Source organism: Pinus tabuliformis, chromosome 3_2 (assembly GCF_031772625.1).
Source record: "Pinus tabuliformis cultivar Carrire ecotype Pingquan chromosome 3_2, CPIR1, whole genome shotgun sequence".
Classification (NCBI taxonomy): domain Eukaryota; kingdom Viridiplantae; phylum Streptophyta; class Pinopsida; order Pinales; family Pinaceae; genus Pinus; species Pinus tabuliformis.
In genome coordinates this window covers 787,048,387-787,120,475 of record NC_142302.1, presented here as the reverse complement: position 1 = coordinate 787,120,475, position 72,089 = coordinate 787,048,387, and positions in this window count along the sequence as shown.

The following is a 72,089-nucleotide window of genomic DNA, read 5'->3' as shown; positions in this document are numbered from 1 at the left end:
TGAATTATGTTGTTGCACTTTTATACTTTGTTGTGTTCTTGATCTCTTGTGTAGGTATTCAAAATCCATGAGCAATGAGGATCGAGCCTGAGGGAGCAAGCAATTAACATCTTTAATAAAGAAATACATCATAGCATCAGAACAAGGTAGGTCTCCTTCCTCTTCTTTAATTTCAATTGTAGTCTAGGGAAGTGTCTTGTAGATTGTCTTGTTTGTTGCTAGACCCACTCATTGGGCTAGAGGGATCGTCTCTCTCATTGGGCTAGACTAGATTTCTTGTGATCTGCATCAAATATTCTCAATATCCTACACAATAAATGAATTAGGTACACAATATATGACCATCATGTCTAGCCTTCCTAAGAACATATTAAAGTTGAAAAATACATTATTAAGTGTAGAAGGAAAGGCTAAATATGCCTAGGAGAGGTTAGATGGGACTTAATTTGTATCTAATTTGAAATACCATTATACCCCCTAGTGAAATTGTTTCTCATCCTCTAAAAAACCTAATCATCTTATTTTCCCTATTGTTCTTCATGTATGTGTCTGATGACTTTTCTAAAATCCCATGTTGATGTGGATATAGCTTCCCTTGCTAGATGGAAGCCTACATGTTCTATAATTTATTTCTATTCCTTTTCTTCCTCTTCCTAATGTTTAGGTTATTTTAGGCCTAACAGTAGTGGAGGAATGAATCTAAGCCCAATCCAGTGGGCCCCAAGTCACTGGATAATTTTCTTGTAGAATGAGGTTTCGGTTAATGCAACTACTTCTTCCTCCAGAGAGTTCCCTTCTTCCTTATAGATCATGGGATCTATTGTCTCATTTTTCTTCCTTTTCTCTGTTATTTATCTTGGTGTTTCAATGACCTCCCAAGATTCTACCTGAGGTGCTATAACATCTTGAGCCTCTAATCCTATCTTTGTTAACTCTACATCTATCTTTGGCTTAGCTTGTATTTTTTATTTTTCTCCTTCCTTTTCCTCCGTCCATTCTTCCATGGAATCCTTTGTCTCTACTTTATTTTTCTTTTGTTTCTACCTCTTCTAACTTTGTTTGGTTCTCTATTGCTAAAGAAGCTAGGGTTTCCTATGGTAGCAGGGAAACCTATAGTAGAAGGAAAATGTACAATATTGGTTCTTAAGGACATGAGAGTATGTTTAGCCATCTATATTATATACTTATTCACCATCAGTCAAACTATAGCTATTCTAAAAAAAGGAAAACAACCATACCACTCACTGCAACACTATGTAAATTCAAATAGTAAAATGTTGGGAATTTCCTTTGAGACAATTGTCAAATGTAGATGGAAAAAAAACCTATGAATTACATTTATTTTGAAGATCCCCTTGCCTTTTAAGTCATTTGAGGATTTTGTGGTTGTTTTGGGTAAAAATTAAACTTCTTGTAGCAATCTGTCTATTTCCTGTAGAAACATATGTAGGTTCATATAGTTTTTTGTTTGTCTCTTGTAGCAACATATGTAGGTTTCTGTAGTTTTATGTTTGTCTCCTGTAGAAATGCATGTAGGTTCCTGTAGCAGCCAGTTTGCATGTCGAGAGATGGTGGATCCACCATTTATTTTTTATTTTTTTTAAGTAAACAATATTACAGGTAAAATAACCATGGATTTCTTTGAGTTAAGTGAGTTGGCCCCCACCTACACCCTCATACTCATTGTTCTTTATCATGCATAGAAGATGACAACCCACTTTCTTGAGCCTTTTCCACTTTTGTCTTGTTCCTCTCCCACACGTGTGGGTGTTCTTTGGAGAAAACTTGAGTTTAGTGCTAGATATGGCCAAGGCTTCTCTAACTAAATTTGGCTATAAACCATTTTCCTTTTAACACTTTCAATGTTTCTTCAAGCTAGAATAGGTTTTAAGGGGAGGTTTTGAGAGATGCATACTTAGGCCTTACCTTTGGTGTTTCTTGCAAATGTTATGGATGCTACTAGTGTAATTATTGAGTTTTCGTTTGAAGATCTTTAATACTTAAATGATGTTTTTGCCTTTGATAATCTCTAATGGAGCCTTTGATGTTATTACCACTGCTCTTGGAAACCTTTTGGAATATTTTCATTGTTGCTACTATTGTTCGAAATGACTCTAGTTCAAGTGTCTGAAATATTGTTGTTGTAGGTGGATGAAGTGTTGTTGTTGTATGTGGATAGAAGATCCTACAACAACCTACAAGAGGTCCTATAGCTACTCATCGTTGACTTTCTTGTCATCTAGATATGGTGGAGTTTGTGGTTTTTTTTACACATGGTGGAGACTTAGGCTAGTAGGGCTTATGAAATTTGTTATAGGATTGTGTGTTTCCTATAGCAGTCATAGAATCTCCTCATACTCATGATTGTTTTCTTGAAGGAGCCTTCACAAAGTTTTGATAAATGAGAGGGAAGTTGTTGGTGGTGATGGGGAGTTTTTCACTTGTGACTAATAGGGAAAAATGGAAATGTCTAGCTACTATGAAGGAAAAGTGATGGATAGTAAGGGGGAAAATGAGGGGTGACAAGCACTGATGGGGTGTATAAATGTTAGGAAGCCTTAGGTTCCTTCTTGTTTGTTGCAGGTGAAGAAAATCTTCGATCTGTGTATCTTTTCCAAATATGGGCTATAGAATGTGTCCACTTCTTGTAGCATAATTATTTAGCTAATATCTCTCAAAAAATAGATTGTATTCTCCAAAAAAAAATTGAGCATGTTACCATCACCCTTATGCATCTCCCCATAAAAATCTCATCCAATGGATGCATGATTCTCGAGACAAACGAAAAATGGTTGTAGGTGAAAATGGCTAATTTATTGAAACATATACGCTGGAATTTCTTGAATTTTTTTTATCATGTTACTATCACCTTTATGCATCTCCCCAAAAAATATCAACTAATGGATGCACAAATCTCAAGAAAAATGAGAAATGATTGTGGGTGACAATGACTAATTTATTGAAAAATATACACTATAATTTCCTAAAAAAAATGAACATGTTACCATCACCCTTATATATCTCCCCATAAACAATCTTAGAAAATGGATGCACAATTTGCAAGATATGGTCAAAACGATTTTATGCCATTTTTTAATTAATTATGGTACTTTCTTGTATCATTATAGAGCCTTCCTATAGAAACTCATAACAACAAGGAAAATGAATGGAAAGGTCATGGGAAAGATGGGTGAGTGTTTTGGATGGTTAGGAAATGGATGAGATTGATATGGGGAAGCTTCCTTATTCCTCTGGAGATGAATGCATTGGGCTTGGAGCACGATGTGTAGGTTGGAATGCCTATTATGTTTTGCTTATTTGTAATATCTGCACATTTATCAGAGTAAGAAGAACACTTTTTTTAATCATTTTTTCTTTCTTTCTTCGTTTTCTCTCTTTTATTTTTCTTTTCTTTCCTTTGAGGCCCACTAACTACCTTATGGAGGTTTTCAACTAGTAAGTCTACCTTAGGTGCTTCAAAGGAGGTTTTCACCTAGGGATCTTTATTAGTCTATTTTTTCTTTTTTCTCAGGCTCACAAGTTGCCTTAAAGAGGTTTTCAATGAATGGGTCTACCTCAAGTGCCTCAAAAGAGTTTTTCACCTTTTTTATATCATTTTCTCCTTTTTTTATTTTTCGTTTTTCTATCTTACTTTACTTGAAAAATAAAATATATTTCAAATATAAGAATACATCCAATGCAACCATCTGCACAACAGGATAACAGATAAACTCTTATGCAAGTTTGAAAGATATGATTTAATATATACTAGAATAACAATGTAAACTTTGAAACAGGAACTATAAACTCAAAACGGGAACTCTAGCCAAAAAACTCCTTAAAAACGTCAAAAACAGTGCTAAAAACAAAAAGTGTTTATGCTGGAATAACACTTTTTTTTTCTAGGGTAAATTTTGAATATGTTTAAAAATGGCAGTGAAAACCAATTTTTTGTGCAAAAATTGACCAAAAAACACCCTCAAAACGAAAAGTGTTGATGTTTGAATAACACTTTTTTTTCAAGGGTAATATTTCAACATTTCGAAATAATGGTGTAAAATATTTTATCATGACCTTGAAAAACATTAAAATTTCAAACAAATAAAGAAAACATAAAATAAAATAAAAAATAAAAAAATTAACACAATGAAAAAACACAAAATAAAAAAAAATAAAAATTAAAAAAATAACAAAACATAAATTAAAGTATGTACTAAAAACAAAACATAAAAAAAAAAAAACAAAAAACAAAAAACACAAAAAAAAAAAGTTAAAATTATAAACAAATAAATAGTAAAAAAAACATATTTAAAAAAAATGGAAAAAGATAAAATAAAAATAAAAATATCTTTTAAACCATAAAAAAAATTGGCAAAAGAAAAGAAAAAACAAAAACAAAAATATGGAAAAGAAAAAAAAATAATAAACTATAAAATTAAGTAGGTAAAAATAGATAAAAAAAAATAAATAAATAACAAAAAACTAAAAGAAAAAAAAAAATTAAAAGCAAACTAGATTTAAAAAAAAAAAAAAAAATTACCAAAATAGAAAAATTGAAAACTACTAAAATTAAGATTAAAGTTGATTACTTAAAAAACATATATAAAAAGACAAATAAAATAAAATAAAAAAATGTTAAAAAAAATTATCTCATAAACCATAAAAGAATTTGGAAAAAAAAAAAAAAAAAAAAACAAAATTACAAAAATATAAATATAAAATTAAGTTAAAAGCAAAAAAAAAAAAAAACATTAACAAAAACTAAAAAAAAAACAAAAAGGAAAATTAAAAACAAACTAGATTAAAAAAAAAAAAAAAAAATAGTAAAATTAATATTAAAAACATTTAAAAAAAGCTTAAAAAACAAAAATAAACTCAAATTAAAAATAATAATAATAATAATATTATGAAAATTTTAAAAATATATATGTGAAATATGTATTTTGATTAAAAAAAAAAAATCAAATTGTTTTTCTTAAACTTACATTTTTTATTTAAAAAAAAAAAAAAAAAAAAAAAAAAATTAAAGAAATTTTTTTGTTTTTTGTTTTTATTTATAAAATAAAAAAATAAAAATAAAAATAAAAAATATTTTTTTTTAAACCATTTTTTTTAATTAAAAAAAAATTATTAAAAAAATTTAATAAAAAATTTTAATCAAGTTTGTTTGTTTTTTTTCTTTATATATATATTAAAAAAAATTACAGATGGTTGGGGGGTGGGGAGGCCTGCCCCCTGGCTACCTGTAGTGGTGTGGCCGTGGGCGGAGGGGCCTGCACGTAGGCCCTCCGCCCACGGTTGTGCCACCATGGGCGGCCGAGCGGGTGGAGGGGTGATTCCAAGAACCACGTTCCTGCTCCCCGGTCACCCGTGGTGGCACGACCGTGGGCGGAGGAATCGCCCCTCTGCCCGCCCATAATTTTGTTTTTTTAATAATATATTTTTTTTTAAATAAAAAAAAAAAGTTTGTTTAATTTTTTTAATAATATTTTTGTTAAAACAAGCAAACAAACAAACTTGTTTTAAAAAAATTAAAATTTTTTAATAATTTGTTTTTTTGAAAAAAAAAAAAAAACGAAATGGTTTAATTTTTTTTTTTTAATTTGTTAATATTTAAAAAAAACAAACAAAAAAACAAAAAACAACAACAACAACAATCTGTCTTAAAAAAAATTAAAAATTAAAAATTAAATATTTTTTTTTTTTTTTTTTTTAGGATAAAAAATGTAAGTTTAATATTTTTTTAAAATAAAAAAATACATGTTTATTTATAAATTTTAAATGTTTTTTTTTATTTTTTTGTTTTTTGTTTTTAACTTGAAAACACATATATATTTTAAATTTTTTTTTTTTTTGGTTTTTTTTTGTTTGTTAATTTTCTATTTTTTTTTAATCTAGTTTGTTTTTATTTTTTATTTTCTTGTTTTTTTATTAATGTTTTTTTTTTTTTTTTTTTCTATTTTGACTTACTTATTTATATATATATATATATATATATATATATATATATAGAGAGAGAGAGAGAGAGAGAGAGAGATTATGTTTTTTTTTTTCCCAAATTCTTTTATGGTTTATGAGATAATTTTTTTTTACATTTTATTTATTTATTTATTCTCTCTCTCTCTCTATATATATATATATATATTTGTTTTTTTTAGTAATCAATATTTAAAAAAAGAAAAATAAAACAACTTGAAAATTCATTAAGTAATCATAATTTAAAAAAAATGGACATAATAAATTTTAAAGTGTGAAAAATAAGTCTTCTAAAAAAAATGTATGTTGTATCAACAAGTTTCAAAATCAGCATGAAAATCACTAACATTTAAAAACAAATATTTATATTTGATACATAAGAAAATTTAAATTGTCAAAAATATGCTCCAAAAAAAAAGAATTGTATTCTGTGTCACCACTTTTCAAAATCGGGTCACGTTTTTACTACCCCTACGAAACGGGTAATCGAAGTGCCAAAAACTATGTTCTAAAAAAATATGTGTGTTCTACATTGCCCCTTTTCAAAATCGGGTCAATTTTTTGCTATCTCTATCTAACGGGTAACAGTATTAGTTCCTGTTTCAAAGTTTACATTGTTGAATATGAAGGACCTGCTACTTTAATTTCGAGGATGTCAAGAACTGTTGAGGAAGAGAGTGGCATTCCAGCTTAATGATTGTTTGGAACCAAATTTAAATATAAATTTGATGCCCTTGGTCCACTTGCTCATCTATATCATTATGTATGTCTTCTTTTCCATGTCATTTAGATCTTCTATTATTTGTTGATTAGCCTCTTGAACTTATAAAGGATATAATGATATGCATAGTATAAATTCCTCAATCTCAGGTTCTAATGGTTTCTCTCCATCAAGTGTGGTCCATGGTTCTCTAGCCTCCTCTGGATCTTGTTCCTATGGATGTTGTTATTCAATGATGGTAAGAGAATTTTTTTTTGCAATAATATTCCTGATCTAAGATGAATATCATTTATATCAAAAGGATTTGTTTTGATCCAGGTGTATTGATGAGCTCGAGTATCGTGGCAAGAATAGTGCAACTCCTAGGGCTACAAACTTTACTTCATCAACCTAGGGTTCGTAATAACTTGGAGGTGGCAGTGTTGTATACCAGGAGATGCAATGGTCTACTCTTGCCACTTTTCAACTAGGGCGATAGACCACTAGGGTTTTTCAAAACAATCTTCTATTGACTAGAGACTCTTACTACCAAATAGAAAAGGGAAAATTATTCTTAGTGCAGAAAGGAAATGCTACCTACTCTAGGAAATGAAAGTGCTGAATTGGAAGGTGCTATAATGTGACATGAAATCATCTAGTTAAGAATATACACATATTGATTGCACAAGAGACCTAACTTAACCTTGCATATAACATCTAGTTATCTGGACTAAATAAGCATGGAAATTTATCTAAAAACTATTGTGACTGTTGCATGGATGTGCTAACGAGAAATTGCAGAAAAAGCCTTTTTTATTTTTAGTTTTATTAATGTAAATGCTAATTTAATCAATTTGTTCTTTGGCAGGGGAGACAGGTATGGGGAAACAAGGGTATGGAATGGTGTCAAGGGTATGGAAGCCAAGTGGAGGCCTAACCTAAGCTTAGATGACCATTTCTTCTCAATGCAGGCTTAAAACAAGCTGCTACAAGGTTTCCTGTAGTAATAAAGGATGTCTAGTTCTACTATAGGATGCCTTGTTTTACTACAGAAAACAGTCTAAAAGCTTATAGGGAGGTAGGAAAGGTAGGATGAATTGTGGGAAAGGTGTCTCATGGGGAACCAAGGCATAGAGGAGGTGCACACTACCCAAGGCTTAGTCCATGGCTTCAAGATGGTTAGACTTATTCAAGGAAAATTTCCACTTTACTACAAAATAGAAATTCAAATTAGGGTTTGGTGGGATTTGGCAGCGTAGGTGGAGAAGACTTGGATGAGGTTGGCGAGATGAGGTCTCCCCATAGATCAAAAACTCCTACAACAACATACATTCTTTTCTTCATTTATGCACAACTTCATTTATATATGGAAAAGATGAGTTGAATTTAGGGAAAACATAATTGTTACTAGCTAACGGCTAAGTTTATGAATGAAAGTGCTTCTAAACCATAGCAAACTCAAGAGACCAAAATGAAAATTGCAGGTACTTCTAAGAAATTTAGAAACAATGATCTATGTAACGAGAAACCCTAGGTTATGCAGTGATCAAACAATAAATCTATTTTTGGGTCATGTAAATGGAACCCTCAAACCATGATACCATTAGGGAGATGAGGCAAAGGCCACTACCACAATATTTTGTGAAGTTTTTACTGTCACTATTGTACCACTGATCTATTTATCCACAAATGTAAGAAAACTAAGTAATCATCCAAATACTTGCAAATTAAACAAAACCAAAATCACTTCATCAACTAACTATGAATGTAATCTAAGAATAAATGTACAAAAAGAGGAACCTCTACTACTAGGGTTGGGCCCTAACCCAAGAGCTTCAGCCCTATGAGTCAACTCAGTACTGGATCAAGGGAATGAACTTCATTTTTATCAAAATATTAAAAATACATAAGGCTTATAACAAAAAAAGGTGAATCCTAATGAGGCCTTAGGCCTTCTTATTTATACAACTGAAGCTACCAACAACTTCCTTAAAATTAGGGAGGCTTGGCTCCCAACTCAAGATTAACTTGTCTTCAAATATCACTTGCTTGCCTGCCAATGACCTCGATGAAATTGACTGCTTGTAACTCCAAGCTAATGAGATATGGTGGAGGAATATTTGAGTGATTGAGGATTTAAGGAGGGAGATCCAATCTCCTAAGATCCCTCTTTCTTTTCTAGTTTGATTTCCTGCACTTAAATTAGCCAAAATTTCTCCAAATCCTACAATTAATGCACATTAGGCCACTTGACATAAGATCTCATCTTTACCCTTCTCACTAAGAAAAATATAATAAAATATGTAAAGAAATGTGAGAAAAGTTGATGTTAATAAGCTGGAGAGTGGCATTAAGGTCCATATAATTTACCTATTGATTAGCCTCATCATCACCCCCTGCTGAAAGTGTTTCTCGTCCTATGAGAAACTTAATCTATGTCTGTGTCTTTCATTGCGCTTGTGTCCTCTCTGATGTATTATTCTCTTGTGGATAAAACCTTGCATGCTTCTCTATTTCCTCCCACTTATTTCTTTCCTCTCCCTCACTTCTTCCTTCTAACATACCCAATAGAAATGGTGGACTTAGTTTCAAGCCAATCCAGTTGATTTTGAGTCTCGGCATTTCCTTCTTATATAGTGGGGTCCTTTCTAATGCATCCCTCATTCTTTCAGGGGAATGATACTCCATGATCCTTAGGTTGTATGATAGGGTTCCCCATCTCCTTTGGCATGCTTGCTAACTTTCATCCCCTAGAAATCTCAAAGTGTCCTCCAAATGAGTAACTGATTTGTCTTATGTAGCTAGGTATTTTAGTGCAAGCTAGGGATAATTGACGATGATGTTGTGGGTGCTAATGACAATCATGGAATTGATATGTTCTTTTCTGATGTAAAGGTGCTCTTTTTCTTCTCTTTCCAACACCCTCTTTACTTCCTTAACCTTGGCTTCCTCATGACTCATCCATGATGCCAACACCATTAGTTGTAAGTCCCCCAGCTTTGGATTGGGGTTCCATACATTCAAGTCTCTTAAGGCAAAGTTGTGTAAGTAGAATTCATATATCTTGGCCCTCTCCTCTAGGATGCTTTGGTCACAGAGCTCAATGAACTGCCTATAGTCTTGGAAAGGCATAGTCCCTCGTTGTGCTAGGGTTTTTATATGAAATTGTAGCCATTGATATTTTAGGTACAAGGCATATGATTTTGATGGCATCCTGCACTGGAGTGCCTCCATAGAGAGGCTTTCCATAGTGGCAAATTGGCTCTCTTTTTCCTATACTTGCCTCCTCAGCCATGTGCTTTCAGCCTCTGGTTGAGATTTCATAACTCTTTCCCTATATCTTATCTCACTCAACTCTCTACCTATCCCTATTAGTTTCTCTTCCATATGGTCCACATCCTTTACATTATTTGATTTAGCAATTTGCGTCGAGCGATGTGTCCTTGCTCTCTCCTTCTAAAACTCAAAGAAGAGAGGGATGGAAATTTTTGTGGTATTACTCTATCTCCCTCAATGAATCTGTAATAGGAGCTGAGATTGTGCTGTGGGCTAGGTTCTTGTAGCTCTTGGGAGTCTCCCTTTAATGTATTTTGAGCATTTGTCTTCCCCTATACTTGTGTTGTTTCTTCCTTTCCTTTCCTTTGTACTTGCTTTCCTTCCTACTACTTTTTTTTGTGTTTCCTGTAATGCTAACAGAGTTTCCTGTAGGATTGTTTGTGTTTCCTATAGGAGGATTTTCCTTTTCTGAAATGGGTTCAAAGGTTCTTAGATTTTCTTTCCTGAGGTTGACCTGATGATAGACCTCCTAACATAGGTGATTGGCGAATTTGGGGAAGCCTGTTTTGATGTGCCCTCTTCACCTTTCATTTCTGGGGACACTAGTTTTTCTTGTCCTTTTGAAGAGTATTCAATGATGATATGAGCCTTGGTAGGTGTTTGTGGTCTCTCCTATTTTATCCTATTGTTCCTCCTTGTTTTGAAATATAGGTGAGTGTGCCCCCACCTTTGACTTTATGGGTGTGCTTAGGGCAGTTAAGGCAGCAATTGCCTCCTTCTTTGTGAGTTCAGGAGACACTCTTGGAGATTCCTCCCCTTCCTCAGTATGCTTTTCAGGGCTTGCCTCATCCTTCTATGCTTCTTCCCCACTATTATTTCTCCCTCTGTTTTATTGGTCTATTCCTCCTCTTCAGTTCTTCCTCTTCTTCTTCAGGTTCCTCCTCTTCTTTTTTCAGGTTCCTCCTCTTCTTCTTCAGGTTTTTCTTCTTCCTCCTCACCACTAGAGGTTGGGTCTTTTTCATACTCAATTGCTTCAATTACAACCTCCCTGTCCATGTCCCTAAATGTGGACCAAAGAATAGGGACTCTTAATTAGCTTAGGGAATCTTCTAGTATGAGCTTGATTAGTCCATGATGTGTCAGGTTCTTTTGTTTTCCTCCTTGTACCTTTATTCTTGTGTCTATTATTGATTGCAACAAGAAGTAGGGCACACTAAGTCTTCTACTAAGGGGTAATTCTTCTCCAAATCTCAGCTCATGGAGGTGTCTAAATTGGTAACCATAGACTATATTGAGCCTTCACTCACAAGAAATATACCTGAGAATGTGATAGCTTACTTCATCCCAAGGATAGGGAAGGATTTCCCATCTAATCCCATTTTTGTCCTCAATTGGCTCCTCATCTATCAAGAAAAAGTTCTTCTTGGCATAAGTGTTGCTAGATTTATCCTCCTTTCTCCATTGTAAGCATAGAGGGGGTGTAGTGATTCTGATAATGCTTTTAGGGGTAATTCTTACTAACAATTCTCTCACCACAGAAGTGGAACTGACTCTAGCCTGTGGTGTGAGTGACATGGAAAATTTCCACACTACATCATCATCGTAACCTCTAAGGATCTCTAATAATTCCAAACATTAACGCCTTCTAAATATCTCTACCACAGGGGGATGGAGGTGTATTCTAGATGTCCCTGTGGGATCTCTTCTGTTGAAACCTCCTGTCATTTTCTCTTGCCTTTCAATATGACTATAGGTATTTTGGTGGCATGTATTTAGAGCTTTCCAAGGTGACTGACAGTTTAGAATTTAGGAGGGTGATGACTATAATTCTTCCTTTATCCCCACACAATTTTTCCACATTATTTTGTCTATCCCTATGCACACTGTAATTACTATAAAAAAATTAAGATTTCTTTTCCTTTTCTATTTTCTAGCTATTAAATAAAAAAACAGAGGATATGGGCCACCTAAATTTCACCGTAATGCCATGGTTGCAGAGAATTCCTGAATAGCTAGGCCCTAGGCACCACCTTGCAAATTTTTTGGACAATTCCCATTATTTCCTATAGTTTTTCTGCGTTTCCTGTTGGTGTTTACTATAGGACGACCAAGACTAGATTTATTCTTCGATGGATCCTCCAGGTGGTCCTAGTTCTCTAAATCTAGTTATCATGCAACCCTTTCTCTAGTCTTGGTCGTCCTATAGTAAACACCAACAGGAAACGCAGAAAAACTATAGGAAATAATGGGAATTGTCCAAAAAATTTGCAAGGTGGTGCCTAGGGCCTAGCTATTTAGGAATTCTCTCCTGTTGGTGTTTACTATAGGACGACCAAGACTAGATTTAGAGAACTAGAGAACTAGGACCACCTGGAGGATCCATCGAAGAATAAATCTAGTCTTGGTCGTCCTATAGTAAACACCAACAGGAAACGCAGAGAACTAGAGAACTAGAGAACTAGGACCACTTGTGTCCTAGTTCTATTTATGGTTGATTCCTTGGAGCGGTGTGATGGTTGGCAGTGTATGTTATTTCTCCTTTTCGACCGTTGGCCCATCATTAGTTATCATGCAACCCTTTCTCGTAATAATCACCCACTCTTGTACAACTTAGCTCGACCACATTTCCTACTTATTTGATTTGATGTGATCTTGCTACATGGCCTGCTGACTAGAACTTCATTTTTTGTTTTCGAGTTGAGGGTGGCCAAGTTAGCTAGCCACCTTCAGCTTATAAAACCAACTTTTTCATATTCTTACACTTTTATAATATTCGTACTTAGGAAAGAGTGTGGATGAGGTTCCAAACCTGTGGCTTCCTTTGCTTGGTTGATGCATGCTAAAGGGTGTCTTTGTTGCGCTTCTTCTTGTTTAGGTACAAGTTCTATTTTGCTATTGTTCTATTGATTTCACCCAACTGATATGTTTGTATTCTTTGTTGTGATGTGCAAGTGTTGGCCTCTTCTGCTGTTGTTGAGCTCTGGATAGGTGCTATAGTGCTTGCAGGGGTGTTGATACTCTTTCTCTACATGGATGTTGAAGGAGGAGCATGGAGACTATTGTTGTCATAATACAGCTTGCTACAGGGTTTCATGTAGTACTACAAGAAATCTTGTAGCCGCCTCTTTCTTATTTTTTTTGGTTTTTTTTGGTTTTTTCTCTCCGAGGAGGAATATGTGTTGATGTATGAGTGGAAGGGGTGGAAATGGGGAAGATGGAATGGTAGTTGAGGTAGGTCACTGATGGTATGGTCCTTGGAATTTTCTTTGTTTTTTTTTTTTGTTTTTTGTTTTTGTTTTGTTTTTGTTTTGTTTTTGAGTTGTTTCTTTGATGGACACAAAGGGTGTCATAGTCATGAATTGGTGGTGCATGAGATGTGGTGAGGTCAATGGACTCCTCTTTCAACCTAGAATAGGCTTGCATCATTATTCCTCAACTCAGATTCCATTCCTGTAGAGTTTTAGGTTATCTTGTAGTACTACAGGAAACTCCTATAATAATTACAAGAAATCCTGTAGAAGTTAGAAAATTGCCTGCAAATTGTTTTTTGATGTTTGGAGATGATAATGGATGTTGGAGACATGGTGGGCATGGAAGGTATGAAATGAATGAAGGAGGAATGGGGTGTTGCTTAGCTTGTTTCCCTCTAAACTTGGTTTCCTTTGGTTCCTTGAAAACCTGCAAAAGTCATAGACTTTTATTAGTGTGTAGGTTTGAGGTCCTTCCATTGCATATTTTTGTTTTCTATTTCTTTCATTTTTTTTTTTTGAGAGAGAGACACACACAGGTCACCTCAAAGGGAGTTTTCAACCAGTTTTCCTGCCCTAGGCACCTCAAGGGAGTTTTTCACCTAGGGATATTTTATTTTTCTTTTTCTCACTCTTAGGCTACCTCAAGGAGGTTTTCAACCCAAAAGTTGGCCTTAGTGCCTCATTGATGTTTTCACCTACATCCTTCTTTTTTTCTCTTTTTTCATTTTTTTCAAAAATAAAACAATCTTCAAGAATTCGGTGAGGTGGAAGCCAACACACCTCCAATCACTATCACTGCCTTACTGATACTACTAACAAACTCTTCCTTTGACAGAGGTATTTTGTAGGCTTTTAATCTGTACCCATTGACAAGAAAGGGGATACGTTCTTGATCAATGGTTCTTATATGAATAGCCCCATTTTCATGGCACCTTTCTATCACATATGGGCCCAACCATCTAGTCATCATTTTTCCTTTGAAATCCTTGAACCTTGAGTCATATAGCAGAGCCCAATCACCCTCTTGAAAAACCTTGTCTTTGATATTTTTGTCATGCCAAATCTTTCTTTGTACTTGAGTCATCTCTGTGTGTAGCAGGGTCTGCATCTTGAATTCATCTAAGCAATTGAGTTGGAGAAGCCTCTCTTGTTGTGCCCTTGTAACGTCCAAATTCAACTGTGCTGCCATTCTCAAAGTGTTGTACTCAAACTCAATGGAGAGCAGAGCCTTATTCCTATAGACCAACTAATAAGGGGTGAAATGAGTGGTTGTCTTCCAAGTTGTATTATAAGGCCAAGTGGCCTCCACTAGTCTGTCAGCCCAATATTTCCTATTGTTGTTCACCACCTTTATGAGAATGCTTTCCAATGCTCTATTGGTAACCTCTACTTGTCCATTGGCCTGAGGGTGGTAAGGAGTTGATTTCCTGTGCTTGATCTTATGCTGGCTCAACACATTCTCAATCCGGTGTGAGGTCAATTGAGTGCCTTGATCAGTGACTAGCTCTCTAGGGTACCCAAACTTTTAAAACAATTTCTCCCTCAGAAATCAGCCACTTTCTCTTCGGTGTCTACCTTGACAACCTTGGTTTCAACCAACTTTGTCAAGTTATAAGTGCATGAAAATATGTACTTTTTCTATCCTGATGGTGGATCAATGGAACCAATGAAATCCATGCCTTACTTGTCAAATGGCTCAAAAGTCAATTGAGGTTGCAAAGGCATTTCACCCATGGGAGTAGTTTTCCCCATTCTTTAGCACTAGTCACATTGGCTAGTATATCTTCTTACATCTTGGTGGAGAGTGGGCTAATAGTAGCCATCTTGTAGTACCTTGAAGGTTGTCCTCTTGGCTGCAAAGTGACCTTCACAAGGCCCATCATGAAAGACCAAAAGGATGTCAAAAAATTCATCCTCCCTAACACATCTTCTCATAATTTGATTTGGGCCTAGCTTAAAGAGATTGCCCCCAATCCAAGTGAATGGTGCACTTTTCCTTATAATTCTTCTCTTTTCCTTGGAGGGAAAATTTGGAGGGAACTGTGTAGCCACTAAGTAATTGCCTATGCCAAAAAACCATAGAGAGAGAACTGAAATAGCAAATAAATGCTCAGCTGGAAGTTGATCATCAACCATTCCTTTCTCATCTACAGGTAAAGCCAGTTTGGACAAAAAATATGCAGCTACATTTTCACTACCATGCTTATCAATGATAGTTAGATCAAAATGTTCCAACAAAAGCAACCATCTAATAATTTCGTGTTAAAAAGCTATATATTATGGAGCAATGGAACACATAAAATATTGCAGAGATATAAACACAGAAAACGCATAAAACAAGAGAGACACAGATATACGTGGTTCACCCAGTTTGGGCTACGTCCACCTCGAACAACCAGTGCTTCCTTTCTATTATCTAGAAAAATGAAGAGACACAACCTACAGCAGATCCGTTGTAATATCCTCTGTTTTCTCTCACAGTCTCACATCATTGCTTCTCGCTCGGAGAATACACATATATTACACAGACTCAATACAATGCCCTCATACAAAGAGAGGGGTTGCCTTCTAGGGCAAAAAACCCTAAACTAAACATAAGTTCTACCGTCAGATCATCTGCCTAATGAACGGCCCAGATTGACTAGAAATTACTATACTTTTACAAGGCAATTTTACATCTATTTTTAGCTTTGGGGGTGCTGCCCCCGAAACCCCCCGCCAGGGGGGGGCTCCCCAAAGGTCGCAGCTGCCCCCCCTAGACCCCCCCTGCAGCAAATATTTTACGGGTGGCATTGCTGCCCCATTTTGAACTGGGGTCCAATGTGGCGATACCTTTGAATACAGAAGATAATCAAGCTCCACACCCAACAATCTCCCACTTGGATACTGATTATAGCAACTCCACCGCTGCTTCATTTGTTGGACAATGACTCCTCTTTGGACCTGGTTGTTTCTCATCTTCATTGTCATCCTTGAAGACCAATTGAAACTGAGCATATTCTCAGTTTCTCCCTGGTTACAACTTTTGTTAGCATATCTACAGGATTCTGGTTAGTGTGTATCTTTTCCAGCTTCAACTCTCTATCTTCCAACACTGATCGAATGAAATGGTACTTGAGCTGTATGTGTTTAGTCTTGGAATGAAAAGCTGAGTTCTTTGCAAAATGAATGGCACTTTGGCTATCACTGTATAATGTGCCCATATCATGCTTCTTACCCGATTCACCCATAAACCTTTGTAACCAAATCATTTCTTTACTAGCCTCTATAGCAGCAACATACTCTGCTTCTGTTGTTGAAAGTGCAACAACACTTTGGATTTTTGAAACCCAACTGACAGCTGTTCCACCAACAGTAAATACATATCATGTAGTGCTCCTACTGTTATCTCTTTCACCTACCATATATGCATCAACATATCCCTGTAGAGAAATTTTTGAACCACCAAAGCATAATGCTTGATTTGTGGTACCTTTCAAATATCTGAGAATCCATTTCACTGCCATCCAATGTTCCTTTCCTAGATTGTTCATGTACCTGCTTACAACTCCCATTGCATGTGCAATATCAGGCCTTGTGTAGACCATTGCATACATTAAGCTTCCAACTACTGATGCATATGGAACTTTAGACATATAATCCATGTCTTCTTGGGTCTTTGGGCACATTTCCTTACTAAGTTTGAAACGGCTAGCAAAAGGTGTACTAACTGGTTTTGCATTGTGCATATAAATCTTTTCAACGCCTTTTATATGTACTCATTCTGAGACAATGTTAATTTACGATTTTTCTTGTCTCTAGTTATTCTCATACCAAGGATTTGTTTTGCAGCTCCCAAATCCTTCATTGCAAATGAATTTACCAATTTTCTTTTGAACACATTTATTTCCTGCATGTTAGACCCTGCAATAAGCATGTCATCTACATACAATAAAAATATAATATAGCTGCCATCATTTTTATTTTTCAGATAAACACAATTATCAAAGTGAAATCTAGTATAACCTTGTTCAGACATAAACTTGTCAAATTTTAGATACCACTACCTTGGAGCCTGTTTTAAGCCATACAAGCTCTTCTTCAACCTGCACACTAGTTTCTCCTTCCCTTTCACTTCATATCCTTGTGGCTGCTGCATATATATCTCTTCCTCCAAATCCCCATGGAGAAAGGCTGTCTTTACATCTAACTGCTCAAGATGCAAATCTTCAACTGCTACTAGACTTAAAATAGTTCTGATTGAAGTCATTTTAACAACAGGAGAAAATATTTCATCAAAATCAATACCTTTCTTCTGTGCAAACCCCTTCACCACAAGTCTAGCTTTGTACCTCTGTTTTCCTCCATCTTCTTCCTTCAACCTGTAAACCCATTTATTCTTCAATGTAGTCTTTCCTATAGGCAACCTGACTAAGTCCCAAGTCTGGTTATGCATTGAGTCCATCTCTTCTTCCATGGCTAACTCCCACTTCTTCCTGCTTTCAACCTGCATTGTTTCTTCATAACATTCGGGTTCACCAGAATCAGTAACCAATAAATAACATAATGAAGGAGAGTATCGTTCAGGGGGTCTACTTATCCTGGTATATCTTCTAACACCACTTTCAAGTGTTTGGGGTGCCTGTTGCTGTTGTGGTGGTTGTTGTTGTTGTGGTTGTTAATTATTATTATTTTCAGGCACCTTTACTTTTTCAGTGATTTCATCAAGAACTGCGTATTCCTTGTTTTCTTTTTCCTGTTTCTTTTCCTGCAACTAATTCTTATACAAGACATTTTCATTGAATATTACATCTCTGCTCCTAATGATTTTGTGATTTTTGTAATCATATAAGCGATAACCAAAATCATTAACACCATATCCAATAAAGATACATTTCTTTGACTTTGCCTCAAGCTTTGTTCTATTTTCTTTATCAATATGGACAAAGGCCTCACAACCAAAAGGCTTTAAAAAAGAGTAGTTTACCTTTTTACCTGTCCATGCTTCCTCTGGAACACCACCATCCAAGGAACTTGAAGGCCCTCTATTTATTAGATAAACAACAGTATCTATAGCATCTGCCCAAAATTGTAAAGGCAATCCTGCATGCAATCTCATGCACCTTGCACGCTCCATGATTGTTCTGTTCATCCTTTATGACACACCATTTTCTTGTGGTGTTCTTGAAACTATATTCTCTCTACGAATTCCATGCTCTGAACAATACCTATCAAACTCGTTGCTACAATATTCACCTCCATTTTCTGATCTGAGACACTTTAATTTCTTTCTTGTCTCAATCTCAACCAAAGCTTTCCATTTATTGAAAGTATCAAATACATCAAATTTATTCTTAATACAATAAATCCAAGTTTTTCTAGTTGCATCATTAATAAAAGTGACATAATAATTAGAGCCACCGAGAGATGATACCTGAGTAGGTCCCCATACATCTGTATGCACAAGCTCTAATTTTTCGCTCTTCTTTTCTTTCCCAACTCTAAGAAATCTGACTTTCTTCTGTTTTCCATAAATACAATTCTCACATAAGTCCAAATCAACATTCTTCAAACCCAGCAACAAATTCCTTGAGTGAAGAATCTTCATCCCCTTTTCACTCATGTGTCGAAGCCTATGATGCCATAATGCTGCATCTGCTCCTTTGGAAGTTAAAGCATTAACAGAGTTAGAAATACCATTGCGTAAATACAATGTACCAACCTTTTCGCCTTTTGCTATTACCAGGGCTCCTTTGGTAACCTTCCAACCTTTATCTGTGAAAGTTGTCACACAACATTCACTGCCTAACTGACCTATTGAAATCAAATTTTTCTTTAGATCTGGAGCATGCCTTACCTCCTTTAGTAGCCATTGGTTTCCATTCTGTTGTTTTACAAGAACATTACCCATTCCAACAATTTTATAGGGTTTATCATCACCCAAACGAGCTTGTCCAAAATCTCCTTGAACATAGTCATGAAAGTATTTCTTGTCAGGTGTGGCATGGAATGGGGCCCCTGAATCTACCACCCAGGAATCAATAATATTTTCGAAAGAAAGAATCAAAGAATCTTGTAACACCTAACCTATCACATTTGCTTCATGATTGTTTTCTTATTGTACATATCCTTCTTTTCCCTCCAAGATCTACAGTCTTTCTTTAAGTGTCCTTTATTTCTGCATTTCTAGCACACTATCCCCGATCTAGACTTGGATTTGCCTTTCCTTGATTTACTGCGATATCCTGAGCTCTTTCCTCTTTCCATTTTTCTTCCCCTAGACTCTGCACTCAAAGCATTACCTGGTATCTCACCAGAGCTTTTCCGTCGCATTTCCTCGCTAAGGATAGCACCAACAACATCATCAAACTTTAAAGTACTAGATCCAGAAACAGAGTTACTAATGGCCATTATGTTATCAGGAAATCTAGTGTCCACTCGAAGCTGCTAGTCCCACTAATACTGGTAGCTATATTAGAAACAAACAAACTAAAACTACTTTCGCTTTCCTTTATGAGAAGTAGATAAGAGGGGAAAAAAGGACACCAACCCCAATCTTGCACTTAGTTCCTTGTTTGGTTCCTCTCCCTTCTGATAGATCCTTACCACTTTTCCTTCGTCTACCCAGCTTCAAAGAGCACCTGTGGAATCAAAGCAGCATAATACTATTGAAGAACAGAGATCTATAATCATAAACAATATAGGACCAGATATATATTGACCACACAAATGCATATATCATCAAACATACAAGAATGTGGAGGAAAACTTGAATAGCTTTATTAATATCAAGAATAGCAAAGAGGATTACAACCAATTGTTCTGACCCAACGTCATCCTCTCAACATGAAAGCCCTTCTTCACCTCATGAAAAGCTTAGATCACCCAACACTATGATATTCCACCAAGAAACCAACAACACTTCCTTACAAGATACAAAATTCTAGCGTCTGGATCTCTGGGATGAGGGATCCATATATAGATAATTGCAGGGGGTGAGTCAGCTTCTGGGATTTTGGTTAGTGTCCTCTCTCTGATAGTTCTTGATTCCACTTGGAGATTGATGATCTCTTTCTCATCCCTGGAAGAATTTAGAGAGGCAAGTGTCACAGGAGAAGTTTCTGGAAGATTCCATGACGATCCACCTTGCAAACTGCCTCTGCCATTTGTCTACTCTTGCTCATCGCACCCTACAGAAGGGCTTTCTAGTATGCATCGTACCCTTTAAACTAAGAAGATGAGATGCATCGCACCGTCTGCACTGGGCAGTCTGTATGGTCCTGCTTTGACCAGTTTTGAGTAGTTTTCTGTGGAGAACTTCTGGGAGATGATGTAATCAGCTGACCTTGTTCCTTTAGGGTGTGAAGCAAAACTTTTAGGGACTTAGGAGCCCTTGGTTTATGGACATGTATTATTGGGGTTTTAGTGCCCAAAAATGTCTATAACAGTTTCCCCCTAAAGCATGAGGTCGTTAATCTTTTGATGTCAGCTGAAATGCTTTATCATGAGGATTCAAAGTTTTTTCGAGCTGGAAGGTGACCTGTAATAAGATACAATACAATACATTATCTTCATAATATTTTTCATGATCTAGCTGAGGCAGGCATTCCCATGCTCAGCTTTATAAATTCATTTTCATGTACATAAGACAGACAACCGTCTATGTGGCAGACTGATGATTCTGATAGAGTCATCATCCTTTGATTCAGATGATCATCTATGCAGCAACAATGTACATTTGATGTCTTTATTTTCTTGAATATATCGCAGCCCGGATGGATGAAACTAGATCCAGGGTCTTCAAACTTGTCCAATCTTCACTCGGAGTACAAGTCAATCCATGTGAAAGATGTTCTGGAGTCGAACATGGAAATACATTGCCTGATTACCAGCCAATGATGTAAGTTGTTAACAGGCGCGAGAGGAATCACCGATAATGATGATGACCCTCAAGGTACTACAGTACAATTCGCGTGGTGTGAAAAAGGGACTTGGCATCAAACACCACGCAAAATCTTTCGGTCGAAGGCCATTGATGTAAACCTGTCACCGGAAGTGAGAAACTTGCCATTGAGGCATGCAAGCTTCAAAGTAATGAAAGGGTTGTTCCTAAGTCGAATTCTTGGATAATGAGCCGATGTCGACAAGAAGCGACCCATCGTAGGAAGGCCTTAATGAATCCCGCATCTACGATATGGAACGGAGTAAATGATTTTGGAGGTGAAAACGATCTAATCATACAGGGTTCAAGGTGGCGGTCATGAAAGAATGGAGCATGAATGTATTGCAGTGGATGAGACACAAGTGAATTCTCTGAGCGACTTCTCTTGAACACAGGTGACACTGACATGGATTGGTAGCGTTAACCCCAAATATGGAGGGTGCGATGGAACAATGGTGATATGACTGGTGAACGGAATAACCCAACCCGACTCGGACGTGGAGTGAAAGTGTCATGTTCAAGAGCGACTTGCTACCAATAAAGTTTCTTCAATTTTTCCTCCCAATTTTTCCCCAATCATTACTGACAAGTACCTATTTATTTTTATCAAGCTTGAGGAGGATAACATATGCTTGTTCTATAATTTTCCTTCCGGGCAAACCCGTCGCTATGTTTTAACGAGCCTAGCGACAGTGAAACTCGTTCTTGTCTGTATGGACAAGTTTGTCTCTATTGGTTTTAAAGAGTTTAACGACAAAGATAACTCGGTCCTTTCCAATTTTAGAGAGTCTGAAAGGGACGTAAAGGAAACTCCAATAATCCTTTTTCTTCATATAATCCCTTAAGTCCAAAAAAGTATAAAATAATATGAAAGGGATGAAATTTCGATAGTTTTAACGAGCCGAATAGGACAAGCACTCGATCTTTTGTGTAATAATCTCTCAGGTCCAAAAATATTAAAATCTAGAGGAAGGATAGCACTTCTAGTAGCTTTAACAAGCTAGAGAGGCCAATTGCTCGGCAATCTTTTCATATTTTACGAGTCAAATGAAAAGAGATTAAAGGAGACTCGTCTTTTGAGGAATTAGTGATAATTTCAGGTAGCAGCTGATTCCAGGTAAGGTTTGGAATTTTCCAATCACGGCAGTGTCACAAGGATGGCTAACAGGATCACTCTTTGCGGCTGTTCCTCAAAAGGGGTAAACAATCCAATGGAGTTGAATGATCAGCTAAAACAGAGTGGAGGTGATGATGAGAACACGACCAAGGCTCAAAAGCTGATGATAATGCATTCACAATGGTTATTTACCGGGGATTGGTTCATTTTTTAATGAGCTTAAACTCTGGGGGAACTTTTGCTCATTGCTAAGGTTTAATTTTTAACGAGCTTGAACTTCACATAAAAATTGCTCGTGCCAATCGTATAATAAGGATGTCTCATCGATAGGTTCAATTTTTAGGGAGCTTGCACCATTCAAAACTTTGCTCTAGATCATTTCATTATGCAAGCTAGGAACAACCAATCCTACGAGTTTAAAGGGTTGAGAAACTACAAACTAAGAAAATAAATGGTCGCTCTTTAATTTCAAGCAAAAAGGTTTGCATGCCCCCAGGTATAGCGAAGTAGAGTTTCCAGGTTACCATATGAAAGTTCTCGCATTTGCAAGATTGTTCCATCCGCGTTGCAGACAAAACACTTCCTTGGCGATGTCTACCGAAATAGACAAAGGTGAGTGGCGCGGTCGCCTCCACTCACATAACTTTGACGAGGGAATCTTATTCCAGTCTAATTCCATTTTCCTAAACAGACGGGTGTGTCAAACTAGTCATATATCCTCCGCGGAAACCTACCTTATACCCAAGGTTTTCCTGCCGAAATAGACCAGGGTACATGCCCCCTGGGTTTCAGTCATGTCCTCCTGAATTACTCGCGCTCTTCAGGTGGACGGACTGGAGATTGATGGGACATTCCTTGCGTGAAAATACCATTTAGGGATGGCATTTGACTATTATCTATGTGTGAGCCGGGAACGAAAGCTGGTCTACGAGCTGGACCACTCGGCCTTCATGCAGAAAACACATTACTCTAAAGAGTGAGGAGACAATGGCCCCTATGCTATAAATATAGTCGCGCCCAAGGAGTAGATTATAATCTAGAGGTCCTTGTACTACCATTATGTTCATATAAATGGTTTTCCTTCTCAACATTATGGGTACATTAGGAGGGATCCCTAACGGTCGACTGGTTCCTTTGTCGAAGCCTGTTAAATTTCTCATCTCAGGCAGAAGCGATGGCGAACCAAGCGCTTTCCAAGCAGTTGAGGAAAGGATACTCACTGAAGTCCCTTCATCTATGATGGTACCGACCATGACCATTTTGTAAGCTATACAATGATTCAGAATGGTACACTAGCCGATAAATGGGGTCTGCCTAGTAGATTCCAATTGAAGGAAATGACTAGGTTGCTTGGAGGTTGGACTGAATAGATGGCCATATATGACTCTGATGAACTTCCTTCCTGTAGTAAAGGGATGGGTAGATTGCCCCCATGTTCATCGGAGTCTATGTTTACGAAAATAATTTGAACGATGTCGTTCTCATTCTCTTCGGTGATTGTATCATCTGAAGATGGACCTTCCAAAGACAAGACCGGGTCGACTACCGCCTCAACCTTTTGACTTTCATCTGGAATGGATTCAGCGGGTTTATCTTCAATGACAGATGCTTCGACCGACCACAATGGCGTGTCGGTCAGATTTTCAACCAGTGATGGACTCGGCAAGAGTTTCTTGGATCCAGGAGGAAGCCGTAGCGGTGAAGCAGGACGGTCATCCAAGACTCTTTTAGCCTCATCTAGGAAAGGAAAACGGTGGATGACGTGATCGCCTTCACACAGTTTACAAGGAAATTTACATTTCCTTTTCTTTCCAAATGCTTTGCTTTCACTAGTTGATGGTGTACTTTCAACATGATCTTCAGAGGTTGATGACACCAGATTGTGCAAATGAGGAGACCAGTCCCTTAAGATCCAAGGGATGCAAGGAAAATCTCGATGATAGTGGTCTCCTTTGCAAATGACACATGGAGATTTAGGCTTGGACAGTGCAGTGTGTGGATTTTCACTAGACGGTGCCCGGTTACCCCTTTTCGCCTTTGGCTTCTTCTTCTTCTTCTCTTTCTTCTCCTTCCCCTTCTTCTCCTTCTTAGTTACTTGATTTTTGGCTTTACCAGCTTCATCAAGCGAAGAGGAAGAAGGAGAGGGAGAATTGGATGAAGTGGAAGGTTGGGGGTAACTTTGGTATCATCTAGTTGCTGACTCGATTGCTCAGGAATCACGGTGTTCTGAACGATGGAGGTCGAGAAGAGCCATATTGGCAAGCCAATCGTCAATCCTGGAAGCGACAATGTGGCCATATGAGGTGCACCGACATCTCCCCAAAAGGAGAAAGGACTAGGATTTCCTCTAAGGGGAAATCCTTGGTTGGTAGACTCCATTTTCCTCAACCTAAGACCAACGTGGGAATGGTGATATTATTTCGATTAAAATAAATTTTAGAAACTTTGACACAACTTGTTTTTTTTAATTTTAAGAGTCGAGAAAAAACAAAAGATGAATCTAGACGCCTTCGATTTTTAATGAGCCTGAAGTGACAAGTGCTTAGATGGACCTTTTCCTTTAAGGAGTCTAAAAAGGAACGAAAGAGACTACTCTGGAAATCTAGACAGAGGGATTACCAAACCAATAGCAAAACTGCAGAATACTTTTTATGGTACGACAGTCAATCTTCCCGAATGCTGTGTTCAGTGCATTGCGATCGATAGGGCGACAGACACGACTTCCTATGGATAAAGGATATAGACTATTGTGGTCTTCCAATATATACTCGACGGTACGTGGGAGCACAAGTCCATACTGGCACTTGTCCTCTCAAAGAGGAGGAATCATCCAACCAACAATGAAAGCGACAGTTACCAGGCTTTACGACGTCGGAATACGTCTCTAGCCTAGACTTCTAGATGTTATGCGTTAGCTTCCAAAGCGTTTTTATGTTCATTGAATTTATTTTACAGTTGATCTTTCTTAAGAAATTTTCCTTTCAGGTTCACCGCGTGATGTAGATATAAAATTCCTAAAATGCAATCTAAGATGGTAAACAATCGTTTAATCTTCCTTTTGCAATGAAAATCCTAGCTACTAAAGAAAGAGAGATGATATTCTTTCAACATAGAGCAGAGAGCACACACTAGATGCACTGTCCTAAATCAAACCAACAAGCAGTCTAAATGCAAATGCACATGCATGTATTTGTTTTCATCTTTCTTAATGTGTGAATGACAAGAAGAATGCTAAGTACAAATCTGAATTATCTTTTCAAAGCGACAGCACTAACAAATTTCTCTTCAAAAACGAAAGGAAGATAACGACGACACTTTGCGATTTTGAATTGAAAACTACTTTCGACACTTGAAAAATCACTAATTCAAATCAAATACAATAGTAACAGTATAATCGAATATCAAGAACAATAGAATTACTTTCTTTGACTGAAAACGACACTTGCGATACTTCCAAATCAAAAGACGACAGTTCAATTACGCTACTTCTTTGTAAAAGAGAACTAAAAATGGCGCACAATACATAAAAACATTCACAATTCTTTGTACTATGGAGGTGGAATCATGCAAAGGTAGGGAGTTTCCACAGTGGTATACTGATCACAGACAACAAAACTCCTGAATAAAGCTAAAAAGAGTGAAGAAAAACCAAAACCTGGAGGCAAAATTAGCCTTTTCTGATCATCGCACCTGTGACACAGGGAAACAGGGATGCATCCCACCTACTGCGGACGGGAGGTGCAATGCATACTGGTTTCCTTGAAGAGAGGGTGCGATGGTACCAGGATGAGACTTTACTTGGCTCTTGGTCACCGTTTGCAGCTTAGTTCAGGGATTTAGGCCGAGCAAGTGATGTTCAATAAATATAAATCACAGGGGTTGATCTAATGAGGTTACTAGAGCCACCACTAAGGCAATTAGAAGGTTTGCAAATCGATTGTTTAGTTTATAAACAAAACCCGGAGATAGACTGAAGCAACATTGATCTACTTTGCACTTGCATAGCAAATGCAGTTCGAAGGCTAGCTAGATTAACTTCAGGCTCCGTCTGTAAGTTTATAAAACAAACAAATATAGACAAGCAAACAATCTATTCGCTCCCTAGTGGAGTCGCCATTTTGTTATTAGGAAATCTAGTGTCCACTCGGAGCTGCTAGTCCCACTAAGACTGGTAGCTATCTTAGAAACAAACAAACTAAAACTACTTTCTCTTTCCTTTATGAGAAGTAGATAAGAGGAGAACAAAGGACACCAACCTTAGTCTTGCGCTTAGTTCCTTGTTTGGTCCCTCTCCCTTCTGATAGATTCTTGCTGCTTTTCGTTCGTCTACCCAGCTTCAAAGAGCACCTGTGGAACCAAAGTAGCATAATACTATCGAAGAACAGAGATCTACAATCATAAAAAATATAGGACCAGATATATATTGACCACACAAATGCATATATCATCAAACATACAAGAATGTGGAGGAAAACTTGAATAGCTTTATTAATATCAAGAATAACAAAGAGGATTACAACCAATTGTTCTGACCCAGCGTCATCCTCTCAGCATGAAAGCCCTTCTTCACCTCATGAAAAGCTTAGATCACCCAACACTATGATATTCCACTAAGAAACCAATAGCACTTCCTTACAAGATACAAAATTCCAGCCTCTGGATCTCTGGGATGAGGGATCCATATATAGATAATTGCAGGGGGGTGAGTCAGCTTCTGGGATTTTGGTTAGTGTCCTCTCTCTGATAGTTCTTAATTCCACTTGGAGATTGATGATCTCTTACTCATCCCTGGGCGAATTCAGAGAGGCAAGTGTCACAGGAGAAGTCTCTGGAAGATTCCATGACGATCCACCTTGCAAACTATCTCTGCCATTTTTCTACTCTCGCTCATCACACCCTACAGAAGGGCTTTCCACTATGCATCGCACCCTTTACACTAGGTAGTCTGTATGGTCCTGCTTTGACCAGTTCTGAGCAGTTTTCTGTGGAGAAATTCTGGGAGATGATGTAATCAGCTGACCTTATTCCTTTAGGGTGTGAAGCAACACTTTTAAGGACTTAGGAGCCCTTGGCTTATGGACATGTATAATTGGGGTTGCAGTGCCCAAAAATGTCTATAACACGTTACTAAACCATTCCAACTTTCTTGTAACGAGCATAAGAATAACAGAGCTCTAACTTCATCATCAAAGTTTACCCCTACAGAACATAACTGACTTGTAATAGTATTAAAATCATTTAAATGGTCTGCAACAGATCCACCTTCTGACATCTTCATATTAAATAACCATTTCATAAGAAATACCTTGTTTGAGGCCGAGGGTTTTTCATATAGTTTCTCCAACACCTTAATCAAACCCTCTGTCGTTGTTCCTTTGAAATGTTGAAGGAGACCGATGCTACGAGGCACAATCGTGTTGTTTTGAGTGCCTTTCTATCGAGAAGGTTCCATTCTTCATCTGTCATTCTTGTCGACATCTTTGTTTTTCTGCCCAATGGTAGGTACAGATCTTTCTAATACAGATAATCTTCCATCTGCATCTTCCACAGCGAGAAGTTTTGGCTGTTAAATTTCTTGACCCTAAACTTACCATCTTCTGCCATTGCTCCCACTCGAACGAGGAACCCTTCTTTCCTGCGAGTTTATCAGCCAAATAGACCTTCGGGTTCGATACCAGTTGTTAGAAAATTATATATCACAGAGCAATGGAACACATAAAATATTCCAGAGATATAAACACAAAAAACACATAAAACAAGAGAGACACAGATATATGTGGTTCACCATGTTTGGCCTACGTCCACCTCAAAAAGCCAGTCCTTCCTTTCTATTATCCAGCAAAATGAAGAGACACAACCTACAACAAATCCATTGTAATATCCTCTATTTTCTCTCACAGTCTCACATCACTGCTTCTCGCTCGAAGAATACACATATATTACACAGACTCAATACAATGCCCTCATACAAAGAGAGGGGTTGCCTTCTAGGGGAAAAAACCCTAAACTAAACATAAGTTCTACCATTAGATCATCTGCCTAATGAATGGCCCAGATTGACTAGAAATTAATATACTTTTACAAGGCAATTTTACATCTGTTTTTAGCTTCGAGGGTGCTGCACCCGAAACCCCCTGCCAGGGGAGGGCTCCCCAAAGGTCACAGCCGCCCCCCCTAGACCCCCCCTGCAGCGAATATTTTACAGGCGCCATTGCCACCCCATTTCGAACTGGGGTCTAATGTGGCAATACCTTTGAATACAGAAGATAATCAGGCTCCACACCCAACATTTCAGCATTGACATAAGGCTTGTTCATAAAATATTTAATAGAAGCATGGTCAATATGTACAAAGGTCTAGTAACCAGTGATGTAATTTCTAAATTTATTCAAGGAATCGAGAATAGCTAGGAGCTATTTTTCAGTCACAGTATAGTTCAATTTAGCCTTAGACAAATTTTTGCTGATAAAGTAAATGGCATAAGGTAAATTTTCATCTATTTGGCCTAGAGCTACTCCTATAGATTTGTCAGAGGCATCAACATGGATGTGGAAAGGAATAGATCAAATTGGGCCTCAAAGTATAGGTGCAGTAGTCAACTTTTCCTTTAGGGTTTCTAGGGCCCCTTGGAAGCTTTCTGACCATAAAAAATCGGGGTCCTTGGCCAATAATCCAAACAAAGGCGAGGCTACTTTACTAAAGTATTTTATGAATCTCCTATAGTATATAGCTAAACCCTGGAAACTTCTAACATCCCTTTGATTCTGAGGAGTAGGGACCCTCTTTATGATAGCAATTTTTTTTGAGTCCACTTGTAGTCCTTCTTGGGATATTGAGTGACCTAGAATAGCCCCTATAGTTATCAAGAACTCACACTTCTCAGGACTAAGGGAATAGTTCATTTTAATTCATTTTTTAAATAATTTTCTCAACTTAGAGAAAACCTCTAGGAAATCACACCCATAGGGGGTGAAATCATCCATATAAATTTCCATAGAGTCATGGACTAGCTTTGCAAAGATGCTCACGACTGCCTTCTAAAAAGTGGCAGGGGCATTGAATAATCCAAAAGGAAGGACCTTGTGGGTAAATGTACCCCAAGGTTAGGTAAAGGTGGTTTTATGTTGGTCCTCTATGCTGATATGGATCTGATTGTAACCACTAAATCCATCTAGGAAAGAGAAGAGCTTCTTTCCTGCCAGACCATATAATTCTTGATCAATGAAAGATAGAGGGAAATGGCCATTTTTTGTGGCCTTTTTTAGCTCTCTATAGTCCACACATATCCTCCACTTCCCATTTTTCTTTGGAACCAAAACCAAAGGAGACACCCACTCACTATCTGAGATAGGGTAAATGAACCCTGCATCCAACAACTTCTGCAGTTCTTCTTTGATTATATCCTTGAGGGCTGGGTTCATTCTCCTCTAAGGTTGGAACATTGGCTTGCAGCCTTCCTTGATGTAAATGTGGTGAGTACACACCAAAGGATGCACTCCCTTCATTTCCTTATAACTCCAGGCAAAGGCATCCACATTCTTTCTTAACAGGTCACATAACTCCGCTTCCTGATGTGTAGAGAGAGAGGGGTTGATTTTCAGTGTTCTTTCTAGACCAAATTCTATCACCTTGACATGAGTATGACTTGAGTCATCTAGGAACAAATAATTCCAAGGGTTATATTCAGCTTTCTTCACTAACTCCTCAAGATACATGGTATTGGGGGGCTGATGCTATAGGATTTTCTCAATCAAGTCACCTTCATCAAGTTTCCCCCCTCCTATAGTAGCATCTAGAGTAGAGGTTGGGGAAGAGTATAATTCATCTTCCTCCTCCCCTTCTAACCATAAAGGTAGGTCATGCTCTAGGGATGGTTGAGTAGGAGGGTACAAGACCAATTGTGTGGAAAAATGCTCATTTTTAACGGTCATATTTCCAGCCCTACAACTTATGTAAGCATCAACAGTGGCTAACCATGTACTTCCAAGGATGAGAGGATAACCATTGAACTTGGTCTTAGGTTGGAGAACTAAGAAGTCTGCAAGGTATTCCCAAGAATCAATACATACCATCACATCCTCAACAACTCCCTCAAGAGCTACTGTGGACCTGTCCATAAGCTGCAAGACTGTTGTGGTATTATTAATGATCCTTGGAGATTTAGTTTAAGCATAGTCTTCTTAGTCATCACATTGATGTCAACCCCAAGATCAATCAAGCTATGGGGGACAATGATACCATCGATGTGCACATATACCACAGGACTTCTAGGATCTAGATACTTCGGGAAAATCATCCACCCCAACATTAAGTTAGACAATTGCCCAATGAAATTAATGGTAGGGGTGTCTTTCTTTCGCCTCCTTGGATGTTTGAAGCATTTCTCCTTGATTAGATTGTTGTAGATGGGGAAATCCTTGATTTCTTGGAGGAGCGGGATTTTAACACATTAGTTTTTCAATTCACACATAAGTTTAGTCTCTTCTGGGGTGTGCTGGATAGGATGGATTAATATCTCAAGAAAAGGAGGTGGATTGGCTTGAGGAAAACTCTCCTCCTTTTCCTCTTCAAGCTCCTCAGGTGGAGATGGAGGTTGATTATCTAGAAGCACTCTTCCAAACCTAAGGTTGATTTCTTGAATTTCCACAGCATATGCAAGGTAATATGTTTCCCCACTATAGACCTATTGTGCTTCTCTTTTTCGGGTTTGGATTTGGTTGAGCAGGCATCCAAGGTTTCTTAGGTTGAGCAGGGTGAAGGAGATGTGGTTGAGATGGAGGTGGAGGTAGTAAGGCTAGAGATTGGTTTTATGGGGGCCTCCACCCCTTGGAGGGTGCATTCCACTGAGGTTGTGATGGAGTATATGGATGAAATGATTGATTGGTAGGTTCGGATTGGTATTGAGGTGCAAAACACCATGGAGAAGCTGTGGACCATGAAGGATGAACAAGACGGCACCAAGGGGGAGTGGATGCATTCTAGTTATGGTTGTAATATGAATAGGATGCCCCTTGCATGCCCTTCTGGTATGGTTGAGGTCCTTAAGGCCTGCTTTAATTGATATAGGAGAGTTGTTCAGTCACCCCTTCAGTTCCTTGATACACAACTTTCAATCCAAGAAGAGAAGGGAACTTATCTATGGAGTGGCTCTCCTCACAGACTGAGCAGATCTCTATAAGATTCAACGAACATTCATTTCTAGGGTGCCTTTGAGTGCATCTAGGGAAGAAGACAACTAAGGATCTTTCTGCTTCCTCCAGCTTCCTCTTGATATGCATGGTGTCCATTTACAAAGCAAGGGTATGTAGCATTTCACTCTTGAAGTCTTCCATCATGTTCCTTATTTCACCTTTTATGGATGTGTTGGAGGAGGATGAATTGGACAAAGCTTGACTAGCCCTACCCTTATTTCTGGCTACCCTATAATGATTTCTTTTAACTGTATTGATATCATCATAGGGTAACTGATATATGTCCACTCCTGACAGCATGTTTAGGGTTTCCAGGAGATCTTCCTTGATCCCTCTAAGAAGGACTAGCTTAAGTGATTCTAGATTGAGGGTGTATTTGGCCCTTTTCTAGCTGAGTTGGTACCTTTGGTCATAATCTTCCAAAGACTCATCATGTCCCAAGGTCATTGTAAAAATTTCCTCTTTGGTATCTTTGGACCTACAATAATCCTTGTACTTATTGTTGAGGCTTGTTGCATTTGAGCCCAGGCAGTGACATTGTCCCCATGTAAACTCATGAACCAGCGCAAGGCTACATATTTGAGGGTGGATGGAAACAATTTCAAATTCTGGTCATCAGAGGTATAATCATAAGTTCTGCATATGACAACAAACTCAAACAAAAAGGTATATGGGTCCTCTAAGGTCAAGTCATGGAAGCGAGGAAGGGAAAAGGAGCTTATCTTTTTTTATCATAGAATATCCATTAGTTTCTCTGATGGGAAAAGCACCCATAGGCTCTTCAAAGATCTTTGGTGGTTCACCTAATGGTTCCTCTAGCTCAAAACTACCAAAGAAGTGGGAAGGTTGGTTTTTAGATGTGGTGGATGTATTTTGCAAAAATTTTCCTAAGTTGTATCTACTCCTACGAGCCATGAAAGAAAAAAAAAAATTAGGGTTTTTTTCATAATTACTTGCAAAATGGAAAGAAAGCAAATATTTGCAACTATTTATTGAATGGAACTACTTGAAAAATTGGAAAGAAAGCAAAGATTGCAACTATTTGTTGAATGGAACTAAGAAGGAAAGCAAAAATCACATCTACTTAGACACCTCCCTGACAATGATGCCAAAAAGTGATGAGCTCTAGTATTGCAGTAAGAATGTTGCAACTCCTAGGGCTACCAACTTTACTTCATCAACCAGGGGTTCATAAAAACATGGAGGTGATAGTGTTGTATACACAATAGATGCAATGGTCTACTCTTGTCACTTTCAACTGGGGTGATAGACCACTAGGGTTTTTCAAACCAATCTTCTATTGGCTAGAAGGAATCTGACTACCAAATAGCAAAGGGAAAATTATTCTTAATGCATAAAGGAAATGTTGCCTACTCTAGGAAATGAAAGTGTTGAATTGGAAGGTGCTATGAAGTGACATGAAATCATCTAGCTAAGCATATACACATATTTCTTGCACAAAAGACCTAAATTAACCTTGCATATAACATCTAGTTATATGGACTAAATAAGCATGGAAATTTATCTAAAAACTACTATGATTGCTATAGGCATGTGCTAACGAGAAATTACAGAAAAGGCCTTTTCTATTTTCAGTTTTATGAATGCAAATTCTAATCTAACCAATTTTTTCTTTGGAAGGGGAGACAGGTATGGAGAAACAAGTTTGGAATGATGTCGAGGGTATGGAAGCCAATTGGAGGCCTAACCTAATCTCAGATGACCATTTCTGCTCAATTTGGGCCTAAAATAGGTTGCTACAGGGTTTCCTGTCGTACTACAAGATGTCCTAGTTCTACTACAGGATGCCCTATTTTACTATAGGAAACAGGCCGAAAGCTTATAGGGAGGTAGGAAAGGTAGGATGACATGTGGGAAATTTGTCTGATGGGGAACTAAGGCACAGAGGAGGTGCACAATACCCAAGGCTCATTCCAAGGTTTCAATACGGTTGGACTTGGTCAAGGAAAATGTCCACTTTGCTACAAAATAGAAATTCAGATTAGGCTTTGGTAGGCTTTGGCAATGTAGGTGGAGAAGACTTGGATGAGGCTAGTGAGATGAGGTCTCCCTGTAGATCAAAAACTTCTGCAACAACATACATTATTTTCTTCATTTATGCACAACTTTATTTATATATGGAAAAGATGAGTTGAATTTAGGAAAACCATAGTTGTTACTAGGTAATGGCTAAGTTTATGAATTGAAGTGCTTCTAAACCATAGCAAACTCAAGAGACAAAAATGAAAATCGAAGGTACTTCTAAGAAATTTAGAAACAATGATCTATGCAACGAGAAACCCTAGGATAGGCAGTGATCAAACAATAAATTTGTTTTTGGGTTGTGTGAATGGAACCCTCCAACCATGATCCCATAAGCAAGATGAGGCAAAGGCCACTACCACAAGATTTTCTAAAGTGTTTACTGTCACTATTGTACCACTCATCTATCTATCCACAAATTGAATCAAACTAAGTAATCATCCAAAAACCTGCAAATTAAACAAAACCAAAATCACTTCAGCAACTAACTATGAACGTGATCTAAGCATACATGTACAGAAAGAGGGACCTCTACTGCTAGGGTTGGGTCCTAACCCAAGAGCTTCATCCCTCTAAGTCAACTGAGTGCCCGATCAAGGGAATGCTTTTCATTTTAATCAAAATGTCAAAAATACATAAGAGTTATCAGTCACAATGTCTTAGCTCGAAAATTCCTCTTGGCTACCACAAAAAAAGTCGAATTCTCATGAGGCCCTAGGCCTTCTTATTTATACAACTAAAGCTACCAACAAATTCCTTAAAATTAGGGAGTCTTGGTTCCCAACTCAAGATCAACTTGTCTTCAACTATCACTGGCTTGGCTCCTTGTAACTTTGAGTTGATGAGATCTGGTGGAAGAATCTTCGAGTGATTGAGGAGTCAAGGAGGGAGATCCAATCTCCTTAAATCCCTCTTTCTTGTCTACTTTGAGTTGCTGAACTTAAATTAGCCAAACTTTCTCCAAATCCTACAATTAATGCACATTAGGCCACACGACATAACTTCTCATATTTACCCTTCTCACCAAGCAAAATATAATAAAATATGTAAAGAAATGTGAGAAAAAATGATTTTAATAAACTGGAGAGTGGCATTAAGGTCCATATAATTTACCTATTGATGAGACTCATCATGTATGTTGGTCGCCACCCACCTATTCCACTTCGACCCCCATTGTTGTTTCTTTTCAGTCTCCTTAATTGTAGCACAACTTGCTATTTTTGGCAGTTTTTTGGGTCCTAAACTTCTGGAGCCGTAATGACGGACTAAAGGACATTTTTATGGAAAATGAAGAGATTGGAAAAGTCCCAAACTGCGTCACTAGTCTTCTTTCGAACTCCTCTTTGAGATCTTTGAAACAATGTATTATGATAGCCAAATGGAGATCATGTGCCAAAGTTACGACCTTACGAAGTTGATGTACCAATTTACCCAAACAGGGCCCACATTTTGGTGCTTCATCTCCTAGGTTTAGGTTTTTAGATGTTTAGGGTTTGCTATTGTTTCTCAATAATAAATAGGCCTTTGAGCCTCATTTTAACACAGTTCATAGGCATGTAGCCACCACATCTCTTCTCAGAGATAAGCTACCATCGCCTAAGCTAGTTTTATTTCCATTCTGTTTGTAAGCATATTTTAATATTTGATATTAATGAAATGAAGTGTTATTTCTATTGCATCTATGTATTTATGGTTATATGGGTAATTTGTTACATTCATGTTTAATTTTGGATCAGTCATATCAGAGTGGTCAGCTCTTTTTTTGTTTTTATTTGCATGTCCCCAACAAGGTTAGGATATAAGGAGTTAGGGCTAGAACTGGTCGAGCCTTTGCAAAACTAGCCTCGCAAATCTTGATGACCTCCCATGGCGAAAGAGAAGAATGATAAGGGGGAAGGAGATCCTTTCAAAATATTGCTCGAAGAAGCCCTAGAGGGACAGAGGAACACGATAATGTAAAACTTTGCCTAGATACTTCAATGTCTACCCAAATGCGAAACATCTTCTTCCAGCAGCTACTATGGAAGCGCCACACCCTTTAAGGTACAAGTTAATTTTGACATCCCTATATTTGAAGTTTATATAGATGAAGACGCCATAGATAAATGGTTAAATCTATTAGAAGGATATTTTCCTGTTCATGATTTTTCTAACCGGGAAAATATCACTTCTTCACTTCTCAAAGTCACCCCCACGTCAAGGAGTGGTGGGAAACCTACTGTGAGAAGAAGGAAAAAAGTACACCCTCACTATTTTCACCCATACCCACTTCAAATTCGTTTTGGGATGCCATCAAGGAGCAGTACAACCCTATTGGGAGCTAAGAGGATAAATACATAATGTGAACCACGTTGTGATAGGAAAGGGACCAAGACATGCCAGAGTTTACCAATGGTTTTCATACCCTATGCACAAATTTGGGTATCAAGGATTTTGAGTGACATTTGGTACTCAAGTACCACAACTACCTACTTGGCATGACGTATTGATATGTTTTCAAGATTGAGAAGAAGTTTAAAAAGAAGAAACGAGACTTTGGATTTGAGAATTTGAAGCAAGGGAAAGGCCCCCTCAAACCACAGAGAAAAGGAAAAAGCCAAGGAAGGGTGACCTAGTATAACTGTCGAAGCCACAAGCAAAGAACAACGCCATGAAAATAAAGAAAGACATGGGAAAATGGTGTGAGTTCCATAAGAGCTCCAATCACAACATGAGTGAGTGTCGAGCCAACCAGTGACTGATGGTCAAGCTAAAGGCTTCGAAATCAGATGCATGTTCCAACTCTGAGTCAAAACTTGACAAGGGGAATGAAAAAGGGAAGAAAATCATTAATGTGGAGCATAGTGCCATGGTGGACACCACCAAGATCCAGAAGAATGAGCCTAAAGATCCATAGGAGGGGGAACACCTCTTCCACTCACAAATGTGGATGAAGGGTTCTTCACTGCAGTTCATTATCGATAGTGGGAGCCCAAAGAACCTAATTTCAGTAGAGATCATGAAGCATCTGGGCCTACCGAATACAACACATTCACAGTCATACACCAACGAGTGGCTTCACCAAGGACAAGATCTCCACGTCAGCCACCAGTGTTGCCTTCCTTACAACATCAAGCCATTCACGGATGAGGTATTGTGTGATGTTGCCCCTCTTGAAGTTTGTGATGTATTATTAGGACAACCATACTTGTGGAAGCGATATGATGTATTTGATTCTAGACTTTGCTCGGTGATTTTTACTTTGGGCAATAAGTTGTACAAGATACCGGAGGTAGCCCTACCTACCATCATTGTTGAGGATGGGATCCCCTGCAGCAGGTTTTGGGGCTCAAAGCCCAAGTTTTGGTCAAATATGGTGTAGAACTCAATGAAGTACGGGCACAGAGCACGAATTGTATAATCGAGTCATAGGGTTCTCTACCCTAAGAATTGTAATTTAATGTAAAGTTGTGTCAGCCTACCCATGGTTCGCAGACCATGGGATTGTATAAATAGAGCGAGGCTCCAAGTGTAAATATAGGTTAGGAGAGCATAGAGAGATAGAATAGATAGAATAGCGAAGGCATGCTTAGAGCCTAGAGTGGAATCTGAAGTGTACTGCGTCGTAGTGGTAGGAAGAGGCTCTACAACTAAGTGCACAGAGGCCTAGTAGAGTCCACAACTGAGTGTGCAGACCCCTGCAGATGATTCCACAGGGCGGAGTCTGGTCTGTACTTGGAATTGACAATTAATAAAGAGAAGTTTACTTTGTGCATCTGTTCTTGAATCTGTATTTTGATGTTATGCATTACTTTTATTCTGGTTATTTACTGCGCGCATTTGATGAATACTCGTATGAATGCTTATATGTGAATTTGATCTAAGTAAACAAGTTAATAGAGCCTAACTAAGGAAGACTTGGGTAAATAACATGGGTCAGAGTTGCGCGAAGATAGTATCACAGGGCGCGGGGTGCCCGCAGGTGTGCGTAGCACAATAAGTGTGAAGGTTGGACCGCGTACAAACCACCACATATCAGACATCCCCAAGGTGCAGAAACCTGGTTCTAGCACCCTCCCATACTACTTCGGGTGAGACCTCAGTCTGCGCTCCATGTACTATTGCCGAAAGTGCCAGTAGTACCGAGATTTTCTTGGCTAAATCACTTCCGAACCTGGGTCAGGCCCCACTAAGCCAACAAATGGTTTCGTTGCCGAGATCGGGATTTGCATAAGGGATGTATGATGTCATGCCACTGGAACCAAACAAAGAAGGAAACTGAAGAGTGTTTGGATAAGAAGATTCATGATTTTGCGTTGCAGGAAAATAGAAATCCGCGGGTATCTAAGGAACAATGGTTGGATTGCCATTTTTACACTGAAATCCACGACATTTTCTTTGCCAGAGCTATATGAGTGGATCGCGAAGTTAGCAAACAGCCAAGGAAGGTGTAGGCTCGACAAACCAATAGTGTGGACTCCAGAACTTGTGCGCAGACTAGAAGCCTCAGAGGATAAGATAGCGCGACCTGTGGACCACTGGCTCGACTGAATAATAGGAGGATTTATTACTCAGTTCACGGTGGACACGACTGTAAGTTACAGCTAGGCAGATCGATGTTTTCTCAAGGGACCACTACGTAAGTATATTAAATCTTTGAACACCTAGATTAAGATTCTGTTATATGAAAAACAGGTTATGCGAATAACTTAATGTTTGGGACTACGCAGAGTGAAAAAATCTACAAAAGCAGAAGTAGCGAAGAATTAGAAAACAGTCCCTTAATTTCACCCTCGCGAGAGAGCAAGGACGAGCTCACGAAGGTTTCTTCGAGAAGTGCGACTAGTTTCATAAGGCAGTGGATTCTGCGGTTACCACCTCCACCCACACCGCCACCCACTTCACCTCCCTCACCTCCATCTCCACCCACTCCACCTCCACCACCTCCACAGCTCAGTGTGGTGAGCGCGATCAAACTACCAGTGTTTAGAGGAGTAGGGAATGTGGATCCAGACCAATTCTAGTTCGTGGTAAGAGCAGTATGGGAAGCACAGGGCGTCACAGATGACAATATTAAGAAGGCCACATTGGTGAGCGCACTGCAGGATCGCGCATTAACATATCAAACATTCTAACAACCACCCAAATGCAGGGATAACAAAGATCTAGAACACGCTAAACAGGGAATTTAGCAGACAAAAGTCAGAAACACAATCAATCATTGGGTTTAAAGAGATCGCGATGCTCCTGGGTGAGACTCCCTAGGATCTGGATCAACGACTGAAGAGTACGATCCGTGAAGCCAATATGACATTGACAGATGCACAACATCGCACATGGTTTGTAGCATCTCTGGCACCACACTTGAGGACAGCGCTGTCACAACAAAAACTTTCTACCCAAGCTGAAGCGCTGGAAATGGCAATGAGATTACATGAGACCCCGATATAAGACCCTGGGTTGGGAGTTCAAAAAATCCATAGGCAACTATAGAATCTATGTTTGGAAATGCAAATATTGAAGCAGGATAGGGCATCGCAGCCAGAGGCACATGAGGAAGTATGGTGCATAAAATGCAAAGGCTAGGGCCATGATAAGGATCACTTTCTAGTGTTCGCAAACTACCTAGAAGGAGGAGGGCCAATGCTGCTAAGACTAGAGGCACAGGCATGGCCGAGTGCGGCACTCACTTTACGGTGTGTGTTCTATCAGATAGGAGGGAAACACACGACGGACAATTGTCATTTGCTACAAAAATATACATAGAAACCCCAACAATTGTTTTTTAATTTCTGCAGGTCGGTAGGCCACAATGAGTGCACTTTCCGCATTTATGAGCTAATGATGGATCAGACCCTAGCCTATATGATGCATATCGAAATGCGAGCCCTCGACCCAGATGCGGGGATGGCGCACACTGGATTTCAGGGGCAAGGTCGAGGACGAGGTGGAATGGGACCAGGAAGGGGTCGTGGACAGTTAATTTGTTACAATTGTGGAGGACCAGGGCACTATGCCCGTGATTGTACCAACCCGATGAGGATATCCTATATGTATTGTGCTCAGTTTGATCATGAAACAATAGACTGTCCTACGTTGATCACAAAGATGTGCGAAAAAGGGGTATTCCAGCCTCCCTCGACTCAGAATATACAAATGATGAGGTCTGAGCCATGCGAAGAGGACCCAAATGTAAACATGATGCTCAGAAGTGGTGCAACAATGGGAGAGGATAAGGGGAAGCAGCCAAAGGAAATTACGTGGGTTTGAAAGGCTCCTATGAAGGAACTCAAGTTTGACTTAGAATACGCAAAGGAGACATTCATGGAAGCTAAGAACAGCTTCGCGGAGGCCTCCACTTCAGGTATTAAGGATCAACCAGAGCTAGGAATGGATCCTTCGATGCTCACTACCTTTCTGGAGAAATGCATGAAGCTGCTGCGTGACAACATGGCAGTTAAAGGACTACAGGAGTTGATCACCAAGTGAGCAGGGTTAGGGAAACTGCGCGTCATCTGAAAATTGGGAAAGCATGCATTGCACAATGGAAGAGAAATGACGTTGACTGCACAGATTGGGGAATATGAAATCGATCAGGTAATCATAGATCTGGGTTTGGACACGAAATTATTACCAAAGCAAACATGGGTACGCATGGGCAAGCCCATGTTACAATGGTCCCCTATTCAATTACGAATGGTGAACCAACAAAAGATTATGCCCATGGGAAGGTTGCAAGGGGTAACAGATGATATTGAAGGCACAATCGCGTAGGAAGACTTTGAAGTAATAGAGATTGTCGATGAAAACAATCCCTATCCCGCATTGTTAGGAATAGATTGGATCACCGTTATGAACGGAGTCATCAACCTGAAGAAGCGCAAGATGATCTTTGAGAAAAGGTCATTACACGTAGTAGTCCCACTGGACCCAGCTAAGGGAGTGTGCTACACTGAACCAGTGTGTGGTGATGATAAGGACGATGATCTTGATTGTATTTAAAAGATAACTGTGTGAGACCAGGATTGGGTGAATCCGACTATAGATGGGAGGATCTCGTGGGAGCGCGAAAGCTCCTGCACTTCGGATTCATACGAAGAAGTAGAGCAATGGCAGAATCGGTTGCATGAACTAATGACGCTGAATTGCAACATGATGGTTAGATCACTACATTGCATGACAAAGGAGGCAAGAGAGCTTCCGACATATGATGGATTGATAGAGTTGGATGAATTTCTGAACAAATTTGAAAGCACAGTACTAGAATAGCAGTGGTTCGATGCATTGAAATGAGCACTACGTGCAACAACTGCACAATGGTGGGGTACACATCAAGGAAATTTTGAGGACTGGTGTGGATGTAGAAGGATGATGCGCTTATAGTTTGGGAAGCTGTAGCTGTAGTTAGAAGAAAAATACGATGGATGAGATGACCCACGTACGCACCTTGTGAAATGGACCAAGGTCTACGAGGAAGAACCATAGCCCGAATGGGTACACTTATTCTACCATACCTTGGATATAATACCCATGAAATGGTATACTAAGACAGAACTCTGACATGGTATGGGCAAATGGGATGTCTTGCGTGAGGGCTTTTTGTTAACATTCACATTTGAATACCGATGTTCGGACACTGTTGACGATGCGCTGCAAGCAGTAAAAGTTGCCATCTTCAAAATACCACAGGAGCCATTGGAAATGCTGCAACCAGTATGGGCAACCCAATTAAGTAGCGCTCTAGAATGTTATAACATGCAGGTGGAGGAGGATGATGATGACCCCCGAAATATTGATATTCTAGAAACCGAAGGCTGTCGCGAGGTTCAAGGACCATCAATTGAGAATCTTGACATCACTGCGCCGCTAAAAACAAAGTAGGTAAACATTGGCACAGAAGCGAAGCTGAAGTATGCAACACTGGGGGACTATTGGGATGATGCTACCGTAGATAAGGTCGCTGAGTTACTCCACGAGTACCAAGACTTGTTCCCGACCAAAATCACAGACTTAAAAGGGATCATTGGCGACTTAGGGATGATGAAGATCACTCTAAAACCGTACACGAAGCCAGTTAAGCAGTGGCCTTACCACTTGAACCCAAAGTATAAAGAAAAGGTCCACGACACATTAGATAAAATGCTCGTAGCCAAAATTATCGAACCGGTGGAAGAATCCGATTGGGTGAGTCCTATGGTAGTGTAGGAGAAAAAACAGAAAGGCAAAATAAGAATATACGTGGACCTCAGGAAGCTCAACAATGCATGTGTTCATGATCCCTTCCCGACACCATTAAATAAAATACTAGAGACTGTGTTCACCAAAATATGTAATGCACAGCGAGACGACTGGGACTTGCACATACCCACTGTGTTATGGGCATACAGGACAATGTGCAAGAAATTGACGGGATACACACCATTCCGATTGGTCTATGGTACGGAAGAAGTCATGCTGATGGAATACATCGTACCTAGTCTGAAAATAGCAGCGCTCATAGGCATGACAGATCGTGAAGCTCTGGAAGATAGGCTTGCGCAATTAGAAGAACTCGAGGAAGAATGATTTCTAGCCAGATTTCACCAACAGGTACAAAAGCAACGTGAGGATTCCTAGCACGACCACCATATCAAGTTGCGCACCTTCAAGGTAAATGATTTAGTGCTACTGTATGACAACAAGTTCGAAAAATTGCTAGGAAAATTCAGAATGCACTGGTTGGGACCATATGTGGTAAAAGAGGTCATAGACGGAGGTGCGGTCTAGCTAGTCAAACTTAATGGAGAACCCTTCCCAAGAAAAGTAAATGGAAGTCACCTGAAGCCCTACATAGGTGGACTGGCTATCTGACTAACCGACCGAAGCACAGTCTTCGCGACCCGAGGATCTGGACAGAGGCATGGGACTATGAACACAATCACTAGAAGCTGGTACCAAAGAAGAGACATGAGTCAAAGGTAGATGATTTAGAAGCAGGAATGGAGCAGATTCAACAGACGACAGAAGAGTGCATTGCAGACCTTCGTGCAGCACAGGCACAGTTGGAGGGGCTCCGTGCCAAGATTGCCACACCAACAGAGTGACTCGGGACAAGTCACAATGATTGTGTTGGGGGACTGTTGGGCATGGGATCCCCCGCAGCAATTTTTGGGGCTCAAAGCCCAAGTTTTGGTCAAAGATGGTGTACAACTCCGTGAAGTACGGACGTAGAGTGTGAATTGTATAATCGAGTCATAGGGTTTTCCACCCTAAGAATTGTAATTGATGTAAAGTTGTGTCAGCCTACCCATGGTCCGCAGACCATGGGATCGTATAAATAGAGCGAGGCTCTTAGTGTAAGGATAGCTTAGGAGAGCATAGAGAGATAGAATAGATAGAATAGAGAAGGTATGGTTAGAGCCTAGAGTGGAATCTGAAGTGAATTGGGTTGTAGTGGTAGGAAGAGGCTCTGCAGCTAAGTGCGTAGAGGCCTAGTAGAGTCCGCAACTGAGTGTTCGGACCCCTGCAGCTGAGTCCACAAGGCAGAGTCTGGTCTGTACTTGGAATTGACAATTAATAAAGAGAAGTTTACTTTGTGCATCTGTTCTTGAATCTGTATTTTGATGTTATGAATTACTTTTATTCTGGTTATTTACTGCGCGCATTTGATGAATACTCATATGAATGCTTATATGTGAATTTGATCTAAGTAAACAAGTTAACAGAGCCTAACTAAGGAAGACTTGGGTAAATAACATGGGTCAGAGCTATGCAAAGACAATATCACAGGGCGTGGGGTGTCCGCAAGTGCGCGTAGCATAGTAAGTGCGAAGGTCAGACCTTGTACAAATCACCACATATCAGACATCCCTAAGGTGTGGAAACCTGGTTCTAAAACCCTCCCATACTACTTCAGGTGCGACCTTAGTCCGCGCTCTGTGGATTGTTGCTGAAAGGGCCAGTAGTACCGAGATTTTCTTGGCTAAATCACTTCCAAACCTAGGTCAGGCCCCACTAAGCCAACAATCATCTCTTTAATCACTACAAAGCAATGCAATAAGATCATTTCATAGACCAAGAATTTTTTTCCTTATGGTTCGCCCTTAAGGCAAGAAGAATATTGTGGCCACGACTTCTAGACAAGGCTCCTCCACACAACAACAGCAGATGGATAAGGTCGTGGAGGATTACATGTACATTTTCTCCTCACATACATAGGTGTCTCTGCATGATCAAGGCAAGCACTCCATCGATCTAACCCCGGGTGTGTTGCTACCCAATGGACTAATCTATCAATGCTCTATTCTGGAGAATGATGAGATCAAGAGGCAGATTCAGGATTTTTTTGCAGAATGGGCACATCAGGCCAATCTCATCACCCTATGGGAAGCTGATTGTATTGGTACAGAACAAGGATGGGACCTAGAGACTTTGTATTTACTATTGAGCACTAAACAAGATAATTTTATGGAATAGGTACCCAATCCCATGGATTGATGACCTTCTGGACCAGATCAAGGGGGCCAAATATTTCAGCAAGATTGATTTGAAATCTGGTTATCACCAGGTGCCTATCTAACCCTCCGATGTGTGGAAAACTGCCTTCAAATCCAAGGAGGGTCTTTTTGAATGGTTTGTTGTGGAGTAATGAAGAAGGTATGTTTTATTGATTATTTTGTCATCTTTTCTTTAAAAACTCATAATCCCTTTGCATCATGAACTAGGTAAATAAGTAGAAATTATGACAAAATCGATGAGATTTGTATGTAACGCATAATAACTATTAATCACCATTTTTCTTATGCAGAAAAAGGGAAAAACGAAAGATTGTCGTCCCAAGGAAAAAGACAGAGCAGAGTTACAGAGGGATGAGTTATTGTTACTGTACCCTTGACTGATAATTTACTTAGTCTTCTAAATGCATGATTAAAGTCTTAAAGTGCTTTGTTGTAAGTAGATTTTATTTTAAGCATCTGTTTACTCTTGTATTTTCTTGAGCACTATACTACTAGAATTACTCTGACAAATGACCACCTCAAACTGAGTACACTCTTTGAGATAACAAATCGTTCCTGGATTGATAAGTTAATGTGAGGTAATTAGAGGTGAAAAAGACCCTTTTTACTGCTCGACATTTTGGTGCATTGCTGGGGAAGAGTGTAGCCATTTGTTTCTTTTCTAGAGTAGTGTAATAACCTATTAGGAAAGAAATGGGTTTTAAAAATGAAAGGTAAGAACCTGCGTGTGGAGTATGTAATAGCCCTGCTCCCTTTCCCGCTTTCCTACAGATTTGTTGCTATTTCATTGGGTAGAACTTAGCAGTTGATTTGAGTGCATGACTAAGCAGAAAAAGCCTGAAAAGAATCCAAAACCTCTACCCAAGCCCGATAAAGCTAAGGGGCTGGTGACCCTTGGCCGATCGACCTTTACAGACGAAATCCTTAAAAAAAGCAAAATCTCATCCTTCAGTAGGACCTAGAAAAGTTGCTTCTAGACAACCTACTAGTTCCCTTCAGGCCACAGGATCACCATCTGCAGCCTTTGTTGAGGTGCACAGTCAAACCGAAGAGCAATATTTTCAAGAAATTGAGAATTCTATCCCAAAATCATTGCAAGAAGGGAACCTTAGCAATCTTTGTGAAGGAATAGGAGAAACAAGAGAAACTGAGGAATAAAAATCTCCTCTTGGGGTAATACAGCCATTAAGCAGCCCAGATAAGGGAAGTGCTACAAAAATCATTTATAACAAAGTTGAAGAAATTCAAGAACCTGAACCCTCCTAGACATTAGACACTCTCATCATCCTAGATAAAGGAAGTGCTATTAATTCCATTCCCATTAGATCCATTCCCCCTCGACAACCTAGGAATACCCTCCTAGACATCTTAGAAGGTTATTGGCATACATTTGACCAAATGGCTCAGAACCAGCCAAAACCCAAACCTCTACACTGCAATACCCCATTGTGGAGACTGTAGCTAATGCACCTATGAAAGCAATTCCTCTCTAGCATATCCCTACATTCCATGGCCTTACATCAGAAGATCCGAATGCATTTTTATTTGAATTTGATGTGCTGTGTAGAGGATATGACTATACCACCGATCCCCAGAAACTGAAATTATTTTCCTCTACATTAAAAGGGGCTGCTCTAAGATGGCTTATAGGATTAGGTGGTGGTGTCATAAATAATTGGGACCAAATGAAAGAGTATTTTCTAAAAAAATATCAGGACAATTGTAGGTCTAGAGAGCTAAAAGATGAAATATTTCAGATGGTAGCTAGACCAAATGAAACATTAGAAGAATATGTAGAGCGTTTCCAGTACAATCTTCAAAGATATCCTTATGCATCATTACCCTTACATGATAATGTATTAAAAATAGCATTAATTAGGGGAATGAAGGAACAATGGACTGAAACACTAAACATTATGGGGAAAGGAGATATTTATCAGGAAAATTTTGCTGACATTATTGATTTATGTATCAGGAGCTCGAGAGGCAGCACAAGACTAAAACCAGCAGAACATGATTTGTTTACAAGAGATAACAGAACTTCGGCAGAAGGAGTAACTCGTGCAGAGATTGGAAATTTATTAGAAAATTTTAAAACTGACATATTTGGGGCACTGACAACACAACTTGATCTTATGCAGGCCAAACAAAAGCAAGCAGAAGCAAAACAGAATTTGGCAATCTTCTGTCCCGAATGCAGAAAGAAACACAACCATAAGGAGTTTCCATTAGATGCGGTCCAAGTTTGCGCCATTTGTACAAAAGACCACTCCACAGAGAGCTACCCTTCACTTCCTAGATTGAAAGCAGTATACAAGGAAGCAGAAGAAGAACCAAAACCAGTGTATCTACTCAATCAGTGTTGTTAATGGCAGCCACGACAATCAGGTATGTTTTCAGACCCAACTTCTTCTTTTCAGCCTCCATAATATCATGCTCAATAATATAATACAATGTGGAAAAATCAACCTCCCTTCCTGAATTGGTCACAACAATCATTTCCTTCATCATCTCCATGGCAAAATCAAGCAAACCAACCCAGTTGGCCAAATTTTCACTATACCCCACCATATTGGCAAAATAATGCATATCCAGCACAATGGACCCCTCCTACCTCACAGATTCAAGCCTGACAGACAAACTGGCAAAGACCGATGAATCAGTCGGTAGGAACCATCTCACTCCCTCAACCTACGCTGCCAGCATTACAACAAAACCCCCAGTTTAATTTAAGACCGCAACTCCCAGCCCAACCCAACCCTAATCCAAATAACAGACCAGTCCAATCTATTCAAATAGTGGAAACACCAGAAATAGGAACCGATCTAAGGGAGTGTAATGACCTTCAATTAAGAGCTGGGCGTATCATCGAAATAGAGGGAGATAAAACAACTCAACTTGAAAATCAGTTACCTATAGAACAACTACTACAATAAGAGGACATAACTAGACAAAAAATTCATGACCCAACAACCACATCCTCTCCTCCATTCGCAGAATGCCTAATTATACCTCGACCTATACAACACCCTAATTTTGATATTCTGGGAGAACTAAAAAATCTGTACATAAAAATCCCACTCCTCCAAGCCATTCAAGACATTCTGATATATGCAAAGACTATCAAAGAATTATGTATAAAGAAACCAAGGAGGAAAATAACAAGCAACCCAAAAGTCCAAGTAGTTGGCACTCTATCCGATTTATTATCAGGGAAAGAAACACCCGTTAAATACGAAGACCCAGGAAATCCAATAGTAACCTCCACTTTATTAGAACTGGCTGACCGATTTGTGGTTCGGCCAGAAGGCACACTACATGATGTCATGGTACTCGTTGACTCCTGGGAGTATTTGGCCGATTTTCTGATAATAAGCCCCAAAAACCGACTTGATGGACATCCGTTGATTTTAGGCAAACCTTGGCTTGCAACTGCCGATGCTTATATTGGTTTCCGACAAGGCAGTATGACCATAGCTAGGTGGGCAAATATCAAGAATCTAGCTTTATATCCCCCAACGCAGCCAAGTGTCACAATAATAAAAACTAAAAAGCATACTGTATCATACCTTACCGAAAATATTAGATCTCCATTAACCATAGAAGAGGACCTCGATTTCAAAGACCGAACAAAAGATGATGCCATTAACAATTTTATTAGCCAAACTGAAACCAGATCCCACATACAATGTCACATGATAGAAGCAGCATTTGATAATGAATTAGAAGAAGATCCTCTTAAATATACACATGATCAAACAATACCTACTACCTCTGTCTCAAATAGTAAAATTGTAGAAATTGATCTAGGAAAGACGTTAAACATTAATGCCAACCTGACTCCCAAACAAGAAGAGAAGCTCATCCAACTACTGAGGAAATACAAAGAAGCATTTGCATGGGACTATCCTAATATGAAAGGAATTGATCCCCAATTATGTACACACCACATTTACATAGAAAAAGATGTGAGACTTGTTCGCCAACCACAAAGGAGTCTTAATCCTAACCTAAAAGACATTGTAAAAGCTGAACTTCAAAAAATTTTAGATGTGAACTTCATCTATCCCTTCTCCGATAGTAAATGGGTCTCTCCACTTGTCGTGGTACCAAAGAAGAATGGGAAGTGGAGAATTTGTGTAGATTATAGAGAACTAAATAAAGTAACACAAAAAGACCACTTTCCCCTTCCATTCATTGACCAAGTATTAGACACTCTGGCAGGAAATAAATTCTTTTCTTTCTTAGATGGCTTCAGTGGATACAATCAGATTCAGATTGCCCCTGAAGACCAAGACAAAACCACTTTTACATATCCTTGGGGAACATTTGCCTACAGAGTCTTACCTTTTGGTTTATGCAATGCTCCTGCCATATTTCAAAGGGCTATCCTCAGCATCTTTTCAGACTTAATAAATGAAGGACTCGAAGTATACATTGATGATTTTACACCAATGGAAATGATTTTGATCTAGCATTGGACACACTGGAAAAAGTTCTCCAGCGTTGCATTGCCATTAGGCTCTGTTTGAGCCATGAAAAATGTTGTATGATGATGACTGAAGGACTTATTCTAGGCCATTATATCTCAACAGCTGGCATACAGGTAGACCCAGCCAAAATTCAAATAATTTTACTAATTCCCACTCCCACCACTCAAACAGAGGTACGCAGTTTTCTTGGATTTTCTGGTTACTATAGAAGATTTATAGAACATTTTTCGCATATTGTTGCACCTCTATATGCATTGACAGGTAATGTTGACTTTCTGTGGATAGAAAAATGTGACCGTGCTTTCCAAGATCTAAAGAGGCTTGTGTCAACAGCCCTAGTCCTTAGAGGACCAAATTGGGACCTGCCATTTCAAATTTCATCAGATGCCTCAGATATAGCTATTGGAGCAGTCCTTGGGCAAGAAGAAGATAAAAGACCATATGCAATTTATTATATTAGTAAGAATTTATCCCCTGTTGAATTGAATTATATTGTTATTGAAAAGGAATTTCTAGCTGTAATACATGCTATCAATAAGTTCAGGCATTACATCACAAGATATCTTGTTATCTTGTATACAAATCACTCTGCCATAAAATATTTAACAAATAAACCAATCACAAATGGTAGAATAACTAGATGGCTGATTTTATTGCAGGAATTTGATATCACAATCAAAGACTGCCCTAGAAAAGAAAATCCTGTAGCTGACTTTCTCTCACAGATGCCCAAACCGGTGGATGCAGCAGCAGTTGAAGATCAATTTCTAGATGAGCATATGTTCGTTGTCACTATTAAAACACCCTAGTATGCTGATGTTGCGAATTACTTAGCAGTGGGAAAATTACCGAAACATCTGACCCCCAATGAATAAAAACAGATTGTCCAGCGAAGTGCTTGATTTTCCTGGATTGGGGGCTACCTATTCCATACAGGAGCAGATATGCACATCAAGAGTTGTGTCCGGGAAGATGAAATTTTTGACATTTTGAAAGCTTGTCACGACGGACCATGTGGTAGACACTTTGTCGATCAGAGAATTGGACCTAAGGTGCTCCAAACAGGGTATTATTGGCCTACGATCTTCAAAGATGCAAAGAAGTTCGTTCAAGCTTGTGACAGTTGCCAAAGAATAGGACGCCCTGGTCAATCTGACGAAATGCCCCTGAATCCACAGCTGGTTATTGAACCATCCGAGCAATGGGAACTCGATTTTGTTGGTCCAATTAACCCATCCTCGAACTAGAAAACATATATTCTGGTGGCAACAGAATATGTCACCAAATGGGTTGAAGCAGAGGCATTGTCGAGAGCTACAGAGGATTCTGTCATATAGTTCCTGTTCCATATATTTGTGCGATATGGGCTTCCAAGAGACATAATTACAGATGGTGGACCACAGTTTGCTGGTAACAAGATTGCCACAACATTTAAAAACTATCATATCAAGCATAAAATTACTACTCCATACCACCCACAAGCAAACAGTCAAGTAGAAAGCAGTAATAAAATAATAGAAGCAATCTTAACAAAAACCATTACGTCACATAGACGTGATTGAGCTGCAAGACTACCAGAAGCCTTGTGGGCCTACAGAATGACATGGAGAAGCACTACCATCTATTCACCATACCAATTGGTGTTTGGAAAACAACCCATCTTTCCCATAGAATTCGAAATCCAAACACTACGAACAACACAAGAAGCCAACCTAGATCTAAATGAGGCACAAATTAATAGATTATAGTAGATCAATGAGCTAGATGAAATTAGGCTCTTTGCCCTCCAACACACTGCATTGATCCAACAGTAGCGAGTTAAATGGCATGACACTCTCATTAAAAATAAAGTTTTCCACAAGGGAGATTGGGCGCTCTTATATGATTCCAGGTTTCAAGATTTTCCCGGGAAGCTTCAGGCTCGCTGGCTAGGCCATATGAAATCCAGAAGGTACATGATAATGGCACCCTTACTCTAGTCACTATTGACGGATCTGGAAATACCTTCAAGGCAAACGGCCACCGAGTTCGACTATACCACAAACCACTTACTCAGGAATCCTTCCACTAGCAACTCTGCGAAGATTCCGACATGCAAATTTTGGTGGAGGAAGAGAAATCTTCCTCTCCTCTGGTTCATTAAAGTGATTTAACTGTTTTTACATTTTGTACATAATTCTTTTGCTTTGTTAGCATAAATTATTCTCTGTACATATTTTTTGCACTTTGCTGTTCCTTTTCGAAGAATCAGCAATTCTATTATTTTTGTTGTTCCTTTTAAAAGGAACAACACCTTCACTATCTTGCTGATTCCTTTCTTTCATCTTGTATTTTTCTGTTGTTCCTTTTTCAAAAGGGACAATACTGTTGTTTTCGCTGGTCCTTTTCCAAAGGGACAGTATTTGTGTGCACTTTTGTTTTTTTTTTGTTCCGTTCTACTGTTCCTCTTCTGAAAGAACAACACTTTTTGTATTAGCTGTTCCTTTTTCACTTTGTTGTTCCTTTTCCAAAGGAACAACACTTTTTATTTTTGTTGTTCCTTTTCCAAAGGAATGGAATTTGCGTTTTTTTTGTTGTTCCTTTTCCAAAGGAACGACACTTTTGGTTTTTGTTGTTCCTTTTCCAAAGGAACAACACTTCTGGTTTTTGCTGTTCCTTTTCCAAAGGAACGGAACTTGTGTTTTTTGTTGTTCCTTTTCCAAAGGAACAACACTTTTGGTTTTTGTTGTTCCTTTTCCAAAGGAACAACACTGGTGTTTTTGCTGTTCCTTTTCCAAAGGAACAACACTTTTGGTTTTTGTTGTTCCTTTTCCAAAGGAACGGCACTTGAGTTTTTTTGTTGTTCATCCTCCAAAGGAACGGCAATGGCATTTTCTGATGTTCCTTTTCCAAAGGAACAACACTTGTACTTTTTGCTCTTCCTTCTTGAAATAAAAACATTCTCGTATTCCTTTTATTGATGCTTGTTCTCCTTGTTGTTCCAATTAAAGGACCACTGCCATTCTTCTCAATATATGATAAGTTCGAGTCTTTCTGGAGCACAACTATACACTTACGCAATGGAGCATACCGAAATTAGTAAATCATATGAAAATCGCTATTTTTACAGGAAATTGCTTTGAATTGATAAGAGGAAAGAGGAAAGGACACAACTATCCATCACTTTTACTGTCATTATCCTACTAATACTGATATGATTGCTTAACTTTATCATGGTGGTTCTTTTTTAAAAATTCCCATAATCTTCTTTCATCATTACTAAGGAATAAGAACAAAGGGTATATTTTTCTATTGAGATGTTAAGACTTCTTCCACCATTCCTACTCTTAAGGAGTGTTGAACCACCCTTTCTGTATACATAGGAAAGTACTTTAATAAAAAAAAGAAATAGAGAGAGAAAAATGATTATATAACTTATGGGTTGTCAAATGCAGGATAGGGGGTCTCATCAAGAGCCAGCCTACCATAATCATAAGGAAGAAAGTGAAGTGGCATTCCCACTATGGCCACCACACCAAGGATATGATCCAAGAGGCACATTAGAAAAAATAAAGAGTCCTTGGAACAGGAGGTCTCATCACGAGCCGGCCTACCCACCTTTAACTCCTTCCTGGTGAATGGCATTATGGTTTAACTAATTATCAAGCCAGCATAATGGCCTCCATTTTGACATTGTATAACACTTCCTAAGCATACACAAAGGATCATGGTTCCATGGGTGAAACAAACAACTCTGTCAAGGTTATGGACACCTGTCGGCAGCAGAGCTCTGTTAATGGTATTGAAGTCACATTCCTTATACACCAATAGTAATCATTAACACCCTTTTTTGTCTTATACCTTTGTAATATGTCACATAAGATTATGTATATTATTTCCCCGAACCATTAAACACATGAAAATCTATTACAGCCAATCATGATGGAAAAAGTTGATAATGACCGCATTGGACTTTTTGTGCATGTCAGCTATCCTATCCTCCTAGCCTCGCATCATATCATAGCATTCTCTTATTTGTTAAGCATTCCTACTATATACCTCGATTTCGGCAATCCACTCCTTTTGTAAAATATGGCATTTCGGCATATGCTGTTCCTTTATGACTTTGTACTATGGCAGATCGGCACGCCGCTCCCTCATTTGATGACCGAGGATGGCTTATCACATTGCAGGGGGGAGGCTGACCTCATAATTTGCTGGCATACGTGTTAGACTATTATTCGGCAAACTTTTACTTGGGAATAGCAAGGCTCAACGGCATATTGTTTTCAATCTGCATGGCTTGTTGTTCCTAAGCCATTTCCATATTATGCTCTGTAGCAACTAGTAAGTTACCCAGGGTTTGAACGAGCCCTACTGTTTTGTTATTTCCTCTGTAATTCTAACAGTTTGAACAACCTGTTGTTCCTTTACCATCTCTACATTTTTACAATGAGCTAAAGCATGGGAGGAAGATCAATTCGAAGAGAGCCACAGGTATTGACAGTTTCTGATGCTACACGGGAAATCCTGGCAAGGGTAGGATGGATAGTTTATCTTAACTGTTTACAGGAATCCAACGAGATTGTAGCAATAGAATTCTTGCAGAACTTGCAAGAATATCACTCCACAGTAAGAGGGAGACACATAGCAGTCATCGATGATGTAATTGCAGAGGTCTCGGGACTGCCAGCCATTGGACCTATGTGGAATCTAAAGAAGTACAGACTACGTAAGATCATGAAGATCTTCCAAGATCAAGGCCAGAACCTGACAGTCAGAGGAAAGGGAGTCCTACCAGCAGCATTAGGCGAGCTGTGGGCAGAATTGGCGAAGATCATCCAGAGCTACATCACCTGTGAAGACAAGAAAGACGTGGTACGACCATGACACCTTAAACTCTTAGCTATATTAAAAGAGAAATTCTCTGTGAACTTACCTACATTTTTAAATTCATTACTTCATGATGTCGCCCGAAGTATGAGGAAATCACAACATGTAGAATCAGTAGTAAGTCACCATGGGCTGATACGGCTAATAGTTAGCCATAGTCTTGCTCAGCAACAGAGCAACTGGGAAGAGCTAATTGCCATGATAGAAGGGGGACAGACTATGCTGGCCCCAAAACGTAAGCATGCAACCAGTACACCAGACAGACCATTGAAACAGAGGAAATCAATCAGATTGGCATGGATTAGAGGGAGGCTAGAAAATTCCCAAGGGGATACTAGCCAACCAGTGGAGATAGACAATTCAGGGGATGAGCAACCCCCACAATTGGAAGGAGAAGAGAATGAGAAGGGATTGGAAGGAAATGAGGGAGAATAAACGGAGGAAGATGCTGAGCAACCTGGGCAGGAGCAAGTAGAAACAGAGCAACGTGAAGATAGCCCATTGCAAAATCCATTGCAAGAGGATGAATTGGCCAAAATTCTAGCCAATATGGGCGAATATGCCCAACCTCTCAGCCTGCTAGGCCTCCATATTGAAGAGGAACCAAAAGATCATTCTGCTCAGGACAAGAATGCACCCAAAGAATTATGTTATGCTCTTAACCTGCAAAATGATACCCAAATACAGAATATGCGAAGAAAAGATACCCAGAACACAGAATAGCAATGATTTTATTATTCAGAGAGTAATGTTCACTTGCCTCTTCGAGGGGGCAACCTCCAATAGAGCAGAGCTCGACTACAATATAAGACACGATGCTCCTCGCAGGGAGTCTCTATCCTTTATATATGACTCATACATGCAATACCATGGGCCAATACCATGGGTTTTATTAATACCATCTATCTAATACTACGGCCCATTTGCAACTAACTGTGGTTCCGTCATTAATTGCAGATTAACCACTTACAATTATTAATATGGGCTTTATTGAATCTTGACTATGACGTGATCCCATTACATAAATAAGGGGGTTAGGGTGGGACCCTAACATGCCCTCCCCCTTAAGACTAGCCTTGTCCTCAAGGCTGAAGCTATGGAAACTACTGAAGAATAGTGGCTGGATCCCAAGTTGCATCTTTCAGAGAGGTGTCTTTCCATTTGATGAGGACTTCCTTAATCATGCGGCCGCACAGTTGCTTGTCTCGTGTGTCTAGGACCTGTTCGGGTTGAAGCCAGATGGACCCTTCTTCATCCAATTCAGGTAGACTGGTCTGAATTCTGCAATTGTTCCCAATCACTTTCTTGAGGCATGAGACATGAAAAACTGGATGGATTTTTGTAGTAGGTGGCAAGGCCAACTTGTAGGCCACTTCTCCAATGCGCTGAAGTACTTGATATGGTCCGTAGAATTTGGGAGAGAGTTTCTGACACCCCTTGTCTTTGAGTGATGTTTGCTTATATGGTTGGAGCCGTAAAAAGACCTGATCCCCTTCTTGAAATTGGCGCTCTGAGCGATGCTGGTATACCTGTTGCTTCATGTGGTTCTGAGCTTGATGAAGATTCTCTCAAAGATGGGCGAGCATGGTTGCGCGGTGTTGTAGGAGTTGATCCACTGCTTGTACTTTTGAGCATCCCTTGAGATACGAAGTAGGTGAAGGCGGGAGTTGACCATATACTGCTTCATAGGGAGTCATTTTGGTGGTGGCATGATAGTTGGTGTTATACCACCATTCAGCCAGAGGTAGCCACTGTACCCAAAGGTGTTGCTTTTCTGAAGTGAAACACCTAAGGTAGGTTTCTAGACATTTGTTGACGGCTTCGGTTTGACCATCTATTTGCGAATGATAGGAAGTACTGAGTTTTAATTGAGTGCCTTGTATTATGAAGAGTTCTTGCCAAAAATTACTGGTGAAGATCGGGTCGCGGTCGGACATAATAGAAGTGGGCATGCCATGCAATTTGAAGATCTGATCCATGAAAGATTGAGCAACCAAAGTTGGTGTACATGGGTGGGGTAGGGCACAGAAATGAGCATACTTCGACAGTCGGTCCACAACCACCATGATGACTGACTTGTTCCATGACTTTGGAAGACCTGTAATGAAATCCATAGAAACCTCCATCCAAATTGATGCTGGAATGGGAAATGGTTGTAAAGTGCCTGGTGTGTTGACGGTTTCCCCTTTGTGGCGTTGACAGACATCGCATTTTGCTACGAAAGTAAGGATGTTCTTTTTCATGCCTGTCCAAAAAAATGATCTTCTGGTGCGAGCATACGTCTTCTGAAAGCCCGAATGTCCTGCAATGGGAGATGAGTGCAATTCTGCCAAAATGCGACTTTTGAGGGTGGATGTTGGTGATATTACGACTCTGTCCTTGTAGCGAAGAATATCATCCTGCCACGAGTAGCCCTTGGTGGAATTTGGATCTACCTGCAATTGAGAAATGAGTTGGGAGAGCTCGGGGTGTGAAAACCATTCCCTGCGAGCCTCTTCAATCCATTCTGGAATGGGGAGGGAAATTGCTAGCAGAGTACTTTCCTCCTCAAATTGGCGAGATAATGCATCTGCTACACTATTGTCTTTCCCTTTCTGGTAAATGATCTCATAATCATATCCCAGCATTTTGGCTAGCCATTTATTTTGTTGTGGGGAGGATAGGCGTTGCTCCAAAAAATATTTAAGGCTGTGATGATCTGTGCGGATTTGGAAACGTCGCCCCAATAAGTAAGGTCGCCAGGTCTCGACTGCATGTAAGATGGCCATCATTTCCTTCTCGTAGGTAGATTGGCCCAGATTCCTCCCACTGAGTTGTTGGCTTGTGAAGGCCAACGGTCGCCCTTCCTGCATTAAGACCGCCCCAATACCTATACCCGAAGCATCACATTCAATGACAAAAGATTTGGTGAAGTCAGGTAGTGCTAAGATTGGAGTGGAACACATGGCATTTTTTAGAGCTTTAAAGGCCTGTTGTGCTTCCTCATTCTAGAAGAATGAATTTTTCTTTAGGAGTTGGGTGAGGGGCTTCGCTATGCGACCATAGTTGCGAACAAATTTATGATAATAGCCTGTGAGACCCAAAAATCCTCTCAAGCTCTTCAAGGTCTTAGGTTCAGGCCATTCCTGCATTGCCTGGATCTTTTTGGGGTCCACCTTGACACCTTCACGCCCCACAATGTGGCCCAAATACTCTACTTCTGCCATGCCAAACGAACACTTGGACATCTTGACAAATAATTTATGCTTGCGGACCCGTTGCAAGAGTAGATCTACATGCTGAAGATGTGCGGTCCAAGTGCAACTATAGATGAGGATGTCATTGAAGAAGACAAGGACAAATTTCCTGAGATATGGTTTGCGAATGTGGTTCATAAGGCTCTGAAAAGTAGAGGGGGCATTACAAAGACCAAATGGCATGACCAGGAATTCATAGTGGCCTTCATGAGTTCGGAAAGCAGTCTTGGGGATGTCGACTTCCTTCATGCGAATTTGGTGGTAGCCTGAGCGAAGATCCAGCTTAGTGAAGAATTGAGCCCCATTGAGTTCATCCAACAAATCATCAACCACCGGTATGGGAAATTTACCTTTGACTGTCAACTTATTGAGGGCCCTGAAGTCGGGACACATCCGCCACTCCCCATCTTTCTTGAGCACCATGACCACTGGGGATGAATAAGGACTAATGCTGGGACGAATGACACCTACTTCCAAAAGTTCCTTGATGATTTTTTCTATTTCATTCTTTTGGGTGAACGGATATCTGTATGGGCACACATTTGGGGGTTGGGCCCCTGGAACCAAGGTGATGCTATGATCATGTTCCCCTCGCGAGGGTGGAAGCTCATGAGGCTTGTCAAAGACCGGCAGATGGTTATTTAAAATCTGTTGCATCTCAGGATGAATTGGCAGAGGCTTGGTTTCGACTGCCTGGATGGCATTAAATTGAGCTACAACTCCATGATTGCCCTTTTTTAACAATTTTTCCATCCTATGCGAGCTGATGATAGAGGGGGCTCCCACCTGGAGTCCACGGAGGGTATGTGTGTAGTTGTTCTGCTTAAAACTCATATATAACTCCTGGAAATCCATTGTGATTGGCCCAAGAGTGTGGAGCCATTCAGCGCCGAGGACAATGTCACAACCCCCCATGTGTATGGCAAACATGTGAGTTTTCAACTGATAATCCCCCATTTGAAGTTTGACATTTTCATAGCGGCCTTCACATTTCATTGTGCCTCCATCCGCAATTTGAACTTGGAAGTTAGAAACTACTCATACAAAACAATGCACTGCTTCTGCGACTTTTTGATGGATGAAATTATGTGTACTTTCACTATCAATCAAGACTACTACTGGGCGATGTTTAATAAAACCTCTGATTTTGAGAGTTTGAGGGGAAGAAATCCCTGTCAAAGCATGCAACGAAATAACTGGTTCATCAGAGACATTGTCCTTTTGGTTGTCTTCTTCTAGCGGCTCATGTTCCTCCAGTGGTGGATCTTCCTCTGTTGAGCTGTAGTCAGTGGCATCAATTTGAAAAAAATTGGGCTCCTTGCATTTATGACCTGGGGAGTATTTTTCATCACAGTAGTAACATAGGCCTTGCTTTCTTCTTTCGGCCATTTCCGCAGGTGACACCTTTTGGACCTTAAGTGTTTGAGTCATGTTGTGAGCCTGTGGGGGGCGACCTTTAGCGGAGAAATTTGGGTGACTGTATTGGGCTGCTAATGCACGTTCCATGTTACGAGCGACCTTGCAAGCCTCCGTCCATGTGGGAGGGTGGTGCAGTAGGACTTGGGCTTTGATAGCTTCTTTAAGACCGCTAATAAAACATTCCGTGTAGAACACATCTGAGAGACCCCAAGTGCGGAAGGCTAAGGCTTCAAAAGCTGTAATATATTCATCCACTGTACCAGTCTGTCGGAGCTTAGTAAGACGACCCAAAAAAGATGATTCCTGGTCAAAGCGGTCTTGAAGAGCTTTGGTGAATTTGGTCCAAGTCTTAAAAGGTCCAGTGAAACGTTGATGCCATTCCCACCATTGCCACCTTTCATTGTCCAAGTACATGCTCCCCAACATAAGCTGAGTCTCATCATCGAAGATGCGATTCAGTTTGAAATACTGCTCCATTTGTGTTATCCATTCCGACGGGTGAGAGCCGTCAAATTTATGCATATCCAACTTGGGAGGTCGCTGACTGGGTGGTGGGTGGGTGTGCCAGACGTGAGGAGAGTGGCTAGACTCACCCTCATTGTGTTCAGTGCCATTATACTCCTCCTCGTGGGCTTGCTCCTTGCCCTTCGGGACTATTTTCTCGACCATGTTACATAGTCCAGTAAGCTGAAGGTGGAGGTTGTGCATTGATTCTTCAAATTTGTCCATCCTTTCATTTGCCATCGCTTGAGCTCTAGTTTCTACCATACACCAACCGGGTTTTTTGAAAATTGGGACCCCCTAAAAATATTTTCACTAAGTGAATGGTACCATTGTGCTCAACTCGTCGTCCTGATTCTGATGGGCTAGATCACCAATAAGCACCCCGAAAGATCCCAGACCTTTTTTTTTTTTTTTTTGAAAACTCCTAATGGAGTTTTACTCCTTCCTTATCAATACTGCAGTGGTCAAATCCTCAAAATGTCAATGCGGCCAAAATTCCTACGAAAACTATACCCCGGTATAGGAACCCTTCACAACAACTCCGATCTGGGGGATCTGAGAGATCTGAATGGCGGATCTGATGGCGGAACAGACTGCTTCTGCGGATCTGATGGATCTAATAGATCGGAATGGCTGATCTGCGAACTCGAGACTGCGGGACTAATGTCTGCTACTGCTGCACCCCTTTGCACAGGCGGATCTGGAAGAGATGCTGTGTGATCCCCTGATAGAAAAGGGAACTAAGGTCTTGAGGAGTGTCAGGTGCTACAGATCGCAATATACATAAGGGTCTGGCAGTAGTACTCAGCCCAATGTTTCAGGGCTCTAACTAAGGAGGATCGACCATACCCTTAGCCGTACAACCCAACTACCCTATCGTACGGGCGAGTAATCTCCCCGAGTGCTGTTCTCGGTGTACTGTAGCCGCAAGACGACCAACGGTTTATCTATGGCGAGGTTTCAAGGGAGCCTAGGGGGCTTTCGATATACCCAGAGGGTACGTGGAAGACAATCCATGCGCGGTTCTGTCCAATGCGCTACTACTCGAAGGGGTACCCACAGGGGTTACAAGGGAGTGCAACAGATGTGACCACCTCTTATATTTCCTGCGTGCATGCCTCCCCAAATCCGCAGGTTTATGTGCTCAACGACAGATCCTGTGGTTTAAAGACGCCGGAACACATCTCTAGCCAAAAAAAAAAAAAAAAATTGCTAAGAAATGGAGATCGCACCAGCCCTGGAAAGTGCTTTGATACCACTTGTTATGCTCTTAACCTGCAAAATGATACCCAAATACAGAATATGCGAAGAAAAGATACCCAGAACATAGAATAACAATGATTTTATTATTCAGAGAGTAATGTTCACTTGCCTCTTCGAGGGGGCAACCTCCAATAGAGCAGAGCTCGACTACAAAATAAGACACGATGCTCCTCGCAAGGAGTCTCTATCCTTTATATATGACTCATACATGCAATACCATGGGCCAACACCTTGGGTTTTATTAATACCATCTATCTAATACTACGGCCCATTTGCAACTAACTGTGGTTCCGTCATTAATTGCGGATTAACCACTTACAATTATTAATATCGGCTTTATTGACTCTTGACTATGACGTGATCCCATTACATAAATAAGGGGGTTAGGGTGGGACCCTAACAAATTACGCGACAGGGAAGTATAAGAAGAGAAACATCCTGTTCATGATGAAGGTATGATAGGAGAGAAAAGTGATACAGAGGAGGAACAATCTGTTCCCAGCCAGACTACACCGGAAGAATTCTAGGAAGAAGAAGGGGTGGAAAAAGAAGTCACCTAGGAAATAACAAAGCCAGCTAGGGTTTTTACTCTGGAGCAACCGAACAAAACAGTGAAGGAGCACCCCAAGAAGAAAACCAAGGCCATCTTGGTTAGGATATAAGTTCAGGAGTCTAATTATTTGGCACCCTGCACCTGGGTACCAAGCCTTGTATTAGATGCCTGAGGGCCAGACAGGCCATCTTTTTGAACACCTAGTTAGGCATCATGGTTGTAGACCACCACATGAGATCTCTTCTCTAGCTTACTCTCTCACTGCCTTACATGTCAACTACAATGTTTTCATGAGGGCATGAAAAAGAGTAAGTAGGGGGGTGTGTGGAGTAATGAAGAAGGTATGTTTTATTGATTATTTTGTCATCTTTTCTTTAAAAACTCATAATCCCTTTGCATCATGAACTAGGTAAATAAGAAGAAATTATGACAAAATCGATGATATTTGTATGTAACATAGAATAACTAATAATCGCCATTTTTCTTATGCAGAAAAAGGGAAAAACAAAAGATTGTCGTCCCAAGGAAAAAGACAGAGCAGAGTTAACTGCTGTCCCTGTGGCAAGAAACCATATGCAGACAATACGATCCAAACTGAAGCATATCAGCCAAGGAAAGGAAAAGGAGATATCGAATCGGTGCAAGAGAACAAAGGGATAACTGGAATTAACAGTTTGGTGAATCCCTTAAGATCCCCTGATCCTGAGGGATTGTAATCTTAACTATTTTTGCATCATTGATATCTCTGCTCGTCTGTTATAAAAAGGGGTAGCATTGCTAGCCCAGGGGACGGTTGTTGTAACTCTTATGTAATTTCTCTTTATATTTAAAACTTTGATCATCGACTCTCATTGAGAAGTGATCCACTGTAACTTTGTTTGAATGCTTTAATATAAATCCGGTTGCTGTTCTATCTTTGGTCCTGGAATAATCTCGTTATCCGTTATAACTAAGATTAATACTTGTGGTATTAGAGTCAGATTACTATTTCTCTCAATATCAAGGTGCACTGTGTGTGTTATTTATTTCGATTTACTGTACATTCACAATTGGCTTTAAGCGTTGTTCTATATTTCATTGCTAATTGGTTGCCGTTCTATTTCCATTTGTTGTCTGATTTGTTCTTAGAGTAAGGATTTCTCTCTGATTTCTGTAGGATACAATTACTACCCTTATTCCTGTAGATTAAAGTGTTGTTGTTTATAAGAATCAATTGCTATTTCATTTCTTAGTTGTTGTCCCATTTCCTAGTTGTTGTTCCATTTCCTGTTGTTAGCATTGCCATTGCGTTGAACGATCTGAAACTATAGTGAGCATTGATATTCATTGTCTAGTTGCCAGGTTGATGATTTGTTCCTTGATTGTCTTCAATTACATCAGTTTACATAGGGATGAGTTATTGTTACTATAACCTTAACTGATAATTTACTTAGTCTTCTGAATGCATGATTGAAGTCTTAAAGTGCTTTGCTGTAAGTAGATTTTCTTTTAAGCATCCATTTACTCTTGTATTTTCTTGAGCACTATACTACTAGCATTACTCTGACAAATGACCGCCTCAAACTGAGTACACTCTTTGAGATAACAAATCGTTCCTGGATAGATAAGTTAATGTGAGGTAATTAGAAGTGAAAAAGACCCTTTTTACGGCTCGACATTTGTCATGCATTTTGGGTTAACGAATGCCCCTAAAACCTTCATGAGATTGATGGATGAAATCTTGCGACCCTTCACCAATTCATTTGTGGTGGTGTATTTAGATGACATCTTGATCTTCAGTTAGAGTTGCAAAGAGCACGTCGACCATATTTGATAGGTCTTGCAAACCCTGTGACAGCATAAGTTGTGTTCCAAATTGGAGAAATTCACTTTTGGCATGACCCAGGTTCAATACCTGGGGTACATCGTTGATGAGAAGGGTGTCAATGTGGACCCAACCAAGATACAATTCATTTAGGATTGGCCAACCCTAACCACTCAAATAGACCTCCACGGCTTTCTGGGTCTTGCCAATTTCTACCGCAGGTTTGTGTTGGGGTTCTCTCATATCACTTGGCCTTTAATTCAAGTCACTGAGGGCGAAGTGAAAGAAAATTTATTTTGGTCTGAAAACCAATAGAGGGAATTTTTCTAGTTGAAGCATCACCTTTGATCTACACCATTTCTCACATTACCATACCTGTAGCACCTATTTGAGATTAAGACAGATGCCTCCGACTATGCTATTGGTGCAGTTCTTACTTAGCAGGGGCATGTAACGTCTTACCACAGTGAGAAATTTTGAGACAGTCTAAAAGTATCCCACCTATGACAAAGAAATCTATTCCATTGTGGAGGCCTACCTTCAATGGAAGAATTACATTCCATGGAAGGAAACAGTCATTCACATAGACCACCAACCCCTGCAATTCGTACAAACACAAGGGAAGTTTCAGAACAATCGCCATCAGAAATGGTCCACATAGCTACAACAGTTCCATTTGAACATTAAGTACAAGAAGGGAAGCACCAATAATGTTGCATATTGCCTCAGCCCACCACCATTCATGATGCTAATCATTGTGCTCGACTCCTATGGGAATGAGAGTTTGGGATGGCCACATCTTTAAAAGAGTGATCTGGAATTCGGCAGCACATACTAGATACTCCTAGAAGGTAAGAAAGTTCCAAATTTTCACCTCCAAGATGCATTGTTATGCCACCTGGGAGACATATATGTTCCATCAAGCAAGCGTGCCAAGATGATTTTGGAGGTGCACTACAGTCAATTCACTAGACATTTTGGAGTAGAGAAAATTGTGGTAGTACTGTAGAAGTATTTTTATTGGCCGAACCTTCGTTAGGATGTTGGGAAGTACACTCGATCCTACATCGCCTGTGATATTGCCAAACCAACCATTAAGAGAAAGGCCTATATACTCCTCTGCCTACTCCTAGTCGACCTTGGGAATCAATCTCCATGGATTACATGTCGGTCCTTCCTTCTACTAAGCATGGAAATGATTGCGTTTTCATATTCGTCGACAGATTCTCTAAGATGGCCATTATGGTGGCCTGCAAGAACAGTATCACAATAGAGGCCACTGCTAAGCTTTTCTTTGTGTGAGTGTGGGTACACTTTGGGATCCCTCAGTCCATTATCTTAGATCGGGAAAACCGATTCCTAAGTTCATTTTGGTCAAGTCTCTAGTCAATGTTGGACACCAAAATCACTAAGTCCATGACTTTCCACCCCTAAACTGATGGCCAAACAAAGATCGTCAACAAGATGATCGTACACATTTTGTGCATGTAAAACTAGAAGCATCTACATACATGGGATGAAAGCCTCCCCTATGTCTATTATAGCTACAACAGAGCTCTCCATAGCTCAACAAGCCACAACCCCTTTTAGGTAGGGATGGGATTTCAACCATTATGTCCCATTGAGGTGGCCATACCATTTGTGGCAACTCAGGGAGATTCAACTCACATCTAGTCTGAAGCCAATAGGGCTAACATCTTCATCAAGCGCATTCAACATGTTCCCTTGCAAGTCCATGATATATTGGACAAAGCCAATGCTAAGTACAAGTAGTGCCATGATCAACATTGGGTGTGCACAAATTCCAAGTGGCTGACATAATTTGGCTACATTTGGAGAAGGAGCACCTCTCGGGACCACACTGCAAGATTCACGTGCTTTGATATGGGTCATACACCATCAACAAGGGTGTAGAGGACAATTCCTTCAAGCTCATCATTCCACCTTTCCTTGGTTTGCACCCAGTGTTCAATGTACACCGCCTTCGACCATACTTTCCACGATTGCTGGACACATTCGACATTGTGGAGCAACTCATACCAATAGAGCTAAACCCATATTGCATGGAACAAGCCACAACTGATCATATCATGGACACATAGATCAAGAACACTCGCTAGCAAAAGATCCAACTATATCGGGTTGTCAAAGCTGGCCAACTCCTGTACTAAGGCAAGTGGCTCACTAGGAACCAAGTTTAGTAGAAGCTTCCGCATCCCATGGAGGCACTCAACGCAATGGGGACCATTGCTTCCTAAGGGGAGAGGACTGGTCCAGGTGAATATTGGTGGCCACCCACCTATCCCACTTGGACCCCCATCATTGTTTCTTTTATGTTTCCTCAATTGTGGCACAACTTAATATTTTTGGTAGTTTTTTGGGTCCTAAACTCCCAGAGCCATTTTGAGGGAATAAAAGACGTTTTTAGGGAAAACAGAGAGACCAAAAAAGTCCCAAACCAATTAACTGGTTTCATTTTTCCCTCCTCTTTGAGATGTTCAAAACGAGGTATTATTGTAGCCAAATGAAGATCATATGCGAAAGTTACAACCCCAGGAAGTTGATGTACCAGTTTTACCAAACGAGGCCCACAGTTTTGGCACTTCATCTCCTAGGGTTAGGTTTTTGGATGTTTATGGTTTTCCATTATTTCTCAATAATAAATAGGCCTTTGAGGCTCATTGTAACGTAGTTAAGAGGCATGTAACTGCCACATCTCTTCTCAGAGATAAGATACCATCACCCGAACTAGTTTTATTTCCATTATGTTTGTAAGCATATTTCAGTATTTGGTATTAATGAAATGAAGTGTTATTTTTGTTGCATATTTGTATTTATGGTTATATCAATAATTTGTTGCATTCCTATTTAAGTTCGGATAAATGGTATCATAGCGGTCTGCTCTTTCTCTATTTTTCTTTGCATTTCCCCAACGAGGTAGGGGTATAAGGAGTTAGGGCTCGAGTTGGTAAAACCTTTGAAAGACTAGCCTCACAAATCCCAACGACCTCCCATGGTGTAAGAGAAGAAAGACGAGGGGGTGAGAGATCCTTTCAAAATCTTGCTTGAATAAGCCCTTGAGTGACAGAGGAACATGATTATGGACATCATTTCCCAGATCCTTCAACGACTACCCAAAGGTGATGCATATTCTTCCAGCAGCTACTCTGAAAGTGCCACACCCTTTAAGGTACAAGTTAACTCTGACATCCCCATATTTTAAGGTCATATAGATGCAGGCGCCATAGATAAATGGTGAAATCTGTTATAAGGATATTTTTCTGTTCATGATTTTTCCAGTCAAGAAAAGATCACTTTATCACTTCTCAAAGTCACCCCCCACATCAAGGGTTGGTGGGAAACCTACTTTGATAAGAAGGATGAAAGTACACCCTCACTATTTTTAGCCACACCCACTTGGAATTTGTTTTGGGACTCCATCAAGGAGTAGTACTACCCTGTTGGAAGCTATGAGGATAAATACATAAAGTGGACCATGCTGCGGTAGGGAAGGGACCAAGACGTGTCAGAGTTTACCAATTTTTTTCATACCCTTCGCACGAAGTTGGGTATCAAGGATTTTGAGAAACATTTGGTACTCAAGTACCTTTGTTTCCTACACAGGTACATCCATGATGAGATGGAGATCTTGGACATCTCCTTGCTTGGAATGACATACCGATATGCTGTCAAGATTGAGCAGAAGTTTAAACAAAAGAAGTGAGACTTTGGACACGTGAATCCGAAGAAAGGGAAAGGAGCCCCGAAACTGCAGAGAAAAGGACAAATCCAAGGAGGGGTGACCCAGGACAACGCGACAAATCCGCAAGCAAAGAACAACACCATGAAGATAAAGAAGGACACAGGAAAATGGTGTGAGGTCCATAAGAGATCCATTTACAACACGAGTGAGTGTCAGGCCAGACAATCACTAGTGGTCGAGCTAAAGGCTTCTGAATCAGATGCATATACCAACTCTGAGTCAAAACCCGACAAGGGGAATGACAAAGGGAAACAGATCATTGATGGGGATCCCGGTGCCACCATGGCCACCACCAAGATCTAGAAGAATGAGCCTGAAGATCCAGAGGAGGGGGGACACTTATTCCACTCACAGATGTGGGTGAAGGGTTCTCCATTATAGTTCATTGTCGACAACGGAGCCAAAAGAATGTCATTTTATCAAATATCATGAAGCGGTTGGGCCTACTTACTACAACACATCCGCAGTTGTACACCATTAGGCGGCTTCACCAAGGACAAGATCTTCATGTCAATCAGTAGTGTCACCTTCCCTACAACATCAAGCCCTTCACGGATGAGGTATAGTGTGATGTTTCACCTCTTGAAGTTTGTGATGTATTATTATGACAACCATATTGGTGGAAGCGACATTTTGTATATGAGTCTATGTTGGCTTGAGGGGTCCTATTGAGAGTTAGCTGCACCAAACAACAAAACCTTAATCGCTGGCACATTCAGCAACAACCTGCCTAGCGCAGGCTAGAGTCTCACCCGAAGCAGTATTCGGGGATGACAGAACCACGTTTCTACATCTAGAGGTCTGTATGATAGGTTTCTTTTACTTCTAGGGCTTTATCCCAACGTTTGCAAACCCTAACCCTTAATTTGCAGAAATCACAGTAACTTACAGAAAACATAATCTAACCCTTCGTGAAACACTTTAAACATTCAGAATATCAAATAAACATGTAGATCTACCACTTTCACACACCAATTAAGTGTTTCTTTAGATAAATGTAGAAAATAGAGTGAATACACATAAATTGCATAAGTAAATATAAAGGCACAGATACATAATTATTGCTCTAAAATAGTCTTTATTAGATACAATCCTTATGCTACAAACTTCTCTTCCCTGCGCACACAGTTGCAGGGGTCGTGCACTCAGCTTATGGACTTACCAAGGTCTCCGTGCACATAGCTGCATGAGCCTTCCCCTTCGCCTAAGTACAGAAAACAGACTTTTCTGACTCAAACTACTTGCCCATAGAATGATATTCAATTACTTACTTACTTCCTATGACTTGATATGACTTCTTTATATAGCTTCTTTCATTACAATTCCATGGTTCTTGAACCATGGGCAGGTCTGAAAACATTCTATACTTTAACAAACAAAGGGACTAAGGTCCCTTTTAACTCCTATGACCTTCACGCTTCGCTCCCTCAAAATACAAAGACTTTATACATATAACAAAATTAGTTACAAAATTTACCCCAAGGGAGCCTGTCCCAACAAGCCCCCAACACAATTTCGTGACTCGTCCTCGAGTCACTATGCTAATGGTGCCTCTATCTTCTCCTACAACTCACTGAACTCAATCTTTAACACTTGCAGGTATGTTGTTCCCTGTGTAGCAACTTGACGCACTTCCTCGACCAACTTTTAAGTAGTTGTGCCTTGAACTGCAAGGCCCATGGTCCTTTGTGTCTACTGCATTCCCTTGAGCTTGCTCTGTACTAACAGACTCAACTGACTAGCCTCATCACTTCCTTATGATGTAGCTCGTCAATATCATTATGGATGATCATTCCTTCCTGTAATCTAGCGAACCTTTTAATGGTGCTAAGGTCTGCACTATCGACCTAATTTCATCAAATTGTCACTACTTTTTTCTAATGTTCATGCCAATCCTCTGCAGAGTTGGATCCTCCTACAACAAGGTCCATAATTCCATGGCTTGTTCAAATATCTCAGTGAATCCCTTGGTTGCATCTTCCAAGTTGGTGATTCCTTCTTTAATACCAGCTCTGCGCTACTTTTTGACTTCTGGAGGGATAGTGGGCTGCAACTTTAGCTATAACTCTTAGATTTGTAGTTGCAGCTCAAACCTGACTCGGCCAATTTCATCCTTAGACTCTTTAACTACAACAGTCATCTTTTCAATTTTCTCTGCGGAGGTCACTTCTGCTGGGATCTTGAGCTCTGAAATCTCACAACAAGCGTGTGTAATAGCTTCTTCCAATTGCTGGCTTCAATCTATTACCTCCTCCTTTTCATTGAGGGCATGCGCCTTCTCCTCAAATATCTTTTGGTTATTAGTCTTGACCTCATTGATGACCAGCAATGTGCATTGCTCCTATATCTTGAGTTCATCAGACACCCCTTGGTGCAGTTCGTGCAAAGTCTGAATGGGAAGCGTGACCAAATTCAGACTCAGATTCTTCATATGTAGTAGCCTGCTCTTTGACTGCACCACCGTGCAAGGACCCTTCTTGCAGTTGTACCGTGCAGAGATCCATAGTGATTTCTACATCCAAGATTAATCCACTTGCTCGATTTAGGATCTTTTACTTCCTGCTCGCCTCTCCCATGCACGCTTGAATGAGATCTATTTGGACTTGCAAATCCCAGAGGCCCTGTTGTACCTTCCCTAAAGTTTGTTGCTACTACGCTTCGAAGTGGCTCATCAGATCCATTACTGCATCATGGACCACATCCCCAATCTCATCCAGGTCCCCTTCTATGAGGACTAAAGGCATCACATCCACTTCTTTATCATACTTTTGCTTCTTGCATAGCCCTGTGGAAGTCCTCTTCTTCTGCTTCTTAACAAAATAGGGGGACTCCAACTCTAAGCCCCCTTCTTCTTTCGCCTTTGTTTCTTCCTCCACATGTGTTCACTTGGTGTTTGACTCATCGACATCAATGGTGGCCTGCGATGTAGTCTTTTCCTATGTTGCTTCTTTATCCCTCACAACAGCTTCTTTCTTCTGCGTAGCCTTTTCTCAAGTGGAAGCTTTCTATGCTTCCTTCTTCTTTTCTGTTGTCGTGGTATGCACTGTTGAACCTTCAGTAGTCATACTGGTACCTGTGTCAGCATCAAAAGGGGTGATACAGTCATTTTGCCACTTTTTGACAGCCCCTACTATATCTTCCTCGAAAACCAAGTAAGGAAACTTGTACCATATGCTGTTGGCATCCTTCTTTCCCCAAATGTGCAGATTATTTAAATCTTCCTTAAAATCGGAAATATTATCATACTGCACATACAAAGTGGGTAATAACCTTGGCCACTAGTTTATCAGCATCCTTAGTTCTATCTAGAACAAAACGTAGAATATCTTTGTCTCTATTATGCGTGTGGGGTCTTTAGTATCCCATAGCGAAGTGAACTTCACAGCGTCTAGTAGGTCTGAGTCTTCCTGAGGGAATTGGCTCTCTATGGGAATCCTCCATGCCACTAGAGCAATAAAAAACAACAACCAGGCATAGTGAAATGCCTTGCCCTCATCCTCAGCCTCCCTACAGTCCTTCAGAAATTCTTTACATAGATATTGAGCCTAGTTATACTAGACTCCTTTTATGCACTGCGTAACCAAAGAGACAACTAGTGCTAGTACTTCATCCGTCCAACACTTTCTCATGATCTTACTAGCTAAGATTTGTGCAGAAAACTACACTGCACCATCTGATATGGACTGAATGGAATATCCGTGCAACTTTTTGACCAAACCAAATTCACCCTTCATTTGGTCTGCCAACTTCTTCTCCTACAACTTTCCTACAAAAGCCTTCGTAGGGTCCACTCCTTGGGATGGCAACAACGTTATGTGGTGGATCAACATGTTTGTGATCGGGATGGGTTCTCCCAACTAGAGGCACCCATCGTGCACCATTGTTAGCAATTGGCACACACAAACTATGTTAATAATGGTGCGACTGAAGTTTGGTACCCACAAAATGTTTAGGAGCCTTGTGCCCCCAACTCCAGCCACCCAGCTCATCGGTTCAAGGCGCGTGACATCTGACTCCTTGCAATAAACCTTATTAAGGTATGTACTCGGTGCCAACTATGGAAACTTCTCATGGTCCCCTAGGTCCCAATCTTGTATTTTCAAATTTGATATACGAGTGAGAAACGACCCCTCAAACAACACATTCTCCGGTAGCAAAGGCATAGAGACTATGAACCTCATGGAATCTAGGTATTTGGGCACCTTCACCATGGGTTTTCTAGGTGGTATGTACTTCAGCATCTGAGTTATTGGTTCAACCTCCTCTGCATCAATCTCCTCTTTGCCTTCATGTAGTTCTTCCTAATCCAGATCCAGAGGCTCTGTCGACTATTTGGACTGATCCATCTTACCATTTTGGTGGATTTCAGTTTGGTTTTTCAGCGGTGATTGTCGTGCTGGGACTCGATGAGGCTTTTTTATGTTTCTCATCTCCTTCCATGGAAGTAGATGGCTTAGTCCTTGGTGACCTAGGCACAATAGTCAGAAATCCTGTAGGTACATGTTGGGATGGCTCCATCTCAGGGCGAGTTGTAGTCATTCTCTCAAGAAAGAACTTATGGTTCCAATCAGGGAATTTGGTGAACTCCGGCCATGAAAGAAGTTCCTCCCAATCCTTCTCAAACATACAACATTGTACTTGGTGCAAAGTAAGGCAAACATTCTTAAGGCAAACACTCAGGAAACAAAGTGTTCGAATGCGGAGCGGCATGCCATATTTATAGACCAATTTGAATTCAAATCCAAATATTCCCTCCAATTCCTGGTCATTAATTCATGTTTGGCGGAAGATTTCCAAATATATGCTCCATAAATTCTTTTTCCCCACTCCTTCCAATGGAAAAATCACCATCAAATCAGCTACAGTGCATCCAACGGTCATTTTTCGGCCATGCTACGTGGGACCCATCCACCTAGCACATATCTTTCGGTGAAGCTCCCCTCGGCACCATCCTTCGACTTGTCACACAGCCCCTTCACTTTTCCTTTTTAACTTTTGGGCAATATAGTTTATAGTCCCATACTTCCTTGCAACTACCTAGAGTACTAAGACTATCCCGCAATCATATAGTCATTGCGCAAGGGTGGGATCACCCCTGTACAACTTCAATCAACTCCCATTGACTTTTCCCATAAATAATTCCCCATTCAACTTCGCGAGCTGAACTGCACCTCCATCTGTAATTTCCTTCACAACATATGGCCCCAGCCAATGCATCTAAAATTTTCCCGGGAACTTTGTGAACTTACTATCATATAGAAACACTAAATATTCGATCTTAAAGGTGCATTGTTTGATATGGCAATCATGCCATGCCTTTTCATGGTCCTTCTGCACCTGTTGATGAAATCCAGCCAAGAAGCGATCCTCCTCCAACTCAATGAGCTGCACAAGCCATTCTTCCATGGTATCGCAATCATCCATGTCCATAACTGCTACAATCTGTAAACTTGGAACTATGTACTCCATGGAAATTACAACCTCTTGCCCATGTACTAATCTAAATAGTGTTTTTCCTATCAACTTTTTGTAGGTAGTCCTGTACGCCTACAGGACCTTTGTTATGCGTACATCCCAGTCATTTCTCTTTACGTTGCAAATCTTCGTCAAAGCACTTTCTAGAATTTTGTTGAAGGCTTCTACTATGCCATTTTCTTGAGGGTGATAGGCATACTCTTCTATAAATATATGTGGAATTCCTCAAGAAATGTATCAATGGTCTCATTCAAGAAGTACGTGCCCCTATCACTCATCAAAATGTTAGGGTTGCTGAACTGAGACAAGATATATTCAAAAATAAAACTTGTGGCTGTAGTAGTGCTACAATCTTTTATAGGTTGTTTCTCTGCCCACCTGGTTAATTATTCTGTCACGGTAATGATATATCTGGCCCCTATCTTCTTCCCCAGTGGTTGTATTGGTCCCACAAAGTCTATTGCCCACTTATCAAACTCCCGCAAGGCCACTTGTGGATTCAGTGGAAATGCATCTCTTCGTGATGATTTCCCCATCCTCTGATAGACATCGCATGCCCTGCGATATATTTTGGAGTCTTTATGCATAGTCAGCGACCACAATCCTGTGCGTAGGATCTTCTATGCAGTTTCTCTTCTTGTATAATTTCCTCTCGCTACTCCTCCATGCGCTTCTGCAAGTATAATTTTCTGCTCATACTCTGGAACATACCTATGCAATATTTCATCAGAGCCCATTTTGTACAAGTGTCGAGCAA